This window comes from Poecile atricapillus, chromosome 3 (assembly GCF_030490865.1).
Source record: "Poecile atricapillus isolate bPoeAtr1 chromosome 3, bPoeAtr1.hap1, whole genome shotgun sequence".
NCBI classification, from domain to species: Eukaryota; Metazoa; Chordata; class Aves; order Passeriformes; family Paridae; genus Poecile; species Poecile atricapillus.
In genome coordinates this window covers 76601507-76673595 of record NC_081251.1, presented here as the reverse complement: position 1 = coordinate 76673595, position 72089 = coordinate 76601507, and the positions used below count along the sequence as shown (strand labels likewise).

Sequence of the window (72089 nt, the reverse complement as noted above, 5' to 3'; positions counted from 1 at the left end):
CATTAGCAGAGATACCTGAAACTCATCTTCAAGGAGAAGGGTCAGGATTGTGTTTGGATGAGCAAGTCTATTCTCTCTCATCCTGGGTGCTGGTCTTTTTTTTTTTTTCTTTCTAACTTTATTCAAACCTGTGAGTTTTGGTCTTGCTCTCTCAGAAGAAGTTTTGTTGTCATTGCCTGTGACTAATTACAGTTCCCCTGTAGTCACTGGCACACACAAATTTTTTTGTAAAGTTTGTGCATGGATTTCACATCACATCAACAAAGGCCTCTTAGAATGCCAACCTCAGCTGTGCCCTTACCATATCTGATCTGAGAAGTCATGACTTTTTTTACGAGTTTTTTTTTCACCTCTGTGCTTCATAGTTTGATGTGTATCCATTTCATGTTTTCAGCTCTTCTTTCTGAGAGCTTAAAAACTTACTAGGAAAGAAACAAGGAACATGAAAGATACTTATGCAAGTCCTCAGCTGCAGTTGTGATTAGAGCACTAGATTAATGATATAATGATGATATAGTGAGGTGGCAGTTCCACAAAAGTATGTCCACATCCATTCACCAGACCTAGTTAGGGAAGTAGAAGAATGTGTGGGGATGGCTCCAGCAAGAATGTTGCTCATCATGATGTCACTGGAGAAGCTGCCTCTGTGGGTCAACAGCTTGTGCTATGAGAAGAGAGCTTGAGACTTGAAGATGTCTGTCCAGATTTGAAGACCACCATGGTATCTCTGTGCTCATCTCCTGTATAATGCAGCCCATAACTTCAGTTTGAACAGTAATAGCTCATCTCCCAAGCCTACCTCATTGTCTTCCTCTCCCTGAAGGCAGTGCCCTCTACTGCCTCTCTTCCTTGGTGGTGTTTTCCTTTCCTTCCTTCTAGGCCTTCCCAGGCCCTGCTCCCCACTGGTGCAGCTGTCAGGCTGGAGAAAGGCTGGGGGCAGGGCTGAGTCCTGCTGTGCTGTGGTGAGGAGGAACAAAACCGGGATACAAGCAATAAGCAGAGATTTCAGTGGCACTGCTGCTGGCAGCACATGACAACCCCATGCACGTGACAGCCTTTCTCTTGGCAGTAGGCATGTGGTGGTTATTCAGGCTGTGGTGAGTATTTGTTATCCCTTCAGATATAAAATAGGCAGATTATTGCTCACTGCAGGGTGCTGGCCTGTGCAGCTCACTGCTGTGCTGCTGTCCTGCTCCAGGTCTATGTTTTTGGAGTGGTTTTTTTGTTGGTTTTTTTTTTTTCTTCTTTTTTTTCTTGTTTTGTTTTGCCATTGTCATTGTATTAATATTAATGTTATTTATTAAGGAAAACAAAAGCAGGAAAAATCATTTGGGTCATCAAGTCTAGTCTCTGTTGACTGCAGGCAGACAGAGAGAGAAGAGATGTTGTTCTGGAGAACATCTGCTTCTCTGGCTTCACAAACACCCTGTCACATGCAGGGTGGCTTTTGGTAATGAGGGTCAAGATTCACTTCTGTCTAGAGCACAACAGTTCATAAGGATTTCACCATCCAGATAGTCTGTTCATTTAAATGCTAATAAGATTCCTGTTTTGTTTTGAAATGTAGAAAGGAACTTCTTCTTCACCCTTTAATCCCCTTTCTCCTATTTACAATCTTGCTTTAGTGGTTCAATCTGGTATTGCAGATAAGAAACACTTGATTTAGCCAAGGTGAAAACATCTTCTAGGGGTACTTTTCAGAGTGTGTGCTGGATGAAAGTGGTTCAAACGCAATCAGGAGAACTCTCTCCACTTCCTTGGGCTTGAGGACTTTGGCTTTTGTTTTGCTTTCAGAGCTCTAGTACTGAGAACAAAGGCCTAGTCTACCCAGACAGGCTCTTATGTTTTATGCAGGCAGCTTCCTACAAAGACAGCAAATGCACCTTTAAGGGCTCCACAAGTGGCCACTGGGGGTTTGCTGCTCAAAGAGGGCAAATCCAAGATAACAACAGCATAGTTTCCGTGGGAGCCTGATTCCACTTAGGAAAGGATGGCGCCTTCCCCACAGCGTTGAGCTGGACCAGAAATAGAAGCAGGCTGCCTCTATGTCCCACGTGGCTTTAATGACTTCATAACAATGCCATGACTAACCCTGTGAGTATGCTGTAAGATGACAAGAAGCTGGAGATAGTGCTGTACATGGTCTTCTCATTACGTATTCTAGATACAGAAGGTAACAGGATGTGGGTCCAAAAGTACTTAATTTAAATAAGGCCCAGCTCTTTTACATTGCTCTGTTGTGTGTCTTGGGAATATGCATTAGAATTGATAGAAAGGAAATTAGAAAGGTCCTGATAATATTATTTCTTATAGTTTTATTCATTACAGTGATCCAGAGGTTCCACTTCATCTTGACCCAATCTCTGATCATACACATGTGTGCACTAAAAAAAGTTCCTGATATCATAGTCACAGATTATAACATGAGCCAATGATAGCTCTATTTTGAGTTTAGGCACAGCTGCTACCCTCTTTTTCAAGTAGTAGAAGTGGTTAAACCCTTTGGGGCGTAGTGATGCTCTTCAGATGATTTTCTATATGCATATTAGTGCCCAGGTCAGAGGAACCTAAGCCCTTCAGGAACCACTGAGCGAGCCTCAGAAATGATGGGGAAAAAGACATAAAGGAAAGCTTTGAGCACAGCTATCTTGAGTATAACCCTGAACAGACTAGAAGAGAGTCTTTTTAGATTGTGTGCTGATAGAAAGATGCCAGTGAGGATGAAATCTCCTGTCTTGTGACACCCTCGAACCTGGCAAATGGGACTTGGTGTTCCTTGTCAGAGAGCAGAGTTTCTATAATAGATACTAGGCTCTACTGCCAAATGCTTCTTCCTAATAGAACAATTTGCAAGATCCCAAATTTTGGGGAACTGTTGAGTTCAGAGAGAGTAGCAACACAGCTGAAAGTGTTATGTAAACAACATATGTTAGATGTCTGATGTGTGGAGCTGGTTTGTTCCACTCAAAGTGCTAGAAAACTGCATAGAACATAGGAGCCCAATTTCCCATTTACTAGTGCAAAAAAAGAATTGAAAAGCAGAAAAGTGAATCTCTATTGAACTTGAAGTAAGAAAGACCATATTTTTTCTTCTAATTGTTTTTTCTATAGTTCTGTATGGTTTTATTTCTTAGTTTATTTATTTATTTATGTATTTATTTATTATTTTTTCTGTTGAATGTTTGCATAAAGGAAACCAATATGTGAGTTGTATTTGAATCACAAGGTCCAGTCAGAACATAAGCTGAATAATTAGGCTTGGAATATTCTAAAATAGCTTCTGCAATCAAAATCATAGCCATCAGGCCTATACCAATTGTCTAGGTACCCACCATAGCTAGAAGAGGGGTATCCCATGAGGGCAACTTGGCCCTTTTTAGAAGGACTTTTAAAATGAGCATGATGGTTTGTCATCCAAAGGTGATTTTCTCTCTTTGTCAGAAAAAATTTTGCTTGACTTGTTTATTCCTACCCTTTATATAACTTTGATAACCTATATATACACCTTATGCTTACCCTTTATATAGTCAGAGTTAACTGAGACAAATCTTGTCCTAAGTGTCTAAGAAGCCTGTGTTTGAGAGGCTGTCTGGGCAGAACTGGTTACCGAGCATTCATGTTGCTGCTGATTGAGTGGCTGTTTTACTACCCAGCCTCACCAGGCCTTCTGCAGCCTGGGCAGGGCCCTTTGCTTTCATGGCACCCAACAGTGAATTACTGCCACAGCACTGAAAAGTCCTCTGCAAACTGTTATTTTTCTCAGTCTTGACTTGAGTGTTCTCAATTGATTGCAGTCTCTGCTTTGTCTTCAGATTCGTATTCAAGCACTGTCGCATTTGCTGGTTTTCTTATGAATTGTGCTGCTGGTGCTCTGACAACTGAGTGCTGCCTTGGTGGTGGCATTACTGCAGGGCATTTGTGCTGTGCCTGCAATGACAGGGCCTGACATTCAAAGCTTGGCTTCATCCAGTTGCTTGAGGGGGGATGAGAGTGAATTCTTGCCTTCAAGCTGCAGCCTTGATGCCAAATCTTTTAAGGAAGCCTGCATCTCGGATGTGAGAGCTCCCCTTCCTGCTCATTAGGTGGTAGGATCTGCTACAGTGGTTTGACTTTTACAGTGCCACAGGCAAGAGTTGCTGCTGCGTTTTACATTTTTACCTGGATCATTGGCATTCTGCCCCTCTGCTTTTGAGGCTCGGATTAGGTATCAGATTCAGGAGAAGGCTGTAAAACACAGAAGCATGCAGACTGCTTTCAAAATAAGCCCTGATTAGAGATGAAAAATCAACCTCTCTTACACATAATATATATTTATGAAAGCATTGTCTCTCTGTAAACATTATCATTTTGACCAACTTATTAGAAGCCAGTCAAAACAGATTATTCTTTGTGTGTGTATTGTTAAACATTCCTGCAATTTTTAATTTCTGAATGCTTATTTTCTGTGGGCGGGCTTTTTTTTTGTTGTTGGTTTGTTTTGTTTTGTTGGGATTTTTTTTGTTTTGTTTTGTTTTTTGGATTTGGATTTTTTATTTCTGACTTGTTACAATTGATCTTAGTGCCTTGTTTCTGATACCTAGCACTTGCCCTGCAGAGGAGAGAGACAGAAATAGAATGTCAGATTCCTGCTTGGCTGGGAAGGCATTTGTTCCCTTGCAGTGATGAAGAGGGTGACAGCTACTCAAATGGTGCTGCAAGCAGACATGTGAGGGAAAACCCTCACAAGCCAGCTGCCATTGCAAAGACACTGTAGCAACCTTATGCACCAGAGCAGTATAAAGAACTAGAAATTGTTTCAATAAATTCATGCATTTCCTCCACCCAAGTAAAAATCCCATGTAAGTATGTGGATCTAAATGAACACCTAGCCTGATCATGGGCTCTTTGTGGTTGCAGGCCTCCCCAGTGAGCTAGCTTGCTGCCTTGCTTTTCCTCCCTTTGCTACTTCATCCCACTCCTAGGGGAGGAAAAAGGATTTTCTTCCTTTTGAGTTTCCCACACTCTACTTTCACCAGTTAAGTCTTTAATAATTCCCTGTTTCTTCTTACTCAATTGCTAGCCTTAATAACCCATAGAGATATGGATTTTCTTTTTTTTTGTTTGTTTTGTTTTATTTTGTTTTGTTTTGTTTTTTTTTACTGCTGCGACCCAACATAATTTTAGACCATAAATAATACTTTTAAAGAACTTTTCAGAACTGTACTCTGGATTACTTCACTACCTTTTTTCTCATGGTCATTTTCGTTAGCTCCACACAGCATGTGTTCATAAACAAAATGAGAAGTTGCTGAGTACCTCCCTGCCCTTTTCTATTAGCATTTTGAACATGTTAATATATATTGAGTCTACAAGTGGCCTCACAGCTTATGTCTTTCAAATATTTACAAAGAGAAGGAACTTCTGGAGCTCGTGTCTTTGAGCTGTAGAAATCATGCTGAATGATTTGTGGGTTTGTTTTGTGTGAGGTGGTTTGTTAAAGGATCTGTGTGAGACCCCTTTTGCAGGGCTTCCAGCAAATCATGCACAGCTCCACTCACTACCCTTTGTGCTAATCCTGCCCAGCTCTAGACACAAGGCCAAAAGCTGAAATTCACCTCAGACTAGGAAATACCTGGAATGGTTTTACTAGAGCAACGAGAGGCAGAGGTGTCCCGGCACTCCCTTGTGTTGGGCATCTCAGATGGAGGCACCCTACAGTGGGAGTGAGTGGCAAATGGATTTTGGGGAAAGAAACACTCCACCATCCCTGGACCTCTGAGACTAACACTGGCTGTGGCAGTACCTCAGTACCTGCCACTGGTGCTATCGCAGGGTTTGGCAGGAGGACCCCACAGAGACTCAAGAAAATGTTGTGAGCTCCTCCAGCTGTTGCTACATGTTTATCAACGGGGCCTTTGGGACTGATACCTTTCAAAACTAGAAAATAGTTTGATAAAAAGACTGATAACTTTCAAAACTACTACCCTCCTTCCAGTGGCTCAGGAACGTAAAGCCCTTTCTGCAATGTGTTGTCAGGACTCTTCAGAAAGCCTTTTTCCATGCTATGGTACAACGCCTGGAAACATTTAAAAAGAGGGCACAGGTTAAAATGCAACCAAACAGTAAAATACAATGGGAATTTTGAGAAAACTACAAAAGGGGTCAGAGAGCAAGGAGCCCAAATTCTCAATCATCTGAGCACCTTTGAATGCTCAATGACATGCTGATGAGGTTAGGGCAGAGCTTATTTGTGTTATAATCCTTGGAGGTCCCAGCTGGGAGCTAGTACACAACTGTGCAAGCCAGCATCAGCACTCCCAGATTGATGTCCCCATCCCACACACAAAGGAATAGACTCTGCCCAGGTGCAAATTTGTCAAAAAATTTCCCCTACTGCAATTGCATAAGTCTAAGTAAAGTATCTCTTTGAGCTTCTCACAGTCCAGATCCTGGCAGAGGCACTGTCAATTTTCATGCCTATTGAACATCATCAGACAGTTTTCCTGATGGCACAAAATAGCTGCTCTCAAAACACTGCCCTACCTAAATTTGCTCAACTTGTATCATGAAATGAACTGGTGCACAATGGCTTGTTTCAGCCTTTGTCAGTTAGGGAAAGTTGAATCCTGGCTAAAGCGTACGAACAAGGAGTTGCACAAAACCAAGATAACCCAATATTTGCTGAGTGGCGCTTGTGTGGCTTTTGTTGGGTGGCGTGTGTGCAAAAGGCTTGCAGCCCCAGTGAGATTTTGGAGTAGTTTTGTACTATCAGGAGGGCCACTGGGATCTTGCCTGAGAAACAGAATTTCTGTGTTGTGCTTATCTTCTCTTTGTTTGATAAGCAAACAGAGATATTTTAAACTCTGTTGTATCCATGTGGTTTTCTCATGGCTGTGGTCTTTCATACAGAGCAAAAGGTTCAGCAGACTATTTGTTCCTGCTGTCAGATAACAAGCAAGGACTGGCTGTACACAAGGAGATGGGGCTGGGGTCAGCTTGAACTGAAATTTACACTTGTTAGGTCCCTGAATTAAGACAAACCAAAATCATAACTAGTTTTTTTGGTTATAGAATGGGGAGAAAATAGATCTCTCATTATAAGACTTAGTTCTTCTAAGTACTGCTAGAAACCATCCTGTCTTGGGAACATTTTTTCCCCCTTGGCACTAACTGATTTTTTTAATTCCATTTCTTAAAGCAATTTCATGCTTTGATAAAATATAGTAATTTTTCTATGCTGTATGTAGTAACATAGCCACTCTTGAGTAGACCAAATATATTTTGTTGCCTCCCTGTCCTTGCTGCAATACAAAACACCAAAAAAAATTAGTCTGCAGTATGGATGAACTGATTAGCTTTTCAGTTTGGAGAATGGATACATTTTAAAATGAGACCCTCTGAAACCATATCTCCCTCCCTAGCAAAAAGTTGACTAATACAACAGCACTGTGTTCCTATTTTATTTTATTTTATTTTATTTTATTTTATTTTATTTTATTTTATTTTATTTTATTTTATTTTATTTTATTTTATTTTATTTTATTTTATTTTATTTTATTTTATTTTATTTTTGGGTGTGTGTGCATGTCTTTAATTTACTGTACAATTTAACAGAGGCATTTAAATTCACTAGATTTGATTTATAATTTTCTCTGTTCCACCTGGGCAAAATAGAACCATACAGAGTAGGGATTCATCATACAGTGAATAGGTAGCAACCCTTCCTGATGGAGTGGGTGGTGTGGCTTGGGGCAGGAGGGCAGGAGAGGAATTAGTCATCAGAACCCCCACAGTGTTGATTCTGCACTCCCTGCTCTCTGGCTGCAGTGGCTGCTGAAACATCTGGATATTGCAGAGCAGCATGAAGAGGCAGGAGCAGCCTGTTTGAGGGAGACCCAGGCCAGCTCCTCGCTGGTCCTGCTCTGGATGGAGTGTAAGGGGGAATGAACTTCCCCAGTGTGCTGTGCAGCTTATGTGATGCTTCAGTACTTAAAGATCTTCGGATAAAAGGTACAATTAAGTCCTGGCATTATTCTGTAACTTAAAAATGATTGAAACTCTGCTTAAACCCAAATTTAATTAACTTTGTTTTAAACAAAGATTATTGTAAAACCTTTATCCAGCTGAAGCTTTGTCTGCCAAGTTTCACTGCAGGCTATGCATTTGCATAGCAGAGTTTTACACACTCCTGAAATTTGTGGTTTGCAATGGAAAACCTGGCAGACTTGGTTATATCAGCATTAACAGACATTCAGTATAATTGGAAGTACTGTCCCTTGCCAAAAATTGTACCCTAAGAGCTTAATAGATTTTTTCTTTTTTGCTTCAGGTCTTTGTCAGTACTTTGGTAGCGGAGGTTGCACCTGAATTTATACCTGGGCCATACATGGCTATGAATTCCACCTCCTTCATCTTCTATCCATGAGCTTGGGGTGACAATGCAGCTCTCCAGTTTAAGAGTAATGCCCAATTTCTGCCCAATTTCCCAGCATGGCCTTGTGTATGTGAGCAACGGCCAAGGACATTTTAGAACACCCTATTTCTCAGGTCAAGCAGTGATTGATGCCCTTTGAAAATCCCTATGTCAGGGAAGAAAGGCAGAGGAGAGGTGGGAGGGATACTCATGTTTCACAAAGTCCACAAACTGCAGCCAGACTCAAAAGTGCTTAAGTACAGGCTGACTGCAAAAGGAATTCAATATTCCATTCTCCAGAGTGAATGACGCTGATCAAAGAAGCTGTGTCTGAAAAGACAAACTCTCTCCTGTCCCCTTCACTTCCAGACTTGAAGGAAAAAGTGTAAAAGATCACTATGCTGCAGGAGCTGCCAAGCCTCATTTCCGTGGGGAAAATACTTTTTTTTTCCTGCCAACCTTCTTTCCTTATATCAAAATAGTGTTTATTTTTATTAAGGGGAATGCTTAACTTTACTTACACTGTAAAACTGGCTTCAAAAAGGATAAGACAAATAGAGAGTAGAAAAAAAACACTAAGAGCTGGTAAAAAGCTCTAAACAGAGCTGCAAGTGCAATTTCTGGATAGAGCGGGGAGAATAGAGCACAAAAGTGCAAGTTTGTTCCTGTCTCTGAGCTTCCAACCATACTTGTGATACCTGTGCTTGTCCCCAGGCAGCTGCTGCTGCTGTTGTCAAGAGTCTGGCGAGGCAGACCTCTGGTTTGACAAAAGACAGGCATCATGCTGCCTTACCCTGGTAAATGGGAAACAAGATGTTGTTCCTTGTTGCAAGGAAAGTCCAGGTGCACCGTGTCACGGTCCTGCCCATATCACCCCCCTGAGGACTCATCCTGCACACTTGGCTTTCAGCTGGTAAAGCTGTTAGTGCTGAGCACCTTCCCAGGGAGCATCCTGCTTTCCCTGCAGAGCAGCTGCTGCCCGGGAATGCTCTTTGTGGCTGTGGTCACCTCCGTGTGGCTTGAGGTGGATGTTTTCCAACTCCTCATCCCTGCATGAGACAAGAGAGTAGAGGAAATGCTTCTGTACAGGGAAAGAGATACAATCCTCCAGGCCTTCAGAAAGATCCTCAGAGAGGTTTACTTTCGAAACAGCAAAGCTCAAAATATAAAAGTGTAAAACTGCTTCAGATCAAATAGTTGTAATTATAGCAAGCATATGAGACAAAACCTATTGTCATTTTATCTCTCTAGGGACTCCACACTTTTTGTTTGAGCCCTATTATTGGTGAAGTATGAAGTCTAAAATTATAATAATTAAAATGGTTATAAAATCTTGGGGATTGTAATTTTTTTTTTCTTTTTTTTTTTTATAATAGCTGGGAACAGCCTGTTCATTACTGAACCAAAGATTTGGCTTTAAATTCACATCAGTTTAAAAGATAGCAGGAGGGGGAGTGTGTTGATGTGAATGCAGTGAGCATGCCTGAGGGCTGGCTCCCCTTTTACCTCTCTCAGGCATCAAGAAGAAGGGAGCTGCAGTGAAGGACAGTCCTGAGCAACGGGCTGGAAATGTGTCACTGCTTGACCTTCTGGGAACCTGCTGGTGACTTCTACTTTGTAAACACTCAGTGGATGGCTCCTGCAGCCCAAGGCTGGCATGTGGGAGCAGGCAATACATTATTTTCATTTTCTGGAAGGGAGGCTGAGGGTAAAATATTGAAGAGAACCACCAGAGGCATCAGCAATTGGAGCACAGGAGCACTTAACGTCAAATGCACCTTCACGGCGTTACTTTACATTGTGTGTTTTATGCTGCCTCTTGCTGCAAAGTCCCATTGCATTCTCATGGCAGGAGGTGGGGTGTCTCCTGCTGGGGCAGCAGCCTCTGCCAAATGTGGTTGCAAATCTCGAGTTGACTCTGAACTTTGTAGGTTGCCAGGGCTCAACTGGGTAGCTCAAAGAGAGAACATATTGAATGCCTGATATTCAAAATACTTTTCATTTTCAGATTGGCGCAACTTCTGGGATGAAATGGCCCCAAAATGTCAACCATGTCAGTTCTGTGTCAGAAACAAATGAGAGCTGAGATGAGTGTTAGCTTTGGGCACCCATCCAAAGCTGTGGGAGAGAGGAGGAAATCTATACCATAGATTTCAAAGAGCCCATATGTCTCATCTAGGACTCAATGCCTGTCCTTTGCTGGATCAGGCCCACCTCTGTGAAGAAGCGACTAGGCAGCAGCAAGGGGATGGAGGGGAAGGGGAGGAGAAAGGAAAGGGAATCGGAGAAACACTGGTAAATTCTATTTAGTGAATAACACAATACATGTAGCAGCACAATGGCCTTTTCTGCAGGCAGATTATCCCAGCCGGAGTCTTTGCTATATTAAAAAGGGGGGGAAAAATAGAGCACCAAAGAAAAGGAAAGGCAGGCTGTACAGCAGCAATCAATGCTGCCCTTTGTGCTGCCTGACATTTGAGGGACTTGTTATCAACGATTGCTGGCTGCTTTATCTAAATGTATCTCCCCAGCTGCCAGGCACAGCCCTGATAGGCAGCGGGCTGCGCCGATGGCCCCAGCTGATACCGTGGCCGCCCAATTCACCCGCCAGCCTTGCTGCCAGGGGCAGGATGGCTTCTGTCACACCGCTGGCATGCTGCATCTACTCCCAAAGCGGGAGAAGGGCCGCTGCTCCCTTTCCCCCGCTCTCCTCCCCATGCTTACCAGCCGCTTTTTGTCTTTCTAAGGAAGAAGGAAGGAAAACTAGACAGTCCAAACGGGACCAAAATTTAAAAAGGAAAAAAGTCAAGAAACTTGGGGTGAGAAAGGGATGTTTTGGGGAAAGGAAAATTTATTTATTTTTTCATTTGTCCCGTAACAGCCCTGTCATCTGCTGCTCTGGCAGAAATTCCCATATATGTTCTTGTATTCTCTCTCCTGCTTTACTGCAAAAGAGTGATAAGAATAATCTAGTGCTTGGCTGCTAGGTTGTCTCTTAGTGGGAAAAATGCCTGTCTAATATTTTTTCTTTGTACAACTTATATACTTGTGTCTGTGTAATGTAAGGAGCTGTATGCACAAGTTTGCCTGCAATTACTATTAATTTTTATGACTGTAAGATGATGAATGGGCATAAAATGAATGTTGTGGCATCTCCTAAATCCTGGAGGGTGTATGTATTTAAAAAGAAATAAAAGTGCTGTAGTCCACTTCCATCCAGAAACTATCTGGTCTAAGGTGTAGATGCTGCTTAAAGCCAGTTTAATTATTCCTAAAGTGTAGCCAGTTATTGACACATTCTAAAGTACAAAAGCTCTGAATTTGTGTGGCCTCTTATTCCAAGAGACAGCTTAAATTATTGCCTTTACAGTTAAAAAGGTTTTGAGGTCTGTGTGGAAATGTCAGCTCATAGGTTTGCAAGCATATTTACTCTTGCTGGGTGCTAATGAAGCCATTAAAAATGCAATATGGGGAAGCTGAAGGATTTCTTAAAAATTACTATTTTCTGATGTCTGTGACTCCTTCTGGTGCAGCATTTGGAAAACAAAGTAACCTAGAAGCACAATAATAGAGGGCACTGTATTAAATGATCTACTTTTAATGATTCTTGCCAAAATCTGAAAGTAATTAGAGCTCTCAACAAACAGATGATTACAAGACAGTAGAATAAATTCTTATCTCTCTCATGTTCAGCTGTCCTATTTTAATGTGACCACATTGCTACCTTGACCGGAGTTGGAATATGTTTCACGTGGATGTAGTGAAAACTAATGTTGGCAGTGCATTTTGAGGAAATTCAGGCCTATTTGAAGCACAATTTTCTTCTGCAATCACTTACAGCTACTTGCATCAGAAAAATCAAGGGCGAGAAAAGTAAGCATGCATGAGGGGGTGTTGCAGATCATAAAAGTCCCTCAGGAGAGCCAGAGGCAAAGTCCAGGTACCAATATATACAGCCCAGGTACCTGTTCAACAGAAGAATAGCAAGATATTAATAAAATACAAGATTTTCCTTTGAAAAATGAAAAATCTGAATGTTAGCACTTCAAATGCCTAAGCTGAATATGGAAAATGGTGAGGGGTCTTTGATAAAGCTCAGGCTCAGAAATCATCATATTAAGAATCTCATTCACAGGTCAGAGCTGGACACCGTCACTCACCTCTACAGATCCCAGTTTTGGCTGGGTCATGGAATTCTTTGTGGAGCCAGTCCTATTGTTCTGTGAAAGAAATAGGAACAATTTCACTATGCAGTGTGGAGTGATCTTAAACAGAAGCTGTTCTGCCTATCTTCCTTCATAAGTTATCCAAAATATAGCAGAAGTGTCTTTAATAAATAAGTACTGCCCAGCACTGCGTGCTTTTGCCTTTCTGCCTGACGGCACTGAGCTAGGGGAGATCATTCCACACCCCCTGTTTACTCCTCAGCCTTTTGCAGGTGCAGGCAGCACAAGCTCAATGTGCACGTAGTATAACCTTCCTGAGCATTTCTCTTTCTGTGGCATTAGGAAGCCAATTCCTCCCAAGAGCATGTTTATATCAATCTAAAATTCATTTCAGCTGAAATATTTATGATTTTGTGGGGGGGAGGCAGGAGGTCTGGGTGTTGAGTGTGGTCAGATCAAGTTAGCTTCAGCTGGCAAGGTTGACACAAGTAGTAATCTCTCTGTCCCTCCTCCCGTACCTAAATGAACATTTATTCCAAGCCCTTTCTTAATGCTGTAACATAATTCATTAGGACAGCCTTAATGAGCTGGTAATTAGTCTGGTGGGAGGGGGGTGAGGAGGGGAAATAGAAATGCTAGACAGAGAGAAAGTTGAGCAGGCTGGGACACCTTAAAGAGCCCTGAGAGAGCCTTTTGTCAACAAAATGGATCGGGCTTGCAGGCAGTAAAACTTTCAAATGACCTTCGTGTCAAAATATTAGGCAGCTATTTTTTGCTAGATGGTGGTTTCATAAACATAAAAAGCACACATATCATTCAGAGTGTCGTAAAATTTGTCTCAAAGATGTGGTGTTTCCTTCCCTCCTTTTTTTTTTTTTATTTGTTGCAAGACAAATATCATCTCTGTGTGGCATGGGTGGGGGATGGGGTAAAGGGAATGGCATCTCATATCACAAATTTCTGCTTAGTCTGAGCATAATGTTAATAGCTCATCTTTGTACCAGTGGTTTTAAGTACTTGATCTTTCTTTTTAGGGGGTGGGGGGAAGTAAAATATATACCATGGTACACATGCTAAAAACAGATATTGAGATGGTGACATTTTTACTTGTAAAATTCAGGAATATTACTTATATATTTATAATTTATGGCAAAAGCCAGATGCTAATATTTTTCTGTGATTTAGAAGACAGATGTGGTATAATAAATACATCAAAGACAACAGCCCATTTCTGCAGAAGTGAAGCATCAAAACAGTTGGCTATTTAAGTGCTTTTTCTTCTGTGAACTCTTAATTTCCGAGGTTAAATTTTGACATGAAGCTGGGGGGTGAAGGGATGACGTTTTTCCACAAGGCAAGGAAATCATTACTCGAAGCACCCACTCATTTTGCATTGAGCTTGTCTTTAAGCTCCTTTCCTTTCTGTCCCCTATGTAACAAGCCCCAGAGCAGTGGGACTTCTGTAACTTGGATAAGTAGTAAATGCTGATAAGGAATCACTTGAGTTGAACCATAGGAATGTGCAAGCAGAAATAACTGGGGTAAAAAGCCAACCTAAAGGCAAAAAATAAGGAGACAACAAAAGGACGGAAAAATTGACTTACTGATCTGTCATGGGGTTAACTATTTCTTTCTCTGCCATCACATCACACAATGCCGAAATGACAAGCTGTTCCATCTCTACCTCCTGTCTTTCAACTGTATTTCCCCTTTGACCACCTGAGCCATTAATCACTTGTAAACAACCATTGCAGGTGATGTACTGGCAGCCACACCACTGCTGGGAGACTACATCTTTTCCCAAGAAATGGCCAAGACAGGTGATCACAGAGCTTGAATAAGGGAAAGCCAGGGCTGGGCTTAATGGACATCTAACCTAGCCAGCCACCAGCTTGTGATTGGGTGTAATTGCTCAGAATTAAACTGATATCACATGAAGTATTTCTTATGTGGCTGGAAATATCAGGACTGATCCTCAGACTTCCAGGTCCTAGTATTTTCCCACCTCTTTGGTGTGCCAAGCAGACTTGCCTGTGGCCAGCTAGTGACAAAGGCTGGAGACTGGCTGGGTCTGTGCCTGTGTGCAAAGGCCAGGTGGGACTGGCTGCTTCGGGGATCGACAATTTAGTGGGCTTTCCCTTTGAGATCTGAAGGCAGTCTTCCACACATAAAATGTGAAATGTAAAGACACATTTAAACAAGGATGAGATGATGCTTGACTTCTCCTCATAGACCACAGAACCATAGGAAATTTTATATGGACTTATTTAACCCTGTGTGGTTTCACACTGCTCTTTTATCCACTTTTTCACATGTGAAAAAGAAAATGCTTTGGACTTTCTTTTCCTCCCTACTACTTTAATTATTCTTAAGTACTTTGCTAGTGTTACAGTGCCCTGTCAGAAATGAATATGGATCACAATCACCTCTGGAGGACAAGTCCTTGAGTTAATAAATGAGGTTATTTTTAAAATTTATTTTTTAAGCCAACAGAAAATATAGGGATGCTGTAAAATACAGTGTAATATATAAGCATATCTTCAGGAAGATTCCAGCTCTGATCAATTTACCATGGACCAAAACATTGGTGTTGCCCTCCATTGAATCCTGCTGCTTGGCTACATTAAACCTACCAATGAAACTTTATTCCATGCCTCCTTGTTGTTTTTTATTTATTATTTTATTTTTTTTCATTCTTACTTTCTTCTTTTTCTCAGCTGTTTACAGAAGAGACAATTTCTTTCACCCTTTAACATATTCAGGATGATCCGGGCCCACCAATAAAATGGCAAAGCTCAGTAATGAAACTGGACCTATTCATAGGGTGCAATGCAATGTTTCTGATACACAACATATGTATGACATGACCCCCCAAAAAATGTCTTAAAAAAAGTGCTTTTTACAACACTGTTGAGAGTTGTAATGTTCTGTCACATGGATAAGTGGTGACTGGTGAGGCTGTAATCTCTGTTTAGCTCTCCTTCTTAGAAGGCTTAGGCTTTTTCTTACTTTTTTTTATTTCTTTTTTTTGGGAAATTGATTTAAATTTTCTCTGCCAGGTGCCTGTTGCAGAGGGAAATTCATCATTCTCAGGAAAAACAAATTTTAGCAGGGATAAGGGAAAATTACATGCTAAATTATGGCTAATCTTTTTCTTTAAAAGACCAGCCAAAACTGAAGGACAGTATTTTAAGATAGGTCTTACATTGTTTTTAGGAGAATATCTTCTGCATCTTTCTCTCTGCTTTGACAAATTTAGCCAAAGTCTTCTGTTTTTGAAAATCTGCAGCATGTATACACTCAATAAACATTTCTCAGGTGACAGGAAGATGTCTTAGGGAGAGGAAAAATAAAGTTGGAAGGGAAAGGAAGGCTGAGAGAAGAGCTCAAAGGAGCTGAATGCTGCTGGGAAGGAGGCTGGGGCAGCACATGTGGGATCAGGCAGGTTTTGAAGAATACACAGGGGATGGAACTGTGAAGCTGGCTTGCCAAACAGGAATTAATTGCCTGTGTTTAAGTGCCTGAGAAGTGAAGGAAGGAAGGACCTTGGTGAACAGAGAGGGATTGTGAGGGGGAGGTTGAAAAGATTAGAGCAGATGGTCTTATGATGTGTCAGTAAATACAGTTATCTCTGTCCATCACAGCAAATGCCTCCCTCCCTGCTCCAGAGTACATGGAAAAGCACCTGAGGTCCTTGAATTTCAGGATTTGTCTGCTACCAGCAAATAGCCATTGCATCGATTGATAAAGCCTTCCACCCCCTCTGAAAAATCAAATTGAGTCCCAAATTAGTGGTTCCTTTTAGCTTAATATTCCCATGACTTGCCTCTGTGTACCGTGGAAGTAAATTAACTGTGAATTAGTGCTAGAGCCATAAGGAACTCACACAGAAGTTAATAGTTCTGTCTTCATAGCAGGGACTGAATAATGTGCAGCAAAATAAAAGCTAGGCGAGTACATAGAAGAATACAAACAAAATATTGTAGACATGTGGGCTGTGCTGAGGCAAGAGTTCCCAAGGCAAAATATACGATTATGTAATTTAAAGTAGTATCTTAATGCAGTGGCAGTGAGGAAAGGCTCTGCAGACATCCTTCATTCCACTGTGTCCTAGCTTTACTTTGCCCCTGAATAATGACCATTAACTTACCCATTTTGTGAGATATATTTATCATTGCACTTTCCACCTACCTCCTGCACAGGGTTGAGTGTCAGAATTCACTCTCTGCCATCCTTCGGCAGCAATGTTATTTTTCTTGCTCTGGAAATGCCAAAGATAAAGTTGCCCACATAACACAACTCTGGTCCCCTGTGTAAACACATTACAAGACAGTCTTTAATTACATGAGTTTACATTTATTTATTTTTTTCCCTGCTGCATGATGCTCAGAGGCATCTGGCCATATCATTCAAAGTGTGGCCCAGGCCTTATTTACCTCATATCATCCAAGGAGTGTGCTGAATACAAAATTATCGATTCACTTTTGGGTGTTTCAGCTGTGTTTTCAGCAGAACATTTTAAGTACTTAATGGACGCATGTGGATTCAAATTCACAGCACCACTGTGAGACAAGAAGGTGACAGCATTCCTATTTTACAGATGGGGAGCTGAGTCATAGGGAGATTAAGGTCAAAGGACCCACTGATTTTGGGGCCCCAATTTGATGTTTCAGAGTACTTAGTGTTTTTATAGCTCGATATATGTTCAAAGCACAGCTCCCAGAGACTTCAATTACAGCTTCCAGCACTCAGCACTTTGCAAATCAGCCCCCAGGGTTTCAAGTCAGGCATCCAGAAAATGAGGAACACACAGTTAGTGACCACCTGTGGTTTATAACTTCACCAAATGTGTGTGGGTTTTCATGGTAATAGCAAAAGGCACCTCTCTTATTCCTGGGTGATGCTTTTCTCTCAGTCGAGCCAACTGATCCCTGCAGTAAAATAGAGAGTGCTGCTAAGATCTCTCAGTGGAGCAGTCTTGCACCCTGTGGAGGAGAAATGCAAGGGGACCACTGTTATTACTAGCAGAACAATACTGCTCTCTTTCATGTAATTTGTGGCAACAGCTGAAATCTCCTCTGTTCAAGTTTTAACATGAGTTTTCACTTTCTAAGACATAACGATTTGCCTTCAAAGTCTTAAGTTTCAAAAGACAAATTGTGAAATTTATGGGAGGCCGAAGTGTGATCTTAGACTGGGAGGTAGTGGGCATCGCACTGCAGGGGTTGATGTCTGATCTACTTCCAGTTCTCTCTGGCTGTATCCTGAAAGTGAAGGGGTGATACACTGGGCCAGTGCTCTGCTTCTGCACAGTACTGGTGTGGGAAAAGGAGTCCTTTTAGTTGTGCTCAGTCTGGGGCAAATTTTTATGATACTCTGATGAGACCCCTGAAGTGATAATTTTAATGGAGACCTCCCTGATAGACAAAGATTATAGCTATACAAGTGGTTTTAATTTAAAAAAAAACATTTAAAATTTGAGCAACGTGGAGCTGAAATGCCCCAGTGTGGGTCACTGCCTTTAATACTATTAACAATAGAAAGATAACAGTAAGCATGGTAGGGAGGATGAATTTTATGAATGAAATAATAAATATTATTTATTTTCTTAAAATACAGATAGGTGAGATTGAATTAATCTCAGGATTTTATCTACATTCCACACCTTGTTCTCTGTGCTGGCAGATGCTTATTACTGAACAAGGTGAAACAGATGATGAGATGAGTTGCAGGTTGCTTCAGTTTCACAAGGAAATATTTGAAATGTCAGCATATAGAATTGTATATTGTGTGTATTGTATGTACAAATGTGTAAATTGGGATGAGCCCTGGTGCGGGGAGAACAGAAAGCATGATGCACAGAAGGGTGTAGATGGTTTGGACTGAGAAAAGAAAACTCTTGAGAATTGGTCCATAGGAACTCGTGAGATCCTAGAAAAACTCAGAAATTATTTGAAAAGAAGTCAGTAGAGCCTGAAGAAAGGCACAAGACACAAGGAATGGGCCACTAAGAACTTACAAGATGCAATTTCCTTAGAGGAGCAGTACATGTGAAGTAATGGCTGCTCTTAATTTGCTGGGTTTCTTGTTTACTGTGAGTTCACAGTGCTGACAATGAGTCTGTTCCTTAGCAGCAGCATACTTTGCTTGTTAGTTTTTCCACTGTTACACAAAAAAAGTGAAATGGATTGCTGGTGGACAGAGTCAGATCTCAAGGCAGTGACTCTTCCTGCATTGGCAATACTTAAAATCCTCATTCTTGTCATTACCATCACTGGCCTTTCAAGGCACAATGGACTCCCTAGATCCACATTTTTTATCATAAAAGCTTGGTTATGAGGGGAAAAACTTTGTCCTCAGAAAAAGCTGTAGACAGATTTCTCCCCACTATTCCCAAATAATTTCTCTTTTTGTTGGAAGGAATGTTCTGAAGAACAACATGTGAGACCATCCCTTAAAATTATGGAAAAAGTTAAAAGATACTCACAAGAAATGGAACAAGGAAGGAAAGTTCTTCCTTGCTGAGCTCAGCTGAATCCTGCTCATCTTTTGTGAGCAGCGACCTGAAATTATTTGCCCTGGGTAGACAAGCAGAATTTGTTCCCTGGCAATGGTCACAGCACTTGGAAGAGAGGCAGCCAATACCTGAAGGAAATAAACCCAAGCAAAATTAACTTTTTAGCCTCTCTTAACAGCAGTCCTTTACAGGTTGCCTTTAATAGGCTTGCATTTATGACATTAATATTTGAGCTTCCTTTCTGTGTAATCTGTGCATGTAGGCTGAAGCAAGACTATGAATGCCTGAAAAATACAGAGGCTAATTACAGCAGTGTGAAAGCAGAATAATGAGAGCTTGAGAATGTGACTGATAAGCAGTTAGATAATAGACTAACAAGCAGGATGTCTGTAGTCCATCAAAGGGCTAATGAAGGTCTCTATGTCCTCTGTTGTTGCCTGAGGAGAATGTACAGATGGAAAATATCCATACCCAGAAATGGCATATAAGGATGTACACCGTGTACTGACTCCAAGGTGATATAACGATTGGATTCAGTCAGTGCTTAACCTATGGATAAAGTAATTACTTAATTATAAGGTGCACACTAGCTGCTGATAACCAAGTGGGACAAGCTTGAAATGAATGTTTACTAAGGAGGTGGTGCTTGGTTTCACTTTCCCCACTGAGCTGGGCTTGCAGCTTGCAGTGCTGCTTGGGTTTCAGCACCCCAGGAAGGTGGCACAGCAACACTGAGGTGGACTGGTGCCTGGGGGTCCTGTCTTGGGAACAGGAAATTGAGCTGCTGCTCTTAGAGTTAATGGGGGCATCTGGCTCTCATGCTCACGTGCAACCCCTCACGTCACAGTAATGCAAGAGGACCTCTGCTGATAACAGCTCTGTGAACATTGATGTCTCTGCTGTATTTTGAACCTCTGTCAGACTGGCTGACTTTTCTTAGTAAACATGCAAATTCTGACCCTTTGGGGTCACCTGCTTCAGACAGGGAAACTGGGGAGCTAAGAACTCTGGAAGGCTCAGAAAATGTCAAGAAAACAAAAAAACAAACAAGGAAACCCATGACCAGAAAAGATTAATAAAAAAAGAAATTTTGGCCATTTGGTCATAAATAGTATTGTTCAATAGCACAAGAAATCATGCAGGCTGTGCAGGGAGACATTAAACCACTGAATTATGTATTAATATGTCATATAAAAGGAAAAAGTAGTAAAGAAATACTGTTGGAAAAATAAATAAAACCACCATTAAAAGTGAACATGTCCCATTTGGTCAGTTATGCCAAACATAAAACAACAGAAAGTGCCATTTGGAAGTTAACAACACTTTTAATTTTACTACTGACTTTTCCATTATAAACCATACAAAGGTGTGGTTAGACCATAGGCTGAGGAATTGATTTTATGTCTGTGCTCATCTAAATCAGTAGGCTTTCAAAAGATGTATCTAGACCAGTACCTCTCTGTATATATGTATGAAGGAAGAGAGGAAGGAGTTGGAAAGCTAAGGTTGTGTGAGATGGCCAATGCTAAAATGGAGCTGTTACCCTCTCAAAGGGACTGTTTTGGGTAAAAGGAGGCAGAGCTGAAATCTGCTGGTGGTGGCCACAAGGCCAGTCCTCTCCAGCCATTTGGTCTGCAGAGTTGGGATGCGTGAGCATGGAAAAGCCATGTCCTGCCTGCAGCAGCCCGGGGTGTCCAGCACAGTGGAGACACTGTTCAAAAGCACCCGGGGGGACGGCGTGGCCTCGCTCAAGTTTCAGCTTGAATTTCACTCTGTCCCTCAAATGTCTCTGGTTTTAACATGAGATGACAAGTGCCGTGGCAGGCCAACCTTGCAGAGCCAGCTATGCAGGAGTGACAGGATCTGGGAAAGGGGCTGCCCACATCTACACAGCTGGGCCTGCTCTGGCAGGGCACCAGGACTGCCCATCTGTCCGTGCAGGAGGGCAGCTGGAGGTGGCTGTGAGGTGTATCCATCAGGTCCAGGCAGCTCAGGTGGGGTGAGAGCTTTGCCCATTTGCCCTTGTGAGCCTCTCCCTGCTGTGAAGGGCAGGGCCAGGACCGGCTGAGGAGCCTCCTTGTGAGGGCTGCTGGTCTTGTACATGCACCTCAGGAGGGATCACAATGAAAGCAAAAACAAGGATGGGGAAAACATTTTGCTGGCAGAAAGTGCAAATGACATGAAACTACTGGGCTGCTGCTTCATTAAATGCACTGGCCAGCCAGAACTGAATTGCAGATATCTTCCTAATGCGTTTTGAACAGTAAAACTCCCTTTGGTCAATCCCACTGTTATTTGCCTGCTCTTCTCAGCCCACCTGCCATGGCGCCAGTAGCATCTTTGTTGGGATAGGAGAGCTTGGGAGCATCAGCAGGGACAGGTGGGGCTGGGCACAGCGCTCCAACATCTGCCTATTCCTCTTCCCCTGTGCTTTCTGCACTGGTGGAAGACTCTGGACCAACATCTGGCAAGAGGCAGCAAAACCTGCCAAAGCTCATCCTTCCTTGTGGGGCGTGGGGATGCCTGCGCAATGCTCCACAGCTCCACAGTGTCGCCTCTGCAGAGGGAGAAGGGCCTGGCTGGGCTGTGGTTTCAGCGTGTGGGTTTTGCAAGATGGAGCTGCAGGGTCACTTTCAGCAGAGCCCATCTCCAACACCAAGAAAACATGGAGCTTTGGTTTTTTTTCGCTTTAGTTTATAGGCTTGGGACAATGATACAAAGCATGAGAGGGGAAGAGAAAGAAAAAATAGGAGGCAAGTACATAAATAATCACAATTAATATGAAGGTCTAATGGCCTGCCTGCCTGCCTTCCTGCTGTAATTTACCATATGCTCTAGTACTTGAGTGAGGTTTCCTGGCTCACGTGTTGTTAGTTTATGTAAGTATGCACAGACCTTTGGCAAATTTGTATTTTTATTATGTAGAAGCTAACATTTAGCTTTGTTGTTGTGGCTATGTTGTAGCATATGTTACTGTTTATGTTTCAGGGAAAATGAATCTCTTGACTAGAAAATATCTTTTTCTACTATTCTAGTGATTTGTTATTTTGACCTTTTTTGTAATGATATTTTGTCAATAGCAAAGCTGAGTAGGACGGACCAGGTAAAGGCTAGTCATTTGTGTGTGACACACATGGTATATCGTTTCTTCTGGGTTCTTGAGGGGATAATCACATCCAGATATGATTCAGAAGGTCAACCTGAATTGGAGGGAAATTATTTCTCAGAAGTGGGTATGAAATAGGAAGTAGTTTGTTTTTCTTTTTTTTTTTTCTTCCCCCCCCCCAGTTTAAGTTGGAAAAACCTATGTATGACAGGGGAAAAAAGGTATGGCATTTTTTCTTAGTTTCCTGTGTAATATGTGTATATATGTGTGTATATGTTAACCTCAGCAAATTTTTTTCAAGACAATTTTATTTTTATCTTTTTCATTGAAGAATCTTCAATGTTTTCAGTGGGAAATATATTTATATCATTGATATCTGTTTTCTCAAGGGCCAGTACATAGGATCGCAAAATATGTTATTAATGGACCAAGGCCAATATGACATGCTGTGATTTTCCACAATTAGTGAGAAAAAAAGTCTTAATGCTAGCAGAAGTTTGAAGTGCTACAAAATTTGGAGTCTATTTTTTTTTCCCAAAAGTCTGTGTGAGAAATGGAAAAAATTTCTCTGAGCTCCATGGTACCTGGATTTGGTATAAAGCTTAAGACAGTCAAAATGGCTGGCACGCATCCAAAGAAAGAAGGAAGTCGCTGCACTGGGCTCCTCTTGTGTCCTGAGACTGAAGTGTGTCCTCTGTAGTCCCACGACTGGAGAGAGCGGGCACAGCTCAGAGTAGCTCTCTGACACTGCTCCCATGTCTGGAAAAGACATCTGCAAGCTAAAGGGAAGAGTGGGAGAGGTCTGCCTTTTCCCTCGGTTCTTACTGATTTCATTTTACACCATTCCCATGTGCTCTGACCCTTGGCTTGTTTTTGGAAATATCTCTCCTGTATTCACAGAGAAGTCTGATTTCATTATCTGCAGTCCTGCGACTTTGTATGCTGTGTTCAGGTCAGATCCAGTAATTATTGTCTGTAAGCTAATAGCTGTGGGGTTTTATGACCTCATGTGATGTCTCAGGCAATGCATTTAAATTCATAATGAGCAGTGATAAAAGGTGCTTTAGCCTGTGTGACTATTTGATTCTGCACTTGGAGCACCATGAGTGATGTTGCTTGTGAGTACCATGCAAACCAGATCAGGAAAAAGTGATGGAATCTTTTCAGTTCAGACATCAGATTTCCTTGGACTCCATGTCTGTACGGGAAATTTTCCCTTTATTTCATGCAACCTAGCTTTTACTGCGACACAGACGCACACATCTAAATCTATGCTCTCTGTCTTGAAAATAATGAGACATTTCATTATGATGAAAATCCAAAATAATTACTACTACAAGGATCAGAAAAGAAATTGTTGAAATATTCTTTTAAGCTTGATGTGATAGTATTTACAGAAACAAATGTTTCCTGGATCTCTACAAGTCATGTGTTTCAGAACTGCTGAACATAGTATGAAAAGACCCTGACACTTAATGATTTATAGCGCTACAGTGTTTCTGTACAAGCTTCAGCCCAATATCTACCAAGTACAGAACATGACCTGGGCAACAGGGAACCAAAACCTCATTTAGTTACACAGAAGCCTAAATTGAACAGTGATTGAAAAATCAACAGGATCTTAAAATGAGTCTTGTAGCCTGCTCAGCAGCAAGTGCAATATTTTGGATGCGAAGAGTGTGTTTTTGGCCAGGTTTAGACTTTGCTGAAGCTGGGACAGCTGGATTATATCAGCTCCCACTCCAGGGAAGCATGTGAGAAAAGACATGTCATAAGCTGGTAACTGTTCCTTTTTCCATTTTTTGTTGTTTTGTGTCTTTGGATGCATCAGAACATCAGGAACAGGTTTTTGATCCTTTCCAGAGAGTTTAATTGTAGCCACCCCTTCAGTGTTTTCTACTGTGATACCAGTAAACAGAAATATTGCTTCCAAATGATTTGCCAAAAATGGCAAGAAAAGAGAATTTAAAGTTCTCTGGCATAAAGTCACACATATGGGTTCTCATTAGTTAATATTTGCTGGATTTTGGTTTTCTGTCCCTTAAAGTAAAAAGTTTGTTGACTCACTGAAAATAAGATGTCACGTAGTTCCCGAGCTGACATATGATGGAAATATTGACATGAATTCTGTGCATGATGGGCAAAAATACATGGGAGAAAGTATCTGCACAACTGCAACAACTTTTTGTATGCTGCATGACTAGCTTTCCTTTACACTGTGAAAGTGTGAGAGTAAATTAACAGGATGCCTGAATATTTTGTTGCAAGAGTTTTCCTAAAGTTTTATTTTTTCTTACTTGGGTGCTCTCTGGCATGCAGCACAAAGAGGGATGTTTACTTAGGAAGTGCTAGGTTATTTTGTGAGTGAAATACAGAGGAAAAAGATCACATATTCACTGTGGAAATTGTACTGTTCAGTCTCCATCTTCTTCTAAGCACTTACCAGATGCTGCAAGGGAACAGATATTAATAATGAACATATTAATACAAGCTGCTCAGCCTGTCCCTCTTCGATATGCATCAGCACATTTTAGGTGTATCCCCCAAACTGGAGCCTCACACCTTCAAGCTGTCCTCATCAGGGCTTGAGGGATTGGCTCCTTCTCCTACCCAGGTTTCTAGGAACATTCACTGTGACATGGAGTCTTTGCAGGACTGCTTTATAAACTGAGATCCTAGAAACATGGAGTTTTGTTTTCCTAACATCTGCAGCCCAGCATTCTCCATGACCAGCTCTATTAGTTTTCCTGCAGAAAAAATGGTGCCTTAGAGTACAAACCAATGCGTTCTGATTTCTCTCTGTTGCCTGAGATTTATCTCATCTCCTGCTTTCCCCTGCCCTATCCTTTTCTTCAAAGCTCTTGGAGAAAAATGTTTCTTTATAATTTTGCTCTTCCTAGTCAGGGCCAATGCTGGTGCTGATAGTCCTGACTGAGCAATCTATTCTGAGACAGAGTTGTAGACACTACTCAAAATAAAATAAAAAAAAGGGGAAAAATATACAGGGCAAAAAATATCCACAATGGTTTCAATGTACAAAAATTCTGTGATCTCAAAGAGAATTCACAAGCTGCACCTTGATTCCTTGATCCATGTCAGAGATACTTATCCCGTGTCTGCACCACAGTAGCTATGTTTTTTCAGAAAGCTATATTTGTTGACAGATTATTCTATGCTTTCTAAGCACATATTGAAGAGGCTTTGGGTTGTTCTGAATAACCAGCCAGATCAACAAACCAAACTGTCGCACAGATCTCTACTTCTGTGTAAATACAGCACATGCTGGTATGTCTGACCTACTAGGCGTCATTTAATGCAGTTAAAAATGTTCTCATATAAGATTTAGTCTGTGCAAAATCCAGCTTTCTATGGAACACAATGCATTTGAATTGTAGCAGATTGTTCCTACTTAGTCTAGCAGTAAAACCATTGCACTGGCTGGAAACAGCTTTCTTTAACATCTTTAAACCAGAAAGATCTGAAGTTGACAAAGTGTTTGTGGCATCTCTTGTTTCTTGCTATTTTTCTCGATAACTAGGCTCTGGGGAAAAGTCTTCAAACCCTTAAACAAGCTGAAGAAAATAATTCCCTCTGATTTGCACTCCTCAGTGGAATCTCTTCACTGCTAGCTCCATACCTGGCAGTGGATGAGCCACACAGGGGGCATCAAGAGCTGCCCTGTTTGCAGGAAGAGCACTCACTAGGGAAAAGGTTCTGTGGCTGCACTGGCTGGAGGAGGGATATTTGTCTCCTTAATGAAGCTTCATTGGCTTGAGCAAAGGTATATGTATATTTCCAGAAAAACCTGTAAGGATTCCTGGTCTGAAGAAAAAAAAAAAAAATTTAAAAAAAAAAAAAAAAAAAAGAAAAAAAGAAAAAAAGAAAAAAAAAGAGCCTTCCAGATTCTAGTTTCTTCTCTTTCCAAGGGAAAAACTGAGGCATCCATATAGTTGATGCTTGACACTTTACATAGCAGTGTCAGACACTGGCAGCTCTTCACTCTCCAAGAATAAGTGTAACTGCTATGATTTAGCACAATGTCACTAAATGTTCCCATTTTTCCTTTTTATGATCCATCTAAACATTCATACCAAATTTGCTACCATGAACTCTGAGTACAAGTTTGGTTATGGGTCAGATAAGTACAGCACAAATAGCCATTTGGAAACTTCTACTACAAAACACTTGTGGAACTCCTTACTGCACTTGTGCTATTAGAAAAAAATGAATCACAGTAATATTTTGCATCACGGTTGTACCTGGCAACCGAAGATCTTCAAGCATTTATGAAGTAACTAGATTTACTCTATATTTTGCCAGGCATCTGTTTTTCCCAATTTGTATAAGTCCGCAGTGAAAAATTCCTTTTACAGACTTGAGCTTTTTCTCATTGTGAGGAGTCAGCCCATCACTTCATCCACTTGCTGGGTGTGTCTTATCTATAGAATTACTGCTGGGCAATTTTTGATCTTTATATTGATTTTGGTGTCTATACTGATCATCTTTACTCAGTGCATGGCAATACCCTGGAACAAGCTTCCCAGAGAAGTTGTGGATGCCCCATCCCTGGAAGTGCTGAAGGCCAGATTGGATGGGCCCCTGAGAAACCTGATCTAGTGGGTGGCATCCCTATCCATGGTGGAGAAGTTGAAACTAGATGATCTTCAAGGTCCTTTCCAACCCTATCCACATTATGATTCATATTATAAATACTTGCCTAAAATTTACCTGAAAATTTAGGAGACATCATGAAAAGGGAATGCAGAAAATGTGCACTTTTTGGAGGTGTTTGCATAATAATAGTTATGAAACCTGTGTTGAGAAACCTGAGGCCAAATCATGGTACTTCTTTGTTTTTCCCTACATCATTTGATGCCACACAGCACCTTTGAGACAGAGAACCAGAACAGTCTTCAAACTTGAACTCTTATCACTAGATGATAATTCCTCATCTGGTACAGCTTGCAGGAGAACAGATCCATGCAAAAATATGTGCAAGGAAAGTTTTCCAAGTGTTTCTGTGCACATCCAGGTCTAGTGATGTGTTAGGGGCTCTGCAGGGCACTCTCCAGGCAACATTCCTGCTCTACTACTGAGCTGATCCTCCAGTTCTCACTGCTGAAGGATTCCTTTCATATTACTTCTCCCCTTTTTTATCTATGGAAAGGCACACTTGAAGGATATAATTAAAAACTCTGGAGAACTTGAACATTTCTGCAAAAGAAAAGATGCCAGTTAGTAACAATACCTCATGCAAACAGACATATGTGTGTGAGTGTGTGCCCTTATCATGTATCAGAAAGCCACTCAAACAAGTGCATCTCATTTTTCCTAGAGGCAGAGAACATACTGGCAGTTTAGCTTTTACGAATTGCTTTCAGTTGGAAATAGTCAATGGACCAAGCTGCATTGTACTGTGGGTGGGTAAAGCTCCTGTGGAAGAAGCACTCACTCTCTTCATTGATTTTGTTCTTGCAGCAGTGAATTTGTTCCACTGTCCCTAGCTCACAAGAGTCTTTTCCAGTCTCTCTCTCTCTCTTTCCTATTTATGTCTTAATTCACTGCTGTCATGATTTATACCAGCAATACAATGTGCAAGACATGAAAATCTATATATCTATCATACCCCTGTCTGAATGCTGGGATATGACATTTCAAAATTATTTTTTCCATATACATTTATCATACTTTTTTTTTTTTTTTCCAAAAGGAAAGGTGGATTGAAACAGACTGAAGATGGCCCAACATTTCTGCTATTCTATTTCATGTACTCCATGTGGTTCATGGGGTAGAAGTAGGTGCAGTGTTGTGGTTTAACCCCAGCCAGCAGCCAAGCTGCACACAGAGACCGGTTCATTCCCCCACCAGTGGGACCAGGGAGAGAATCAGAAGGATAAAAGATACAGGACTTGTGGGTCAAGATGAAGACAATTTAACAGGGGAAACAATAGCCATGCACACAAGCAAAGTAAAACATGGAATGAATTCACTTCTTCCTGTGGGCAGCTGCATGTTCAGCCACTTACAGGAGAGCAGGGCCCCATCACATCCATGACTTGGGAAGACAAATGCCATCACTCCAAACCCCCTTCCTCTTTCTCCCCACTTTATACACTGAGCATGAAGTCATATGGTCTGGAATATCCCTTTGGTCAGTTTGGGTCACCTGTCCTGGCTGTGTCTCCTCCCAACCTCCCATGCACCTCCAAATTCCTCACCAGTGTGGCAGAAAAACAGAGAAGGCCTTGGCTCTTTGTAAGCCCTGTTCAGCAATAATAAAAACATCTTGGTATTACCTACACTGTGTTCAGCACAAATCCACTGGCCACTATGAAGAAAACTAGCTCTACCCCAGCTGAAATAAGCACGAGGAAGCACTGCTCTGTAGTGGCTCTATGCTCCTTCAGCCAATATTTTGAAGGTAAATATTTTATGATTCTTGTAGAGATTAAGGTAGGTATGTTTAGCATGTTATCCATCAGTGGCAATTTGAGGTTTAGTGTCAAAGTAAATTGCTCTTTAGGGAAGAGTAAGGATCTGTGCTGGCTTGTACCTGCAACTGAGTGATCTTTATCAGCCTTCTGACAGTCCCACAGGGACAACTAGTCGTAATTAGCTCATTTAATATTGATTAAGTCTTTGGACAATTAATCAGAATTAATCTGGGTTCAGTGGTGTTTTAGAGTTCTGAAAATATGTACATAAGACATACTGGGATTCCTGAGTGTGCAGACGGAAGCATGTCCACACTGTCCCAGGAACTGCATGCAATTTCATCTTTTTTTGAGATTTTAAAAGATGTAGAAACTTTTTAAAGAAATCTTTTGCTTCCTCTTCCTCATCATCACTTCTCTATACAGTATAACTGGGGGAGCGGTTGAGCATAAATAACAAAATACACTGAGACAAACAGTTCTAAAACATTTTTCAGCCCAGTCTTAGATCTTTCTTCTCTGGTCACTCCTGCTAGCAAAGTCCTGCCTCCCAGAAGCTGTAAGGCATTGGAGCCTGAAATTAGGTGTGTGATCTTATTACGGAAGCCCTTGTGCTTTTTTCCATACATCCACATATTGGTAGTTACTCTTGTTCTTTGTAATTTAATTTTAGACATAAGATAATCTTGTTGGAGTAAATGCTTTTGTCTCTTTGTGTGTGTGTGTGTGTTTCATTTGTTTTGGTTTTTGTTTTGTTGTTTTTTAAGAAAACATGAACTGTAGTGTCTAGATGCTAGGCAAGAAAGTTGTAGTACAAGGACCAGATTTAAATTTGTTGTAAATCCTTTTATGTTTTTAATGTCTGCTAAAAATGATAAAAATTTTTGAATGGAAAAACAAGTCTTTAATGCACCTGAAGTCTAGTTAGAAATATTTTTCACATTTTTTTGGTTTAAATTGTTTTCTATGTGGATCTTCTGAACACAGTAGATATCTGGTTTTGTTTCCTTACATGTCTGTGTGTTCTAGAAATGAAATTTTTTCAAGTGTAAATTGGTTTTTGAATTATAAAAAAAGTCAACCCTTCTATTTTTGATTTTTTCTTGCAAGACTTCATAATGTACATTTTTCACGAAAGAAATCACCCCCTCTTCTCCCCATTCCCAATTATTTTTTGACTAAGTTACACTTGGATTGGAAATATTATGAAGAAATAATTTGTGATTTTGCAGGCAGTGTGATAGATAATTTAGAAAGAAAAAAAACCAAACAGGCAAGTGATCAATACTCTAAAAATACGATATAGCTAAATGCTGAATATCTCCTGAATTTGAATTAATTCTGTTTATACTAGATCTAAGTAAGTATTAATTTTAGTAGCAGCAGAAAGTCTAAAATTCAAAAATATAGTAGGGTGGTGCAAGTAAATGACTTATCAGAACAAGAGTAATTAGGTGAATAATCAATTGGACCGTGCTTGAGGTTTTTTTTTTCAGTCAAGGTATTTAAACTAAATATGCTGTTCTCCATCCCATTATAGTGAATTGTTCACAGAATGTATGTGTTACATTCTGCACTGACATATGGCTTCTGCTTCATGCCATTAATACGGTGGTTAATATTCACAATTAATGAAATACTTTTGGTACATCATCCCGTCCAAGCCAATGAGCAGAAATGGAAGTAATTTAAAGATTCAGTGCATTCTCTGTGTTTGAATTTTCCTCAGAAGAAGGCGGAGATACCTGAGTTAAGAGGCTGAAGTTTTGTTGAATTTCCTCCATTTTTTGGGTTAAAGTACCCTGACATATAATTAAGAGTGAGGCATTTGTGCATTTTAAGCATTTTGAAATTATTGCCAAAGACGTGTTATTTGAGATTCATTTAACCATAGGTCTTATTGTCTGAAAGATTTAAGAGTAACTTTTTAAATTAGAGTCCTAACAATGTATTTAGATTAGATTTAATATGACAGTTATTTGTTCTGCTAAAAAAGGTCCCATGACATATGAAAAACATATTAATTGAGGATTAACACAGATGTAGTAAATTTAGAAATCTGTCATGAAAACTTTGCAAAGCATCATTTGTCATTTGTGATTACTGCAAATATGCCAACAGCATTAATGTGACCATCTACTTATAAATCTAGCAGATTTTGTCCAGTTCAGAACAGTATGCTTCTGGGGCTATGACCCGCCAAAATAATTCAGTTTTTTTTATGCAGTGTTTAGATTATGGCTATTTCAGAATTGTCTGTAGGTGCTCTTACTGCAGACACACAGACTTTCCTGGTCTGCAAAGGGAATAGGTAACTGTACACTGACTGTGGAGATCATGTACATCAAGTGATGTTTCCCTGCAAAATAAAGGTATCTCAAAACAGACATTTCAGTCTCTTCTGGAAGCCTCCAATGAGAAGGTGTTTGTATATTTGCACATGCACAGTGACTGTATTGCTCAGCTGAAGTGGTCATATGCAGAAAGTTGCTACAATTTCCTTGCTCAGCCTGGGGAGTCCCACTTCCGTGCTTTAGTGACATCCTCTGTGCTCTGCAGGCAGCACAATTAAACCTTGGGGGAGCTATCAGTGGTGTGTAGCTCATAATTTTCTATTAAGTACCTCCTGGGGAATGCCTGTCCCTGTGCTAATTGACAAGGTAAGGCCAAATGGAACTGTTGGTGGTGTCCAGTTTTGGACTGTGCTAAACTGATGCCCAGTACTCCCATTCTCATCTCATTGGACAATTGATTTATGATGCAACTTGCTGAGGAGAGGCTGAGAAATTTGACCTCTGAGGCCAATCACTGAAGGATGCCATGGCTTGAAGGCTGCTGGAAGGAAAATAAAATAAAAAAGAAAAGAGAAAAGAAAATAAAAAGATCTCTTCCAAAAGATCTTGTAGTGGAAGACTGGGAAGTGGAAGGGGTGGGCCCAGTAATTTCCTTCTCTGTGTGTATGTGCAGTTGTTTCAGTTGATTGGCTTTTTTGAGAGATGAGAGTCAATATGAAGAAGGATCTGCTTTGCCAGCACCATAGTCTTCTATTTTAGTATTTTAGGGAGATAAGAGCAGACTTCATGTTTATTCTGCTCTGTGTATCCAGCCAAACTTGTCCTTTGTTTTCTGCCTCAAAAAAAGAGAAGCCCTCTTTGTCTGTGCTGGTCAGTTAATACCTCAGTGATACCCTGTCCTATTATTCTCCTACTATTCCTGCCAATTTCAGGCTCACCAATCTTTTTCTGATGACAGGAGAATTCCCTAGTGTGCTTCAAGGAACTGGACAGGCAGTACACATGATCTTGCCTTGAGGGCTGTAATGCAGCCTTGTAGTAGGATCTAGTAAAGATGTATTATTATAAGTCCTTATCATGTTTATTTCACTTTTCATTCACATTCCTTCCAATCTTTTAATATTTAGCCTTGGGGAAGATTCAGCTATATATCCAAGGATGCAACTTTACATTGAATTAATGGCTATCCCTTTTCTGGTTAAGAAGTTAACAAAAAAGGAGTAGGTGTCACTATTTTGCTTATGGTGGGAATTTGACGACGCACTGAACCAAGCACAACACACTTCCAGAATCTTAACTAGTTTGATTGCACCATCGACACTGTTATTTCGACAGTCCCACTCTCCGGCATCTGGCATAATTGGAAGCAGCAGCCAGCAGGTATCAGATGTCAGTATGAATTGTCTCCTGCTGCGTGAGCACTGACTATGAAATTGATTTGCTGTCTTTTTTACACAGTTTTGTAATGAAAGTAATGTAAAGTCCCAAACAGACAAGTTCTGCATTTGTGTACATACAGTTAAAATAGACATATGTCTGAAAATTAGAGAGGGGGAAATATATCAACAGAAAAGCAGTATGACACCATCAGGCCATGTTTCTTCACAGGTGGTTGTGGTGGCAGTCCTTGCTATGTTTCTGAAGAAACTGAGCTAAATCAATAGCTGAAAACCAATTTCTTTTGGGTACTTGTATGGATCAAAAGCATAAAACATGAGAAAGAAGAACCCTTCAGTGAGTGAATTTATCTCTCTCCTCACTGGTGTTAATAAGGCAAGTGAAAAAGACTGGAAACCAAATCTTCAACCTGGAGCAAATTTTTCCTTTATTTGTCATCAGGATGATCAGGGCCCCTAAGATGAAGAAAACTGGCCTGAGCAAAGTCATTGCTAAACTTCTGTGGATTTACTATTGCCAGGATGTTGCCTTAGGGCACATCAGAAATAAACTACTGTCAGTGTGTTCAAGATGCTGTCACACAGAATAATTTCACGTGTATAAATCTAATATTTCAGTGGCTGGCATTCTTGACTACCAAGTTGAAGAACTATAAGGGAGGATTAGACCAGGTATAAAAGAAGTGCTATCATCCCAAGCCTTGAGAAAAGCTTTTGAGCACTCCTTAGGGTTTGCTGGCATCTAGAAGACGGCAGTAGGAGCACAGGATGCTGGGCTTCACTGGCAAGAGCTGGTGCCTTTTGTTAAGCTGTGTTACAATTAACTATGAAACAGCCATGTTTATGGGTATCTTCCTCATCTTGATGCAATTCTTGGCTTTGAAACCAGAAGGCTTAATCAGCTCCTACTGTAATCAAATTATTCAAGATTTTCCAAAGAGAAAATTGCAGCAAATTCCCATTCCTAAGAAGTCAGGGTCAAAAGCCTGTTTAGAAAAATCAGCTTGAGTGTTGATTACTGAGTGTGGCTGCCTTTTAGACAAGCACAGTGGAGAAAAACATTCCTGACATCTGGTTCAATGAGACCCAAGACCAGTTTTAATTGTGTTTTTGCTCTGACACCCAGTTGCATAGCAATAAGAGGGAGCATATGATACAATAATCTATATATAGGATAGGTGGGGCTGAACCTTTGACTTGAAGCCAGCTAGTCTGGTATTCCAATCTTGGTGCTGACATGAAGGCAGCCAGTAACCTTAGGCGGGTTGCTTGAAGTTCTTCCTGAATTTCAGACCCTCTGTTGATGAAAGGACCGCTCTGTAACTGTCTTGGAATTGACGGTTGTCATAACATGATCCAGCAGGCCATTTCATACACAGCCAGGGCATGGGTGTCCAGAAAAACTTTCTGCCCATTCAGGACAGACACAAGGTAATTTACAGATTCAGAGAATAGTTTTCCCACTGAAGCAGAAGTATACTGCAGGCTTCTTCCTTGCAGAAGGAAACCACCCTGTTTTGAATCTGACCACAGGAAAAGATGGAGGGCAGCTACTTGAGCACTTGGTCCTCTTCTTTTTCCCCTATAGCACAAGCAATGGTGCTATGGTTCATCACGATGACTGGACTGCTTCCTTTCCCCAGCCACCTCCTGCCCTAGGCAGCACCTTATTTTCTCTATTTCTGAGGCTACGGAAGAGAAGCTGATTCCAACAGCAAGAAGAAAAGCAGATGAGAGACTTAGGTCCTTTTCCACACAACCAGAATTTCTGTCAGATATTAGACCTATGCTTTGACCACAAAAATGAGTTGCAATTCCACCTGCAAGTGGGAGTTTTTATATGGGTGCTCTCTGCAGCTCATTCCCCAGAGGGATGTGGTAGAAAGAAATTCTCCTACCTCTGTGTTGGAGCACTGTGTAGGCTTGCTCAAACAAGATGTTGCTGACTCAGCCAGCCAAATTTGCCATGATTCTTCCCCTTATTTTCTTGGGAAGATTTCCTAAATTGTGCAGGTCTCCAACAGCAAGGAGGAGGAAGAGGATGTTATTCTTCTTACTGCAACAGAGGAAAAATATATGTTGTACTAGAGAAAAAATTGTGTGCTCTACTAGAGGAGCTGTTGCCTTACTACCCTGTCATTGAAATTAGAAGAACAGAGACCCAAAACCATTTCCTTTCCTTAGTTAAGGAAGAAAAAGCCCATCATTTATTTAAAGGGTGCTGTTACTAGAATCCACAAAATTTTTCATGGTGATGCATTCCATGGTGAAGAAAAGAATTCCTGCAAGAATGAAATACAAACCTGGATAAATTGAACTGCAGTCTTACGGCAACACATTTTATAATGCCTTTAACAGACTCTTCCAAGCTATGTTCTTCCAGTCTGTTTCCTTCCCTTCATTGTTATTCTCTGAAGGCAAATGAACCGTAATTCTGGACATCATGGTTTCTGAGACCCTGCTCCCATGCTCTGCACAGAACATTGTTGTCATTTAACAGGGAATTTTCTTGCTTTCCAGCGTTCTCAGACCCTTATGAGGATTCAATGACCTGTGTTTTTCAACAACAGTTGAATTGCTAAATCCAGTATGGTAAGTCAAATTCTTTCCAGAAGTGGCATTTCCTCACTTCTTTCATATGACTGTTTCTTTTTTCTTCAGTTTCTTTCTCTTAAAAGGAAAAGGCTAGTTCAATTCTTCTCCTGGATTCTCTTTAAGAGAAATTTCAGGGGGAGCAGTGTAGGCAGCATGGTTAAAATCCAGTCTGCTGCTTGCTGGAAATGTGGTCTTCAGCTATTGTTTCAGTAGCAGTAAAACTTCTGGAACTGCGTGACTTTTTTGAATGTTTTACTGTTTCTTTTATAGCAAGTGTTACAGCATTCATGTATGATGTCAAATTCCTCCTCATAGTGTTTGATTTTTAGAGACATGAGTATGACACAGAGGGACATGAGAACCGGCTGTTGACTGAGTCTCTCAGTGCCCTTTTGTTTATGTCTGTGACCTGGTCACATAGTACAAAGAGTTTCCTGCTGAACTACATGCAGCTGCCTGGCTGAAAAGCATGTGAGAGCTTTATTTGTCCTGCCTGCAGCCCCAGATCTTCTTGGAACAGCCTCCCAGATCCTTCTCAATGTGGAGGTGGGTGATATCACTGTGCAGCCTTCCAAAGGATCCTGTCCTTTCTGGAATACACCATCAAGGTATTAAAGCCTGCATTTTGGTGTACTGCTCCAAATGGACTGCCTGAGTAAGACCCCAGGTTCCCTGGGACTTCAGAGCACAGCCACCTATTTTTGTCAAGGAGAGCAAATATATACGAGGAACATAAACTGAGTCTTGTCTAGCTCATATCCTTTTTTCTAAAATTATTTTAACAGATTTACACACTCCTATACTCCCCCTCCCCCCGCTCCTCTTGGAATCCCTTATGCTGTTATGAAAACTACTGAGGCCTGCTTTTCCATTTTCCCATTTTTTTTGGCAATAGGAGAGACCTACAGATCTGTATTGATCCATCTGTTTCTTGAGATGGCTGCACCACATTGCACCCCACCTGCAGCATGGTAGACATGTAGCCTGAGACCAGAAGGAGTCAGAAATGTCTGGGTCATACAATACATTTTCTGGGACACTGGCAGGCTGCTTGATGGTTTTAACTACAAACAAAAGGCACCTTGCTCTGGCACAAGCTAGGGTGCCCAAATGGCATTGGTAAACTGCTTAGATGGCAAAGAGGTCTGGTTGCATGTCCTGAAGGTGTCTCTGTACCACTGGGTGTCTGTCTGACCATGCTTCTGGGGCCCAGGACTCCCCCTGGCAGCTGGGTGGAATCACACTCCTTGGTACAGAGTATCAGTGTATGTCCAGGAATAAGGGGAGGCCACAGATACAGACAGAAGAAAACATAAACCCCTCACCAAATCATAAAAACAATCTACATACTTCTCAGCAGCCTTAACTGAAGGGATACACTTTTCCAGTACATCCCGTTGTTTTGCATTATCTCTTTGCTTTCTTAAGCGGGAGCCTGATTTTGCATCTCACGTTCTCCTGAAGTCATCCATAACTCCCTTTACCATCTCCTGATGTGTGAAGCACCACTCTTCCACCTCTCATATTTTACATCCCCATTTCAATGCTAGCTAGTGATCACATGAGAATGCAATATTAGGAAATTATTTGGTATATTTTTAGTAGGGCTCAGGCTGAAATAGCAATGAGAATGGAGGAGTGCCAGCCACACATGACCAACCAGCTGTCTATGGCCCACATTTTGGAAATCACTGATTCAAGTAGCTGGCAATAGGTTATGGAAAGTTTCCCTTTTAGATTGCTAGTTCAAATTGACCCCAAACTCTATGAAGTAGGAAGGTCATCTTGGATGTACACAACTTTATGATGTGTGAGCAGTCTTCATCCAGTTTCTTTGCCTTTTAATACAAGAGAAATATTTCAATTAGAAGTGAAATTTCTACTTTTGTGATTCTTAGCTACAGGGGCTGCCAAAACATGGGAATGACTGGAATGGAGAATCAGTGTGGCTGCAATGTCCTTCTTCCCTACTCTTTGGCACTTGGTCATGCTGTGGTAAGTGCTGAGCTCTTCTGTATTGTGTAGAGGGGAAATAATCTAGCAGGTCTAGCTTGATGAATTGTAATGTGACAGCAATGTAACAAAAAGCCCCACTTAAAAAATATGAATCTTCTTCCTTTTCCAACCTCTATCATGCATATCTATTGGCTAGGACTTCTAGTTTACCTCCTTTCCTGTCTTCTTAATCCATGAGTATTTTAGGAGCCAATAACTCCTTGTCAGCTGGTACCTATTGCTATATATGCATCAAAGGCAGCTGCCTGCTAGAGTTCTGCATGCTTCTGGGGTTATTTAACTAGACATGAGAGTAGATCTTGCATTCCTTGTATGTCACCCATCTGTGAAATTCCCTGCACCAATTTCAACCAGGCTTGCTTTATCACATTCCCTCCTTGCCAGCCTAGCAACCTGCTCTGGTCTGTTTCCCGTCCCAATGGGGAAGAGGGGACTATGTCTTTAATGTAAGTTGCTTGACTTCTTATGGTTTTCAGCTTCATTTCTCTTGCTGACCCTCAGACCATCACTGAGCATAGCAGAAAGCGAGACTGGGACCCTTCCAGGCCCTAGCATGTGCACAGGGTGGAGTGAAGAATGATTTCTATGTACTAACCACCCCCAAATCCTGAAACAGATAACCAGCCAGGTCTGCTTAGGATAAAAAGATCTTATTCCCCAGATGACCTGGGGAAACAACCAGAGAATCCCAGTGGGTAGCCTGCTAGGGCTGCTCCATCCCATTGGGAGATTTGATCTTCGTTGTAGATCTGTGGCCTGTGTCAGTCTCCCTGATCTGCATTGTCTGCCAAGGAGGTGACAGGCACCATACACCAGCTGTGATGGACGTAGTGGAACTGAGTGCTATGTGTTTTGATTGGACCCGCTTTGACTCCAAAGAAAAGCCCCCAAAACAAATCTTTCAACTTCCAGGGAGGCTATTTATTTTGTTTTTTAGATATGCATTTTGTAAATCACTCAGGTGATGGCAAATTTATGTATTTGTATGGCAAATTTATGTTGTGCTGTTAGTATCAAGGAAATGCAATTGAGTGTGTAGATTTTGGACTCCTGACCTCTAAACAGAATGAATTTTTTTAAAGGGGTGTGAAATTACCTGCTCATCTCCATGAGCTGTACATTCTGTTGAATGAAAATGTCCTCCATAGAGACACAGGAGATGTGAGGGGTGGGAACTTCCATTTGTCTCAGTCAGTGGTGCCTCCCTTCCCAACTCCTTGTCAGTGCCTGGGGTACTGTGCCAGTACATTTTCAGTCTTGCACTTCATGATTTGCAGAAGGTACCAGGAAGGTGGAAAGGGCTCCTCTGTTGCTGGTTCCCATGAGGAATGGCAGTCACCATCCTCTGGAGATGGGTTGCCCAGAGCTCACTGAGGACAAAGTAGAGGCAGGGAGGAAAAAGAGGAGTTTGTTTACTAGCCTTGGGCCTCGTTAGGACTGGGAGCATGTCTGTGTAACTCCAAGTCTTGTCCCTTTTCTCCTCCTCTTTCACACCATTACCCTTTTCTCAGACCTCCCCTGCCTTCCTACACAGATCCAAACTTCTCCCCCATCCCTGTCATATGTGCTATTTATTTAGCTTCAGTGCAATCTGAGCTTTCTGCTCTGTTGGTTTGATGTCTGTCAAACTGCAAGCTCTTTTGACAGAGGCAGACCATGACAACATGCTTCATTCCTCTTCCCGTTTTTTCCATGCTTTCTGCCGGCGGTCAGGTTTGAACTGACACTGGCTGGTTGTAGGTCAGGTTCAAAAGCATCAAGCACTGTCTGAACATCCCCTCGAGCTATCAGCTCATGTGAAAACAAGTAGTCTAGGAAAACTCTGTGACTGCACAGAATAATCCCCTTTATGACTGAGCTGTTAGGGTTGGCAGGCTTCTCATTTAGCATGGGTTTTCCCATATTTTAGCTTGAAATCCTGCCTCCTGTGGTAAAGGACAGGCTTACTAACTTTCCTGGTCTTTTTTTTTTTCATAAATCATGTCAATTTTTAGTCTGAGATATGGAAAATAGTCGCACCTTACCCTTTTTCTCACAGTTTCCTTGGTTGTCTGAAAGCTGCTACCTTGCCCTGCAAGTAGAAGTGGTTATAAGGTGGCAAGAGGGAAGTGTGTGTACATGAAAGATAAATGGGGAACTGCACAGAGAAGTGCTGTGGCAGTGCAGTGGGAACATCCCATATTTTTAAAATGACTGTTTTAAGAATACTGATTCCCATTTTATTTCTCAAAAATTAATGGGTGCAACAGGGCATCTTGTGGATTTCTTAAGTGATTAACACGCAAATGTGAAGGGAGAGACAAGAGCTACGGCTACAGTGTGTAGGCACTGAGACTGACCCCCTGCTCTTTCAAATTTGTTGTACAGTCTTCTTAGGAGCTGCTTACATAAGTGTTCCCAAATCTGGTGCACACAGCCTACACCGCTGCCCACAGAGTTCCTAACCTTTGTGAGCATGAGGATTTTAAAGTCTTTGTAGAACTGAATATTTAAACAAAGATGAGCTTCTCTGCTGTCGCTGTGGGGGAAAGATTGTTCTGCTTGAGTCAGGGCACACATCTTTAGCCCATTTAATTCAGCATAAGCTTGAATGAGACTCCGCTAATTGACAGCTGCCAAGGATCTTGCTTCTTTTTAAGGAACTTGTGGGGTAAAAGGAAATGATGGTCAGTGGCTTAGAATTCATAATACCCAGCTCCTGTGTGTTTTCAGTATGCAGTACTCATAAGCCATCACTGGATGAATATGGCCTGAAGTGATGCAGGCAACTTATTGTAATTTTTTGCTGTGCTCTGTTTGGATTTATTTCCTAGTCAGTCAGGTGGGACACCCTACAGACTTAGCACATGCATTTTGAATCTGTAGACTAGTACTTAAGCTGAATTAGAAATTCTTTATATTTCAGAGAAGAAATGGCCTAAATTGCCAGAAATAACCGTAATAACAAACTGCCTGTTTCCTGAATCGGGCACATAGTGCAAACAGCCGTAGCCTTGGTGCACCCTGTTTTTTAATGAAAGTAACAGGGATGGGAAACTGTCCAAGAAGAGTTTGTTCCCTTGGATTGTCTGATTTTCTTTTAAAAACTGTCTGCTACTATGAAGAAATATAATTACAGAACCACTTAAAAACTGTGGGTCTTCTGAAGAGGAAAGTGGATGGGCCTGTATGCAAACATACATACATACAAACCAAAAAGCACATGGATTCTGAAACTTCTGTGTGATGGGATGTTTTTGGGTGACTCTCCTAATTTTGTTAAACCTGATATATAGAATAGGAGTTTCCAGCTGACAGTCACTCCTTTGCTTGTGTGTCTCTTTCAGACATCCTCCTCCATTATCCTGTCATTTGCTTCACAAAGAATTTTCAGGGTGCTCTGTTCAGGTCAGCAGCTTGGGTGGGTTTGGAGAAGTCTGCTGGCCTTCTGTAGAAGAGCTCACATCAGATGCTTTCATGGCATTTCTCTCTTCAAAGTCCTCACCTCACAAGAAAGTTCTCTCTGACTGTGCCTTTCCTTTCTTTTCAGGACCTTCTGCTTCTCTTTATTATATTTCACACAGGCTGTGAGACTTCCTTCTTTGAACCACCAAAATGTCTATAGTGGTCTGCTTAGAAAGGCTTGTGAATAATAAAGTGCAGGCATATCTTTTCAGGCCTTAGTCTCTGCTGACAAATGTACAGCCTAAAATTGTGGCAGCAATGATTGAGATGTGAGCAGTAGTGCAGGGGTGTGATGTCAGATGTGTTTATCACTGTGGGGTAAGGGCTGTGTGTCAAAGCACCACTCAATCCCAGCAGAAGCAGGGCAGACCTACCCGCATTCCCTAAGCAGCCTAAGACTTGCTCAGCGTGCACCTTGTTATGAGGAGATCTTGACTTTGCTTGGTTTTTGCCAGCTTGAGACAGAAGTTTTTACTTGCCCTGTGGCAGACTGTAGCAAACAATAAGTCTGATTCCCCATGAACATGAGTTTGTGCCAGGCAAACATACCACAGGCTCCCATGACAAAAGTGGTGGCTCATGTTGACTGAGAGCGAGGGAGGGAGGAACCCCAGGAGCGAGACCTCTTGTCAGCTGTCCTGTCAATTGTGATCGGTCAGCTGCTGCTTATGATGAAACTGGTCTTTGGGAGATTTCATTCTGCATGGCTGGCCAGCTGGTATGTGTTTCCGTCTGGACTCTGCAGCCCTGGCCATCATTTGAGGAGAGAGGCCTTTGTTCTCTATCGAGCTTCAGATAGTTTGGCATCTGCTGGTTTGTGTTGTCTGCTCGACCATTTGTTGCATTAGAAAGCTTCCTTCCAATCACAGCTCCTAAAGAGTCTGTTCCCCTGAATGGTTTCTGCTCTAAAAGGTAAAAGTAGATGTGTGCTGCCTGTAAACACCCAAGCCTGCTCTCGTTGGAGAGGTGAGGATATTTGCACACAGGAAATTGAAACCAGCTACGAGGCTTTGCTTCTGATTAGCTGTTTGGTCACACTACAATTTCTTAGCACCAGGGCATGATAGTGATGGAAAGTACAAATTGTGTAATCCATACTTCCACTGCTTTGCAGGCAGCAGAGCTGATGGACAGAAAAGACTGGTAGCGATTAGATCTGCAGCAGTGATTCACAGCCCAGGATTATAGTTTCTGCGATTTGCTAGAGTTTGTACAACCCAAATATCAGATAACATAACAATTTACATTTTCCATGGAATGCTGTCTCAAGAACATATTGATTTATGCTGCATCAGATTACTCAGGGGCTGGAGAAAGCCAAAAGGAGAATTTTACTTTTTTCCTGCTGACATTTGAAGAACAGGATTACACATCTTCACACCTAGCCCTGTGTAACCTTCAGCAACCAGCCTTGGAAAGTTGCTTAAGAATTACAATTTTTTAAGCTTTCTTTAAACAGTTAAGAACTCTCTTCAAATCCCTTGAAGGCAAGCATTAGTCTTTTCCTGCCACCTTTGCTGCAAGCACTATGTGTATTAAGGTGGGGAAAAAGAGGAAAATTTGCTCTTTGGGTTCAGCATCGCTGTCTCTGCCTCAGATGGATCCAACTGTGCTCATTTGCATCCCTGGACTCAGTGATCAAACCTGGCTAGAAAAGCTGCCATATTTAGCGTCAGCAAGCTGCCTGGAGAAGCGTGGGTACTGCTTACATGGAGTTTCTGAGATTTGGGTGTGATCAGTCATGCCTTGCCCTCTCTACTGGCGCTATCAGTAGTAGCGCTTGGTCTGCACCACATTGATGGGAAAGTGGCATTGCCATTGCACAGCCTGCTGCTCCCACCTTCTCAGTGGTACTCAGTGTAGTTAATGCTACAGAAACCAGACTTTCAATGTTTCTTTTTTTTTTAATGATTTTTTTTCAATTTTCATTTGCCATTACTGTCAAATGAAACAGTTTCCAGCAGAACAAATTTAACTGAGCCATTAAAAATCTTAATGTTTAGGCACCTGCTTGAATATATCCAATTTTCTGTGTTCCCCAAGAAACAGAGTTTTGAAGCAGCGAAAGTCCCTGGGCAGCACCAATGCTCAGTAACTCCCCAAAATCAGGCCACTCTTGGCTGTGTGCCTAGTTCAGTCATCAGATTTTGGCCTTGAATCTAACGTGTGTGGGGATGAGTGGGGAGGGGGAAGCTGAGATCTTTTTTTTTTTAACTTCTCAGCTGCTTTGCTTAGAAGCCACAGACTGCTCTTTGTAAGCGTGCAGCTGTGGCTAGTCCGTCACACAGTATTTTATTTTAGGATGAGACAAGCACTGAGTCAACGTATCTCCTATTGTTTCTTGTCTGTCACCCTATGTTAGCAGAATTCAATGCACGCATTGCTCACCAAGGAGATGTGGCATTAGAGATGCATATGCAGATGAAGGCTCTCCAGATGTGTTGCACTGAAAAGTTCAGAGCCCGGAGCACGCAGCAGTTACTTTTCCTCCCCTTGGAATCTGTATAATTCGATGAGGCACCACAGACTCGATAATCTCGAAAGAAGTAATAGCCTTTGCCACAGCAGGTCACTCTCTGATGCAATGGGAGGAGACATCTTTGCAGGGCTGTGCCAGGAGTTATGCAATCTAAAATGTCAGCTTGAAACATGTCCAAGCAGTACCCAAGAAATAGCTGCAGCATTGAACACTCAGGTGCTAGAGTTGCTTGGGTACTCGGAGAGTATGGAAGCTCAGCAAAATTACTTTTCTTGTGCCTGAGAAAACAATAGCACTTGAAGAAATTGAGCTATTGAGAGATTCACTTTGCAAGGAAGGAGATGGAAATTACCTAATTGCTTCAATGTACTAGAAGAGGAATCTGTTTCTTGGTAGGGAGAACTCCTTTCTTCTTGTAATTGTGTTGTTAAGCACCAAATCTCTCTTCAAGAAGGGATGCCATGGGTCTGTCTGGGATCAGTGAATTTTCTGCTCACTTCCCAATGTTATTGTGGGGTACATATGCCATCTTTCAAGAAGGATGGTGCTGTCTGGGCTCTTGTAGCATTAATCTCATGTCCTATCTTGCTTCACAGTTTCACCTCCTTAGCATACTCCATTGCAAGAGCCAAGCATTGGAACTCTGTGTGAAAAAGGATTTTGGGCTAAGATGTAGATTGTAACGAGCCCAGATTTGATGCTCTCATAATATCAGTCTCAGTTTTGCAGCATAGGCATTTTCCTAGCTACAAAGGATTTGGCAGGGTAATGAAACTGCTCTATGGGGAAAATGTTTCTGTGATACTTGATTCTGTATACCAGATATTACAGAAACAACTCTCACTAGAGAAACTATTCCAATAGTAAATAATCCAAATGTTTCGTCTCAGGCATTTTTACCCTTCACCAGTTCTTTTACAGGGTGCACAGAACTACAGGCAACATTGAATTGCTAGAAAGGAGGGCATGGACAAAAAGTCACTGTAAAGTCAGCAAAAGTAAAGAATTAAAGAAATAATCCCAAATAAAACTGGGTACAGCTGGCTCAGGAAACCAGAAGAAAAAACCTCAAAAAACCTGGACTGTGAAAGCCATTTAGGCGATGCAATGGTGAACCCTGAATATGGTATAGTGAATCTTAGAAATAGTCACCAACTGTGGCTGCTACTCCATACACTGATGCCTCATTATTGGTAATAGCCATAGCAGAAAGTCTGATTTTCCTTGGCTTACTCAGAAAAATCAGGGAAAGGGCTTCAGCCTGCTCCTGACAGTCTTGCAGCCCTGAGAGCTGCCCATCTTTGGAGGAGGTCTGTGTAAGCATTGTCTCACACTCAACAGCTCCTTTTTCAGGCTAATTTAAGACCAAGAGGGAACCTAAGCTATGACAAACCAATTACTAAAGCGGATTTCTGGAGGTGGTAGATGGTGGAGGAGGAAGACCATCCAGGACCGTTTATGCTGTTCATGGATGGGTATGTGGATCAGTCTGTGGTGCTGCATGGTGTAGGACAGGCAGAGGGAGGTCTTCTAAAATTCATCCAAAGCTCTGGCACAGGAACTTGGGTAATTAAACATGCCAGATTAGAGCTAGGTTGCATCATTGGCAGACAGGTACTCAACAACAGAAATGACTTGAGAAAAGAGATGTAAAAGCCACTAGTCCATAAATGTGATGTGCCTTTTCTCCCATGATGAGTTATAAAGGGATCCACCAGTTGGGGATTAGACTGCAGGTCCAATGGGTGACAGGGGGCTTTGTGTGGAAGGACATGAAAAGACATGAAGTTACATTTAATTCCTAAACTTTTCTTATGCATTTCGTTATCCAAAGTGAACCTGAGAGATTCAAAACTCTGGTGGATACTTTTTTTGACTGCAATTCAGGGACTGAATTACAAAGTAGAGATAATGCATATGATTTTTAGTGCCAATTGATTGGCAACGCACAGTAGCTAAGCTTTTTGAATGATTAGTTTGTAAATTCATTGTCTGAATTTGTTTTCAGAAACACTCCCTGATGTGATTAGAAACATGGGAATGAATTCATAGTTAGAATGTATAATAATAATAGTTAGAATGACCTATTTGCAAATAATTTCTTTAAATAAAAAAATGAGTTGATTTAAAGAGAAAACAACTTTCCTGTAGTGAATTATTTGCTCATATCTGTTTCTGAGGTTTCTCATCTCCTTCTATAGATTTCTAAGCCTTTATGCATGAGTCACTAGTGATATGATGAAACAAGGGATTTGCATTAAATAAAAATTTCCTCCATCTTTTTAAGACACGTTTCATCGCTTCTGTGCTTCTATCTTTTCTCTCTACAGCAAATCAGAATAAAAAAAACACGTATAGACTTTATACCTAATGATATCCTGTGCAGTTGTTTGTTCCCACCAGACATCCATATTATTCATACTGTTATTTTTGAAGCTGTTACTGATCAAGAGATTTTAAAATATTTTTTTCATCAGCAACATGTACACTGTTTTGGGGACATGTTTTGGAGAGTTTGCGTTCTATGGCAAAGTTCCTCATCAGAGGATCTCTTTAGAAATTCAAATGTGTGATTTTTATTCTTTTCCAAAGTGCCTTTTTTTTTTACATAGAAGACTGACAGTAACTCAGTCTCCAGTTATCTGTTTATATAGTTTCTAACTGCGTTACTTTCATAATGATATGCTGTATGTGCTATGCATGGATCCAAAAATACCACAATACAATAAATTAGAGAAAGATGATGATTGATTTAAGAGACCTACTATTTTTATCACACTCTGCTACTGGCACACTAGGAATGCAGTTTTAACCAGGCGTTCCACTGCTATCAATATCTTTTAGATAAGCTTTAAATAACCACTGGAAAAACACTCTGGACAGCTTTATGAAGATAATAACAGCAATTAAATCACAATTCTTTGGGGAGAAACCCTTAGCAAACCACACATGAAAATTTCTCCATGAGATCTCCTCAGCCGTGTGTACAGAGGCAGAGAAACCCACTACACAGGCAGGATCAATAGGGTCCCTTGTTGGGCTGCAGCTGGCATCACACCCCAGCAGGTGTGCAGGATTTGGGCCACGTGCCTCTGTCAGATCCCTGTGCTCCTGCCTGCCTCTCACCCCATCCTTCTGGCAGCTGGGGGGGATTGCCCCACTCCTCCCCCTGGCACCTGGCAGCTGTGCAAGGGCTGCAAGGAACCCCACTCCCTCTGCACACAAGGATTGCTCTTTATGGCAAAAGCAGGGACTGGCTGCCTGGCCATGGACAGTATCCATGCGCCAAATGCTCTGGGCTGGGCCTTGGGAGTGCCCCCTGTCCAGCCAAACACTGTACAGAGCCTTCCCCAGGTACTGCCTTGCTGACTGCCAGGGCGAGTTTTTTGCATAGTTTCTTTCATTCAGGGATGGATTGCAAGTCAAACAGTTACAAATGCCCCACTCTAGTGATCCATTACTTGTCTTCTGGTGGATTATGCTGGGTTTAAGGCATGAGCAGCTCTGACTTGTAGGCTTGAGGACTCTGCAGTGGGACCCATGGCTTTGTAGGAGGCTTTTTCTTCACAAAATGTAAGGATGGGCACTGTCATTTAGCACCTTTGGGTTTTCTCCTTCTATCCTCTTTGAAGGGGTGCCCCTACTCAGAGCTAATAGCAGCAAATATATGATAGTTCCACCCTAGAGACAGAGAATGGACCAGCCACAGGAGTCTGTGCTGGCTCTGGCTGGCACAATGGCTGTGGGAGAGGCAATATCCCCTTACCCTCCACACACAATCCCAGTGGAAGAATGTTGCTGTGAACAAGTGCTGCGTGTATCCTAAAATGCCTATTGGACTGAAAGTGGTGAGGCATAGTGGAGTCCTATCTTTGCCTGGGACTAACAGTCTGAGAGCCTTACCTCTGGTGAAGTACTTGTTCCTCAAGGGATGGGTGAATCCTGTCATTTGCTCTTTATTGTCCCTAGGATAGTGGTGGAAGAGGAACTCACCATCTGGCTAATCTCCCAGGTTTCTTTGTCTCTGGGTTCCCCTTGGGGTTAATGTCCTGCTGTTCTCCAACATTTTATTGAGAGGTTCTGCCTATTCCAGCCAGCAGCTTGGGCTGCAGACCACTTTCTCACTGCTGCCAGTCAGTAGCTAATGAATGGCTGGAATTTGCACAGAGGGCAAGTAACAGCACTGGGAGTGCACCCCTGACTTTTCCTCCTCTGGATGCTGCAGCCCCACAGAAACAGGGAGAGCAATGACAAGATGCAATCTTTCTTCAGGCCTTACGTGAGCACATATGCAGAACTGTGGAAAGAGACTTTGTGAACCAGAAAAGCTTTGATAGAGAAAGAGGTGAGACCATCATGAGCAGAGTGGGAATACCTCAAAAGCATGAATAGCTGCTCCTGGTGGGTACAATTACCTAAGTCATTGCTTCATCTATATTCCTCCCCATACCCAGCCAAGTGCTCACCACTTCATGGTGGCCTCCCAAATGTCCTAAAAGTTGTCACTTTGCTAGCTTCCTCCAGGAATAAATAACCCAAGCAACTAACATGGATTTGTAGCTATCTGAGGACTGCTATTTTTGTGGGAAAAAGCTCGGCATTATGCATGTAGACAGTGAGCCAGCAGTGAAGCCAAAGTGAGGAATAATGGTGCCTTTAGAGCTTCTTTTCCTAATGCCTGCCATTAGGGTTTTAAGTTCTGAAAGGAGCTTATTGCTTTCAGGCAGGACTGTTTTACCACAAGAAAATTGGAAAAAGGAGGAAGAAAGAAGAGGGAGGGGAGAGGGGAAAAAAAGGAGTCTTGTATTGTATAAAAACAATTGAGACAGTGGAAAGTGGAATTGGTTACTAATGATCTGTGGCTAAGAAAGCATTAAACACATTCAGACTCCAGCCTCTGTGATGATAATACTCGGTGGGTGAGAGGAAGGCAACGTGAATGTCAGCGAAGTAGGAAAGAGCTATAGTCCTGCTGCAGCGTGGTGTGACTCTGCCAGCCCGGTTTCCGCGCTCAGCCGGAGCCTGGCTGCCTCATGCCCACTGGGTGCCAGTGATGCTGTCCTACATCAGCAATCAGCAACTGCTCTCCTGGCTGCTCCTTTTGGAAAAGCAAACAAACAAGTTTTTGTCTAATAGCTGTCCGCTTCCTCTGGACTCCTGGCGGGAGCTCATTTGAAAGTGGGTTGTAGGGAGCCTCATTGCAGCAGGGAAGAGTAGGTGTTACTGCTGCAGGAGCTGCTGGATAAAATTCTATGGCTTGCCTTACACAGGGGGTCAGGCTACGTGACTGTTGTAGCACTTCTTGCTGCCCTTAAGATCCGTGTCACTGTCTGCTTCGGCAGGGCTGGCTGACAGCCTAGGGGCTGTAACACAGGTTGTTTTTTGTGAAATGCTGATGTTTTGTTCTTCCCACTGCCTGTGACTTAAATTTATACTGCCCAGAAGAGTCTATCTTATGCGCTAGGTTCATACAAACTGCTTTATTTAACTCTTGTTTTAAATATTTGTGATGACAATACTTTTGTGGCCACAGCCTCTGTGGACACAGAACATGTGTGACACAGGTCTTAGCACTTCATGTCTGTGGGACATGTCTCTCATCCTCTCAGAAGACCCTTTTCCCTGTACAGCTCTTCTGAGTAGCCTGTCCTGAGAGTGTCCCTGCCCTATGCCAGTGTCCCTGCACTGCTCACCCCTGCAGCCAATAGCAGGGCAGTAGGAGGAGAATTTTTCTGTGATCTTTATGTTTTCTGCCAGCAGATGTGTCAGTCAGCAGTGAGGAAGGTGAAGGCAGGGGTGTCTGCTTTCCCAGCTTTGCAGACAGGCATGGCTGCCCTGGAGTTGCACAAGGATAAGTGCAAAATCCGGCTCACGTTTCAGTGTCAGCCACTGCATCCTCAGGTAGGAGGAAAATTCATAAAGAGGTCCCAGTAACACTTCACAGTTCACACAGTGAGGTGCTGCCAGACAGACAGGTTTTGTGTCAAAAACTCAGTCCAGTCCCAAAAACTGAGAACATCTGGATGATTTCCGTTCCAAGGTTCACCCCTGCAAGGTGGCCAGGCTGGCTGTATTTCATGAGCCAAAAGTGAAAGAATACAGTGGTTAGGTAACCAGGCTCCATTTGGAGATACTTGTTTTATTATTTTGCTAAAATATCCTCTAGTTTGATTACTTCAGTCACAGGCTGCCTTGTTTATTTGCTCTGCTGCTAAACTGTGATTTCTGAAATCATTCCCTGTTGGGCCTTTTATAATTCTCAGCTTCCCTAATAACCTTAATTTTCTGTCACAATTTTCTTTTTCAGTGTTAACACCTACTATTTTATTCTTCTTTGTAAACTGGAAACTCTTATGGCAAGCCTCTCTTTAGTAAAGTGGTTGTGGTGAACTAACATATCCTAAAAAAATCCTGTGCTCATATGGAGCTCAGATACTGAGGAAATTTGAAAGATGTGTGAAACACTTTTCTATTAAAACAATAAAAAATAATTTGTCTTCAGTAATATTGCATAGGAAATTTAACAGTAAAAAATGGTATGGTCATTCCAGTCAGACTGCAGCTTTTGACCTTGCTTGTATATCTGAATTATTAAGGAAGAAAATGAGAAATACATTATATATATATTTTTAATGTATTTAATATAAAATTTATTTAATTTTTTATGTGGTAAGTAATACAACTATATGACCTAGTATACAGTGACCTGTTCTTCATTCACTAGGAAAGCACTTTTGCTGGGAAATCTTCTCCCTATGCTGTCTCAGATATGTGAGGCCTAGCTGTGCTAGTTCTCACCATCACACCAGAATAAAAATTAGTTTTTCTTTAAGAGATGGGACATTTTTTGTGTTGCAGATAAAACCAGCCTCAGCTTATGTACCATACTACATTTCTGCATGAAATTATTACCATCTTGGTCTCATTTGCTCCTTTAAATTTAGTGAAAACCACCTGACAGTCCCAGGCACCACTCAGTTTACAGTGAGGATGCAGCAGTCAGAACTGGCTCCCAAGATGGAATACTGCACCAATGTAAATCTTGGCATGGCATCAGTGGCATGACTCTGGATCTGCCTCAGTGGATGTTAGAGGATATATCCTTCTTTGGAGAGTTCTCACAGTCTTCAACAGAAGTGCAGTCCTGTGGGACACGTGTTTAACTACTTTTGCTATCTCTTAGGAAAATCATTTCCTTGACAGGGATTTTACCTGGAGTGGATTCCCTCTTCCAGTTGTTTGGTATCATACCTAGCAGAGGAAGAGACTTCCCATGACATCTTCCATAATAGAAAGATGATACAAGGAATTGGAGTACAGAGGATAATGCAAAAAACAGGACATAATGAAAGTAGTCTTTGTACAGGATGAAAGTCACTTCTCTCCAGGCAGGAACCCTGGAAACAGCTACCTTCAGCAAAGTTCAAATACTCTTACTTCATGTGCCTTTTCTTCATTTTCACAGGTTCACCACTGATGTGCATGCATGGCTTGTGATATAAGAATTTACAATGATTTATGGCTCATCTTTTTATCATTTGCTTTTACCTTTGCCATTCCTGTTCTAAACTGAGACCAATATGTTATTATGACTTTGAATTTATGCAAAAAGGGAACAGGAAGCTATGACTGGTCTAGTGCTTTGCTTAAGTGAATTTCCCTATTGCAAACTGACTCCTAAGAGTGTAATCAACCCAGTTATGGGGTAGGCTGAATGTTTATGGTTAATTATCTGTACCAGTGTACACAGGAAGTCCAATTCAAGGAGTGTGGACATGAAGACACAGATACAGAACAACACAAAGTCCTCGTTCTACAAAACAAACTCTTCATATGTCAAACAAGATATGCTAAGTGGTACAGATCCCTATTCTGAAAAGCTCATCTCTTTTTATTTAAGTTTAGCTCTTTAACGTTAGCTTTATTTGCCACTTTCTGCTCCTTGCAGTGGATGGACAGTGAACAACCATTTCCTATCCACTGACTCTACTCCATCACAAATTTTCAGAACTGTATAAACCACACCATAGTTTATCATAGCCGGTCTTTCTCTGAGCTTTTGCCACCTCAGATGTGTCCTTTATGTCCTTTTGTTGGGATGAGGTGATCCTAACTGGAAAAATATCCAAGATGCAGATGAACAGAGTCATAATTATGTTTTGTCTTGTTTTTTTACTGGCATTTGAGGTTTTTTTTTTTTTTAAGTGCTTCTGAGCTGAGCTGATGCTTCTGTGGAACCTTGAATGTCATATTGTAACCTTGCATGTCTGCTACTGAATGGTAATTGTCGCCTCAGAGTCCACAATTTTATTTCACTGTGAAGGGTATTTGTTTTATTGTAAGTGCAGAACCTTCTGTTTCATGTCTTTTGGCCCTTTATGTGTTCCTGCCAGGTCCTTCCCACTTATGCTATGGCTGCTCAGTTTCTTTAAAAAACATTCATAGGAGAATTTATCCAAAGAATTTTGAACATCCAGTTGTATTTTATTTGGCTGTCTCACCTGATCCATATGTTAATTAGCTTCAAAAAACTCAAGTGGATTTTACAAGGCACAATGTCCCACTACAGAACTGACATTGGCTCTTTCATTTAAGTTGCATTCAGACACATATCTATCCTTTATTGTAGCCTTTACATATTTGTGCACTAGAGTTACAAGCTTGTAGCTCTGTAGCTCTCCAGATCCTCACTGGCATCACATTTGCTGACTCTCAGTGCTCAGCACCTAAAAATCAACATGGGAGGTTAAGTACCCCTATTGGTAATTCAGCTCTTACTTCCTTAAGTTTTCTCAGAACTCTTGATAAATACCACCCAGTCCAGACAACTCATTAACACTTGTGTTAACATCACAACAGCCTCTCCACAGTCAGTTATGTTTCAGATGGATCCTCTGCAGTATTGCTTTCAAAAAAAGCTTCTAGTGAGGAAATATGAGCAGTTTCTTCTACAGTGATCCTAGAAACATGGAATCATAGAATGATTTGGATTTAGACCTTAGAGATCATCTAGTTCCAACCCCCTATGCCATGGGCAGGAGCACATATCACTAGAGCAGAGTGTCCAGAGCCCCATCCAACCTGACCTTGAACACTTCTAGGAGTGGGGCATCCACAGCTTCTCTGGGTAACCTACTTCAGTGCCTCACCACCCTCACGACAAAGAATATTTTTCTAATATATAATCTTAACCTGACATCTTTCAGTCTGAAGCCATTCCTCCTTGTCCTTTCATAGAAGTCTCTCTCCATCTTCCTTGTAGGCTCCCTTCTGGTACTGGAAGGCCACAGTGATCCAGGTATTCTTATATCCTGAGTATTCAGCCTGTCAGTGGGCTCCATAGACTGCCTGGAGGGCTTTTTGCTCTGATGTTGATGATTCCTGTGGAAGAGAAATTTAGTATTATGTTTGATTGCTTCAGCCAAATGTTCTACAAACTTTTTTTTTTTTTTTTGTTTTTTTCCCCCAGCCTGCCTAATTATATTTTTGCATTTATTCTACCAGGTTTTATGATCCTTTTTATTTTCTTCATTTGGATACAGCTTCTGCTTTTTGAATGATGCCTTCTCAATTCTAATAAACTCTTTTACTTCCAAAATCTTTAGCTCACTGCTCCAACACTCCTGCTTTTTTTTTATTTCTTCTCAAGTTTTTCCTAACAGACAGTGTGTGCTGGAGCTCTGCTTTTAGTAGGATGTTCTTTGGTAGTCCCTGTGCTATCCATAAGCATCCTGTTCTCCCAGATAACTCATTTAGTTTCTTTGTAAACAAATTTTCTCATTTTCATATACTTCAATTTCTTGAAGTTTAGCCCACTTGTAGTGGCTTTTTGATCTTTGTTGCTCCAAAGAGTATATTTGATCTAAGTATGTTATGGTCATTGATTTTCAGTGATGGTTTTTCTACAAACTTTTGAACCAGAACCTACATAGTCTTTACTGTCATGACACGAAATATTTTGAAATCCTGAGATCAAAAGATTTTTAAGGTGACAAAGAGACAGCTCAGGTACATGTACCAGTGTCAATGGGATTGATTTGAAGGCGAAATGGTAGAAGAGGTTTAAGAATATATTTTGAAGTATTCAACTATTATGGAATTTATCAGAGATCAGCAAAGAGGGTAGTGTGGAGATGGAATGACTTAGGCTAATATCACTGGAGGAACAGAGCTGAGGTCAATAAGATACCAAAGAGTGACTTCAGTATTGAGAACAAGCAGAGGAGAGGAAATTATGGACCAGGAAGGTAATTTTTGGTAGCAGCACTTAGAGTGGACTTGAGGAGTAATAAAGCAATATTTTGGTTTGATGGTGTGGCATTTAGAAGAGGAGATAATACGACCTTTCTCCATACTAATTTGTTTGTGTAAACAAAGCTGCTTCTATGCAAACTAGGTAAACATCTTGAAGGCATTTTGAGAACTGGGCCCCTGTCTGAAGGAGTTTATATATTAAAAAAAGATTCAAACCTCAGAAAATATAAAAGGACTAATGCATGAGAGAAATTTGGGATCAGAAGTTGTGAGTGGTGCTGATGGTCTTGAAAATATACCAGAGTCCTGCAATACTATATTACTTGTGCCATACTGCTTAGAAGATCCTCTAGGAAAATTAGCAGAAGAAACTCAGGTCAAGAATGTAGCAAAAGGCTAATCCTTCAATTAATCAAATCATTGCGGATGAACTTTTTTTATGCAAAGGGAGCAGGGAGTTTTGCATTACTGTTTTGCACATGTAGGCTTTATTCACTGAGGAAATGTAATCATCAGTCCAGGCAGCGCTTTTCTCCTTGCCTCCCAGCCACTAGCTTAGAAATAAATGTGTGCAGAATGGATGTGTGTGGTAGTAGCTATATTCTTTCCCTCTGATTTATTTGGTCCCATACACGCTGAATACATCAGGCATTTGTTTAAGTGTATCTTTCTGGGTAACTGTGGACTGGAGGAATATTGAACTTGGTATAATACGAATCTCTCAATAAATAAAAAGTCTCCCAGTAAATCTCCCTTTATAAAGGCTGAGAAGAGAGATCTGTAGCATTCCACCTGCGTATGAATCGATTTCAATCAGCCTTTAGGAGGTTTCAGGCTGTGTTAGCTGTAGGATAGCACAGCACAGCAGCGAAACTGCCCTCACATCGCTTATTGACAGGTTTGTTATAAAACATGGAATATTTAGATTGAGGAGATTCATCCCAGCACTGCAGATGCCCAGCCCTGTTATCTTCATTTCAAGTCTGTTCTAATGCTATCCACAAGCACACCAGCTTCCCCATCATATGCAAAACGATACTAACTTCTCTAGACAGGCCTTTTCTGCAAATTAACTAGCTCTTTAAGAGAGGGAGACTAAGGGGGATATTTTCTGGTCACTTTTTTTAAGGACAGTTTCTGTATTTAGGAAAATGGGCCAACTTTCCCATTTCAGAATCCTCTGATTCAGATATGGGCAAGGTGAGAGGTTAGAGGCCTCGTTGTTAATGAGTGAGGCAGCCTCTGATTTTTACACTAATTGAAGCATTTACATTTTTCAGCAGAACTAAAATGCAAAACTAACACATTCCTTGGAGATTTATAACCCCACAATGGATTCTCCTATCCTCTCTCCCTTAATTATCCCAAATTATCTGAACTCTCATGAAGAAGAAAGAAATTAATATTAATATTCCATTTAGAATATACTCTAAAATGCAGTAGAAAATGGAGGCAATAATAATGATAAAGAGGGTAGCTAAGATGATTTGGAATATATAATCTTTCTTCTCTTCATTGCAGCTTTCTTACACTAGAGTAAGCCAGGAAAACTAGGTCTTGCATTCATTTAGGAAAGCAATTTTTTTCTGCATTAACTTCCAGCATATGAGTAAAAGCTTAGTAAAATATTGTTCTGTCTGTTAAATATAATATTTTGGCTCTGTGCCTTGATCAGAAAAAAAAAAATAAGGATAAAAGAAATTGGATAACTCTTTTTGAATAGTGTTTGTACATGGAGGGGCAAATATACAGGTGTGACTTATCACTGGAGAGTAGACAGAAAAAATAGCTAGAAGAAAAGAGCAGCTATAAACTGGACATGAGCTGAAGCAGAGATTATAGTTTAAATTGAAAGAAAGGAGGAAATTACAGTTACCAGAAGAGGAAACAGTGGGGTCAAACTAATCAAAAACTGCAAATGTTGAATTTGTGTCTATGACCTCCACTGTAGGTCAGCGAGAGAGAGAGTCTACTTGCATGAAATTGGCAGAGAGGTGCCACAGAGAAGGGTGGAAATGGAAAAGGATGAATGTCTCTTCCTTTGGATGGTAGGATCAAAGTACCTGGTAAATGTCTGATTGGCCACTGACTGACTTCTCTTGTGAGTTACAGGTTTGTAATTGGCCTTTCCTGTTCCGAGATGGCTGCCAGCTGCTGTGCCAAATTCCTGGCTCCCAGCTCTAGGGCGCTTACTACAGGTCTCCCACTGCCCTGGAAGTTTGTAGTTACAAGATGTGAGTGGAGGATTGGTTTATTTTAGGTTTACAAGTATCCTAGGATAAAAAAAAGCCTTGAGAAATGGTTCTTGATAGTGGGATACCATCCACACTGAACACAAAAGTAAGCCCAGGTTCAGCTTTAAAATTCAGAGCATATTATATATCCGAGTCCTATAACCACTTCTACATTTTGTGCTGTGTAAATTTGTTCAGTGTTTCCATTCACTGAGAGAAGTCAGGGGCTTCCAAAGAACCCACCACTTGTCAGGATGCTGGCTTACATACACCCGCTTTGGCGCTTCACTGTGGGCTATGATTAGAACTATGTTATCCCATGAAGTAATGTTTGATTTCTTGGACAATATTTTGTGTCAAGACTGTAACTTTTCAAAGGTGGGAGGAATATGGAGTAATTCTACTCTCCTGTGCTTATAAACCCCTTTTTTCTCACTGCTTTAATACAATGTTTGCAAGTTGTTGTAAGGGTGGAAGACATCAATTACACTGGTACTCATTTGCTTCACTGCAAAGCTGTTGCACAGGGCATCACATATTGGGCCTGAGGATGGATTGTGGGTGACAAGACTGTCATATTAAAAAAAAACCCCAACAAAACCAAACAAAAAAAAACAAAAACAAAAAAAACAACCAAACCAAAAACAACAGTAGCGAATGATACTAAAAATAGTGAACAGACTTGAGCTCAGCTGTGAATTAAAAAAAACACATTTTACTGTTTCTTTTTAGCTTGAAAACAGCCTTTACTGTTTTTGTAACAATTTTCCTGCTCTGTTTTATTTGGTCAGATTTCAGAGGCTCAAGACATGTCTGTAAGAAGTACTGAGGAATGGAGAAATGTATAGAAACTGGTCATGGTCTACATGCAATCCAGCTGGTCAGGACTGTGCATCACTGCACAGAGTGGTGTGTACAATTCTAGTGTAGCTGAGGGAAACCGTGGGTTGGATATTTTGTGTTCTTTTTCAGTATAGAGCTTCTGTGGAAGGAACTTGTGTTTCTCAGCCTTCTCCAACAAGACAAAATATTTGGGAAGGAACACTAGCTCCCAGTGAAGTGTTTTGTTGTTCTGTTCAATATAGCAACATTCAGTCTCAGGAAAAGCAATTTTGTGATTCTGCCTCCTTGGTTTTATTTAAAAGTCAGAAAAAACCCCAAATCAAACCAAAACACATGGCTAAAGATGTTAGTAGCAGCCACAGGTTTTTTGTGTGAATGTGTGTTTTGAATTGTTACTAGTGAATATGTGACCTTTAAACATAATGGAATGGGGAAACTAGATTTTATTTCTATTAGTCAGATGTAACAATCAAGAACAGTTGCAATCTACCATTGAGAAACAGCAATGTGATAGATAAAGCACTGGACTGGGATTTTAATCTAGGTATTGCTGTAGAATTTCTGCATCAGTTTGTCCAAGAAAATTAGCTAGAACACTTAGCCTGGCCTTTGTTATCTGTGAAACGAATATGATAATCCCACATTACCAGTCTGTGACAAATCCATGAATACTACTTGTATTTACTGAACAGTTTCAGATTATTTTTTTTCTTTTCTTCAATTATTTCAAAAAATAACTTTCAAAAAAACCTGACTAAAGATATGAAAGCTATTACACTACACACCTAATATAAATTGGCTGACACATGCTAAACTGTCAAATGTCCCTGGATGGGAAATTAAAATAATTTGTTTAAATTATTGAACAACTGGTTGCCCAAACTATCATATGTCCAAAGATATCTCTTACTGGCTTCGTGATCACTGAAAATTTTTGCAACAATCATAAAAAATTATGCATCTTAGTTACACTCCTCATTATTTTTTTCATTAAAAGGTATGAGACTAAAATGACACAATTTTATTATTAAAACTAGAATTTGATTTCCAAATATATTTTTTATGCGGCAATAATTTTATGGATTGTTTTCTTGCTCATCATTTAATGAGAAGCAAAATATTCTTCAAACTGCCACAGAAGAAAATAACACATACAAAAGGATGAAGAAGGAAATAGAACAGCACATGCTATAAATTGAATAAAATAAATACAAGGTATCTATGCATGCTTTTTATACATGCCTTTTTCTTTATTACTTTGGGTAGAAAGAAATACTCTACATTTCTTCATGGGAATTAGGATAAGACACCGAATTCCAGACGCTGCTTGGTACCTTTTCTTAATTTGGAAAAACAAGAAATGTGGGGTTTTTCCATTCTTATTTCCATTTTCTTACAGTTGTCTCCTGTGTATCACATGTCAAATTTGCAGTGGTGCTCATTTGCAAGAAGAGTGCTACATGTGAGTGCACTATGGTCTGATTGTGAAAGACTTGCCTTCCTTCCCTTTTCTGGAGATCCCAAAGGCCGCATTTGTCTTACAGTCTCTTTGCTATGGGTGTAACTAAACGTAAAGAACTTTGGGATGTTCAGCTGTATAAAGTATTGCCACTGAAATGCAAGGTGTTTTTCTGCAGAAAAACACAGAAGGAAAAAACCCAAATAAAGAGCAACACAAGCAAATGAAAAGGTTTCCAGGGATAAAAATATGAACACTGTTAGATAAATAAAACATTAGAAAGAAGGGAAAATACTTCCGAAAAACAAATCAATAAGATTAAAAAAAAAATATTTATTTGAGAATGTTGACAGGCTTGCAGAAATTTCTAGCTTACAAGGTATTTGCAGAGAGAAAATATGATTAATCAAGACATTATCATCAAAGTAAAAACTCTAAGTATTAAAATTTTAGTTCTAACTTGTAGAGAGTCCAAATCTTTTCCTCTGTGACATAAATTTGCACAGGCAGTAGAAGCTTCCAATTACAGAATTTCTTCTGTATTTCACATCCTTGGAGATAGTGTTTGTCCTTTTGTAAAATGAATGTGAGATTCTGTCCTTCCCAATTTATGACTTCTACATGACACATTAGGAACTGGAATTATTTATAAAAACAGAAAAAAAAAAAATAAAGCTTAACAAGCTCATTGATGGATAGTCCTACTTATTCACTACAAAAGGACACTTTTGCCATGGTGAAACAGTGACAGGACTTACCCTGAGTCCATACCATTCAGCTATGGACTAGACCCTAGTTATTGAATACTTCAGGTAAGTGCCCTGATAACAAGGCTATAGAAGTATGGGCATAATCATGTATTTTTTTTCTCTCCATTGATTCTAGTGGTTTGTGTCCACTGCATGGAGCTGCATGGAGGTCTCCCCTTCTGGGGCAACAACCCAACCCTTACATTTCTAAGTAGCAGTCCAAGAACAAGTATCACCCTATCCAGCTCCTCTTTGCTCTTTTTGGAAAGGTAGCCTCTGTCTAAATCCAGGAACACTTACCTGCTCCTCCTTCCATCCAGGTAGTTTTAGGAAGCCATGGCTCTACCTCCTTGTAATCTTCCTCATAAGAGGTTCCTATCCCCACATGATCTTCTGAAGGAGCTTCTCTTTAGGAAAGGCACTGTTTGAAGCAGGGTGAAAGCACATGTTGTCTTCTAGCTCCAGTTGTGCTGAGCAACTCTTTTTAAATTTTTTTTTCGATTGAAAGTTTCTGGAAAGGAAGTGAAACTCTGACCAAGAGTTTTGCTTTGCTAGAGATCTGATTTTTGCTATCCACATATTTTCCTCATAACTTAATAGACCCACAAAAAAAAAATAAAAATCAATAAATGTTCTCTATTAGACTTCTAACTTTGTTTCAGTCTTCAATGATGGCTTCTCATTAAAATTCATGTTCTGAAGGTCCTGGGTTTGAGTTGGCTTTTATAGCTTTCCCATACCAGATCAGATTAACTCCTGTTATAATCTACCAGTCTATGCTGAACTGAAACTAATGTGCTAGTGGCTCTCTCTTTACAAAATGTTTAGGCTCCTCAGGTTTGGATTGTTATATGTTGAAGGACAAGGAATAACAGAAGTGTGAACTGCCTTTTAAATTTTTGTTTATCTTCTGCATTTTAGTTATTTATGCTAAAATGTCTCGAAGGTGTTAATTCACTTTTTCTTAGAAGTATAATTTGATGAAAATTGTGTTTTCTCCCTGGTTTAAAAGGTACATATCAACAAACATTTCCATGCCAGATGTACTTCAGAGTGAGAAGTTGGACTGCTCTTTAAAATTGGACAATTTTTCATGTTTTGCTTAAACCTTACTCAGTTTGGGGTAAACTAACTCTCCTGACATTTGATAGTTTGCATTGGTAAAACTGTGCCCTCTGACTTTTTGACTGGGTGGGTGAAATGGTTTAGGTAAGACTCGACAAATTCTGAATGTTAATTTTGCATTTCCCTTTGTTTGGAGAAATAGCCTGATGTATTTTATTTCCTGAAGCATATGTTAAGAAAACATGTCTCATACAGTTGCTTTATTTCTGCCCTAGAGTGAAATGCTGTTGGAAGGTGGGAGAAGGCCTTAGCTGAGTTGAAACTAAAGAAAAAGAAAAAAAAAAAAAGAAAAAAGAAAAAAAGAAATGCACATGCACCATTGAAATCTGTATCCACAGAAGGTAGTTTTCATGGCAGCTTTATTTTTGTGAGTTTTTAACAACCTTATTTAGGTAACAACCTTATTTAATCTGATTGAATAAGGAGAGAAGAGGGACTGCCATGAGTGCTAGCGCGTGATCTAAGATCCAGCTTTCTTTATTACTTCCATTATCACAATGGACTGTCATTGGCCTGAATTGCTAACATCCTTATGGGAATGATAAGACTAAAATGGTTCTTCCTGTCACTCACTGATGCATGAATTGACAATCAAATGATTGATCAATTTCTCTGTGCTTCAATAGCTACTTTCATCCTGATTTGCTGTATAAAATGGTGCAGTTTCAGTTAAGTTTTCTAAGGAGTAGGTAAAGTAAATTAAGCAATTAGAATAATCTTAGATTTAAAAATTGAAAACCCATCAGCATCTCTGTCTTGCAAAGAAAATACATTTCAACCTCTGAAAATACAAAACCTTTTGTAAGGAAGAAATATCCTTACAAAAGAAAACTCCTGTAGTCCTGGAAGTCTGTGTGTGAATGACTTTCATGAATTTCTAATATCTTTTTCTTTTGTTCACTTTTTCAAAAAACTTTGGACTCTAGAAGCTTTTTTAAAGGAGAAGTTTTAAAAGTGGAGCAATAGGAAATGCTAAATATTTTATTAGTGATTTGCAATAACATGCTTTTCCTTTATTCCTGTAATAGCAAAAAATCATGACAGTTAGTGAAATGATGAGGATTAATGTATGAAAATGTATTGCATGGCAGCCTCTGAGTAATGTATTTATAAACAGTTTCCTTAAAAAAGAAAGTATGTCAAAATAGATTACAAGAAGACTAGGAAATTGTTGTAGTCAGATCAAACAGAATACACAATCCAGGAGTTTTTTTTCTGTAATGTCTGCTGCGTCCTGACTGAGATCACCCAATCTTCATCTGCTTCCCTCTCTCACAGGAATGTCATGTTGCTTTTGTTCACCTCCTTGGTTTAAAACAGAGTAAAGTGAGTGATTCTCTCAAGAGTTTAATATAGGAAAAATGCTTCATGATTTAAGGGAAGTTTCATCCCAAATCACTTTTCAGTTTATTTAATCCTTTTTGCTGTTGTTGATAAACCTGTGCCCTTCATGGTCTACAGGAAATCATTCACTTTTAAACATTGATATGACCAGAGCTATATGTTCTACATAATCTGTCAAAACTAAGGAACAGTGGAGAGCTGCAGAAACAAACAAAAAAAAACCAATCCAAACCAAACACCTAAATATAAAGATAAAAACTGAGACAGAAACCATCAAAATAGAAAAGTTGAGGCAGACAAAGGCTGAGTAGTAGTTTTGACAGGCTGACGGGAAACCACTGTGCTTTAGGCTGTAAGGGCTTCATCCAAGTTTCACTGGTGGCAGTAGAATGGCTTCAGCAGGCTTTGATTCAAATCCAATTCAGCCAATTTATTGAATGATTTCTTCATTTTTGTCACACCAGTCTTGTTGCTGAGCAGGAATGAGGAGGAAGGGGACAAGAGGAGGCCAAAGGAAAGTTGACCACACAAATGTAATGTTGGAAGCATTAGACCGCATGGGGTTGTTCAGCCTCCACAAAGAACCAAACTTATTCCCATGGAAACCAATGTTCAAAGATGAATAAGTAGCCTGGCTCTCAGCAGCTCCCTTTCCTTTTTTCTCTTTTATTCTCTCTTGGGATGTTTTGTTGTTGTTTTTGGTAAAGGGAAAGAAAGAGTCTCTTCACCTCCAAACAGCTTGAGAAAAGACTGGCAACATTCATTCCACTAATAAGGTGTCAATTAATGCAAAGAGGAATGTCCTGGATTTCTCAAAGAGATGTATTTTTCAATAGGAGCTAGTCAAGATGTTGATGAGGTTTTGTTTCTCTCCCTTTTTTTGTTTTGTTTTGTTTAAATGGAACATACACTTTCTCAGAAAAGGGGGCTGCTAAACTAATGTTGTAAGTCTGCCCTCACGTGTTGGATTTTAACTCTTCAGGAGAGAAAATGTAAGTGAGCTCAAAGGAATCCACCAGATCTATCGTGGCACCACCCAATACAGATACTCAGGTCTGCCTTTTTTTTGGTTTTGAGGTTTAGATACTGATGTAGGTGTAGCAATGGGTTACATACACAGGGAATACACAGAGGTATGCACTGCCCGTTTAATGCAGCAAATATGGGTCATTGTAATTCCTACACTAAGTAGATAATGGATTCAAAGGGAATGTTACAGAGCAGCTGCTGATGGTATCAGTGTTATAATGTATTACAATTGACTGATTTAAAAAAAGATGAAAACTGGGCTGAAAAGCACAAGAATTATCAACCAACTTTTAATAAGTAAGGAAGATAGTCTCAGAAATCTGAAGGAAATCCTTTCCGTTTGGCTTCTTCCAAGGAGAGTTTCTGAGAATAGGAAATGCCGTAGGATATAATGTCATATGGGAAATGTCCAGTGTGAGTCAGCGTGAATCAGTGCTTAGATGGGGCACAAGTGCTTCTGTAGGCTTTGGAACCAGTGAAGCCAGGTCTCCTGCAGGTTTCCACCTCTGGCCAACTGACTCTGATATCTCTAAATGTGTCAGTGCCCACTGAATTTTTGGTGTCATAAGCACCTACAGAAGAGCTTTTCCATCCAAAGGAGGACCTCTTCTGTGTGGATCCTCTGATACCCAAATGATGACCTCACACTGCAGCCTTTCCTTTAGTAGGGAATAAATTTTAGTTGTTTTCCCTTTCCCCTCTCCAGATATTTGTTTCTGTAAAATTTATAACAACATAATGTCTGTCTGTCTATTCCACTTGGCTGACATCAGCAAGTAGGCTCAAAATTACTGGGGAAACCAGCCAGAAAAAATGATTGCCTAAGCCTCATTTCCTTAGGAAATTCGGCTAAAAAGTTAATATTAGCAATAACTTGTGGATCGGAGCTACCGCTGGGGGAATGCAGTGTGGCACTGAAGCTGTGTGTGCCCAAGTACAGTCTGGTGCATTGCTCCCATTGCACTTTTGCTGTAAACTTTCTCCTGGACCCTGCTGGCAAACAAACCTTCCTCCAGCTGCTGTGTGGGTGAATGGTCACAGCAGAATCCTTGGCAGGGGGGAGTCAGAGCCCCATTTTTTCTTGGTTTACCCACTGCTTTAGGGGTGTGGACAGCTGCTCCCCAGACAGGGATAGACACCACACGTCCATTTAATCTGGGTTTTCCCTGGCCTTCTGCACATTTGGGGTCTGCACTCAAATCAGAAATTTGCAGTGGGTTGCAACTCCTGTTATCGAGTAATTCATTTACATGGCACTTTTTTTAAAAGTCTTTGAAAAGACCTGTGTGTTCTCCTCCTGAATATATGAGTGTCAGCTTGGTTTAATGAATCTGTCTGGAGTCCTTAAATTGTTTTTTAATATGCTCTTTTAAAGTTGCATCTTTTCTTTCTAGATGATTCATGGATGTGGAGTGTGAGAAATGTGTTTTCTGCTGCAATGGGAAGAAACCAGGGTCTCCATTTCTTCACTGCTGTCTAGGGTCTTCATTTTTACCTGCATGGTGTTGTTCTTGCTGTATATCCTCCTTTCCCTCCTATCCCTTTCTCTGAACAGTGCTTAATAAATTGCATTTATCTTTTCAGGACACTGAAATGATAATGTCTGTTAAAAAAAATCCTTAAAAACCCATCACATTTTACAGCAATTCACAGCAAATTTCCTTCTCCATCTCCATCACATATTGTCACTGATAGTTACCTCACTGTGATCCCTTCAGTTCCCAGTGTGTTTAAGAAGTTCCTTATATGTAAGAAGGGCACACAGCCAAAGCTGCTTGTGCTGAGATTTTTTCTGTGTGAATATGAAGCAGGGCAATGGCATTGTAACTGCTTTGCAGCCTGAGCTCATTTTCAGTATTCTCTTTTATCCTGAGGCGATGACCTTTCTATTACCAGCCTCTCTGAAAGGAAGGAGTACAACTACGTCTTGTCTGTGTCTTCCTGTTTATAGCTTATATGTGGCTCAAAGTTCTGCCAGAAACTTAATGCCATTTTACTGCCTGGTTTTACATTCTGCCTGTGATGTACTAATTATCAGGGTGTGACAGAGCAGTTATTTCCTATCATAAACCAGGGCTGTTACCCAGGAAGGAAATTTTGTTTGAGTCATGAAAGGATGTAACAATATGAAATATTCTCTGAGGACCATATTCTGATCCTGTTGACATTGATGGGAATGTTGGTTTTGTCTGCACTATGACAGCCACATAATGAAAGACAAGGCATTTCTGTGCCTGCTTCTATTTTATTTTTTGAGGTCCAATTCCCCACAGCACGGTCAGCACTGGACAGTTGTATACCTCATCTGAATACCTGGTGCAGCACTAGCACAGGATACTCAGTATGCTAGAGAGCCACAGTCTTTGTGGATGTAAATTAGTGTAGCTCCTTTCACATCAGGGGCAGTGCACTGCTTTATGTTATGGGGAAGGCTTGCTCTCAGCTTCAAGCTGCCATTTCCTCCCCTTTTTAGAAGGGAAAAAACAGAGTCTGCACTTTTAATCCATTTCTACTAAGGGGAGGATAGGAGGAAAGAAATAAAACAATTTGGAGACTGTGTAGCAGTTTCCTAGTTCTCTACTTGTAATACACAGTTAATGCCCATGACTCAATGGGAATACACTTGCACTCAGCCACACTTGCCTAGGGCAAAAGAGACAATGAAGTATTTCTGCTTACACCATCACAAGGCTTCACTTGAACAGCAGAAGCACAAGTAGAAACCAGATTCAAACCAAGAGCAAGGGTGAACAGAGGGCAGCCTCCAGCCTGGCCAGGGCTCTGGATGCTGTGCTCAGCAACACTGGTTGTTGTGCACTTGTGCATCAGGTTCAAGCCTTGTGCTGCTGTTGCTATCAGTTTTTCATACATTCACTGGCTGATGGCCATTTCTTCCTCCTCCTCCTTCCTCCTGTGGAAGAGATGGCAAATTTAAGCACAAGTAAAAGAGTTGGTCTTTTTAGACAATTCCAGCAGACTATACAACCAACCCACGGTGTTCAGAACATGTGCAATATTATATTATAGACATTTCTGGTTGTAAGAGCAGAATTCAGCCCTGAACTAATTTACATGATTTACATGAAGACAGAATGTCCCACCATACTTTTATAGCACTGGAATGCAAATTTTGATTTACATTCCAACTCAGTTTTCTGACTGATATCCTCCCCCTTCTTATCCTCCTCCTGAAAAAAATGAAAAAAAAAAAAAAAAGAAGCATTTTCATCTTTAACTTTTATCTTAGGTATCTCTTTCTGATCTTCTGCAGACTGAACCTTGACAGATCTCAATGAAATAGATGGCCCCTTCTGTTCCACATATCCCATAATTTATTGGCGTCTTGCACCTGTCAAATGCCACATTTCCTCCCTCTGGGAACATGCCCCTGTTCACGTAACCCTTCTTTCCTTGTAACTAGAGAGAGAGCTACAGGTGTCAGTTAAGCCATGAGTATTTCTTTGATCTTTCCAAGATATTTTTAATTGGAATTTTTTCTTCCTAAGGGTTTTTCCTGTGTAACTCTACTTTCAAATAGAGTAGCATTTGTTTTGTTTTCAGTAAGCCTGGAGCCCAAATTCTGCTCATGCATCAGTGGAAAAATGAAGTGATTCCCCTCATTTCAGCAGATCACTCTGTGTAAACCTTATCCACAAAATAGTTTTGGTCTCTGTTTCATCTTTTATTTCTTGTTCAGAAACAAGATCTCTATTTATGAACAGCCCTTCAATGAGTGCTTCAAACCCACCCCTTCTTTGAGAGAGCACTCAGTTTCCCAAACGAGGAATATAGAATATATTAGCTTATATAGAAAATACTCACTTCTCTAGCTGGAAAATTTCATGATAAAAAAAAATAAAAATAAGGCATACTAAAGAAAAAACAGATACTTACTAATTCTCTCTGGAACTGGTATGCCCTTTGTCAGGACAGCAACACTTTAACTGATGTTCTGCAGCTGAAATGGAAGATGTGAGTCTAAAGCACACATTTCTGGGGAGACCATTTCCTTGGGGTATCCGAGAGGCTGGATGTATCCACTGCTGGCTTTCTCAGCACCACTGAAATTCAAACTGAAATTGGCCTCATCTCTGTGTCTTTACAAGATTTAAGTAGTAATAAATCCTAAAAAGCATGTTTTAATAAATAACGCCATCAGCCATAGCTGGCATTTTAAGCAGCTCAATCTGGATATCTAACCTGACCACTTTAATTTTTGATTCTGACCCTTCCCTCTCCCTCTTGTTTTCCTGTCTTCTCAGAAAGTCTCTGTGCCTGAGTGAAATGGTTGGAGTGTGTCTGTGTTTCTAAAATAATCCAGTACCTGTGAGGTTTCCAAAAACTCTGAAACCATTTCTGCATATATCTTTTTTTATTTCTTGGTAATGATTTTCTTTCTATGTTAGAGCATTCATACTGGGGCAGAGCCCAGACCATCCTTTTCCAGGCTTTCTTGTGCTGCAGCCAGACATGCTTGTACTCTCTGCCCTGCCTAAAATGCCCCTGATCAGTTCTGCAGACACATAAAAAGCCCCCTGGGCTCGCCCCCAGCCCCCAGTCCCACATCCCTTACCCAGCCTGCTCCAGCCCTTGTCCTTCCATGAGTCAAGGTGACCACACAGCTATGGTATATATCAGGTACATCTATGTGTGTGTGTAGATGTATGCATGAATATTTGAACCCTCTGTGTAATAAATTTCTGTCTCCTTTCAGTGTGACATGATAGAATTTAGAAAAGTTAGAAATTAGTGCAACTGTATTTTCTTATACTTTACTACTTCTCATACATCAGGCAAGGTTCCTGGTAGTGTTTGTTTTCTCATCTCAGCCTACTGAACTATTGTCTTTAATATATTTCTTGTAACATCTCTTTGGAAGTACGTTTTAAAAATGTAAGGAGGATGCGTGAGCTTTCTGCTATGTTTATTCAATTCTCAAGCCTCCAAACACTTGAGAATTCGAATTATTCAGCTAGGCTTAATGAGGCTGACTCGGAGTGAAGTTATGTGCATAAAAGTCAAGGATAGGAGGCCTTGATGTTATGCATTTTTAGGTGGTTATGGAGTTTTCAATATTAATGTTTATTACTGAATAATCTGAAGGAGAACTCAGGCTGTACCTTTTCATCAGTGCTTGCTACTAGTTACCTTGCTGCAAAGGAGTTCCTTGGGGGGTGTCTGGAATGTGGAGGTTTGTTTGTGAAAGCACTGCCATCTGTCAGTGCAGATCTAGGGCTTCATGTCAGCCACTCCAGCCTCCAATCTTGCCAACAGCTAAAGCTGCAAGCTCTGTGTATGTTTGTGACACTAACCTCTAAGCTCTCAGATCTATGACTTTCCCTTTGCCTCCATTTCCCAATTAGTTGAATGGGAAAAACAATTTTGGATGTTCAAAATGACCAGCATGAAGCATTGCTGTGCTGTACTTTGTTCCCTAGCACAAACTACAAAGAAATGAGTAAGAAAATTGGGCTAATCTAAAAGCCTGGCCATTTTCCCATCCCAGCTTGTTTGGGCATTGAAGGCTGGTTTGAGTTTCTTTTATTCTCTTGAATTGTTTTTGACCCTCTTTTTTTATGATCCCGAAGAATGTGAGAAGGCAAATTTACTTGTGGCCCTAGCAGCTGTGGGCAATGGGACTGCAGGAAGGACTTCTGGCTTCATCCTGGAGACCTGAAGAAGACAGGATCCCATTTAGCTCTGGAGAAGAGATTGTTCAGATGGTCTGGCACAAAGATGCACATAAACATGGGGATATTTTAGTGCTGGTCTTCATTAAACAGCCAGGGACTCCTCACAACTAACCTTACAAGCTTCTCTGGGGCTTTATCCTGAACTCATCCCTGCTCCCATTCATAAGTACAGTAAGGAAAATTGCTGTTGAGTTGCCCTAAGGAAATGTTTAGAAGAAAACTCATATTTTTTTTTTTCCTAGATGTGCCCTTTGCTCTGCCAAAGCAGCTGTGGGGTAAGGCCAAGAGCAATCCTAGCCTTTCTAAGTAGGAGATTTTGCTGAATGAAGCTGTGAGAGCAGAGAAGCAGGTATTTTATTTTGGTAATTACCTTTTATTTTGGTAATGATTCTTATTATGATTTTACTCAGACCTTCAGATATGTGTATTTGCATATCTGTCTTTACAATTTTGAGCTGGTAACGGGATTTGGTCAGAACACTCTGACTGTAGGAAATGGAAGCCTTTTTCAGAAATATCTCACTTTATTGAAGTAAATATCATGTTATACTCAGATTACTCCCACAAAGTTGAGTATTTCTCCTCTACAGCACAGTTTTGGGTTTTGCACCATGTTGCAATATTCATACTACAATTATGAAAAATGCATAGCCATAGAATTGCTTTTGGAATATTCTATTTCACAGTAAAGGTATGAAATTTTTGATTTTTTATCCTCATTCTACTTGAAGGAATATTGAAGAATCTGAGAATTCCCTACAAAATAAAAATTGCAACTTTACTAAAATAAACGTCATCCACACCTAGTGCTATAGGATTTTGGAAATAAAGTCCCACCTGTTTCTTCAGAGCATTTTGGGGAAGAATGAAAAGCGGAGGTACAGGAGAGGGAGGTATGCCTGCTGGTGATTTGAAACATAAGCAGGACCCTCCATTCCAATTTTATCTCTAAAACCCTCCCTGGTGTGAGACAGCTGATGCCTCTGAAGCCTTCTACATATCTCTCAAAATCCCAAGGGTCTTTCTTTTTTTAACCTGTATTGTATCCCCACTGCCCTTGAGATCCTATATTACAGCTGCTTTCCTCAGAACTATTTGATAAGAATATCTGTTTTGGACCATGTCAGTGTTAGAGAATTGCTGTCAAGCATCAAGAGATGCTCTCTCTCTCCCCCTGGGGCTTTAAAGATGCTATTCTAAAATTAAAGTGTTTGGTACAGATATGATGCTTAGGGTTATAATGAGGTCAAGAGTTGCTGGCAGTTTCCAACAAGATTTTTTTAAAAATAAGTTGATCAGATCTCTTGCTATGGTTATTTCCCTTTTTCAACAGAGAAATATAGACAGATCAGGTAAAGAAACAGTCAGGAGCAGAAAGGTTTAGAAAAATATTTGGAAATTATTCTGATTACATTGTCTAATTCAAGTTGCCCCATTTTATTATGCTGGCATCCTCTGCAATGCAATGTGACATGGAATATGTGATGTAATGAGATATGCCCACTAAAATGTAATGTGTTTTATTTTAGTCAGAATATATTAATTCACTTACTGAATAATTGACCCAAAGAGATTCTGTCAAACAGTATTAAATTATTCACTGGATTTCCAAACCAGCAGGCAGTGTCTTTTAAATATTTAAGAATAATGTCAAATAATTTTCCACACCAAAATTATTCTTTTTTTTTTTTTTTTTTTGTGTTTGTTGAGATTCCCTGGCTGTTCACTGTTGTTTAAGGAGGGCAGGATAATTAAATAAAAACTAGTGTGACCTTTAGGTGCTTTCTCACCTACCAGCACACCTGAAGGGGAAGGAAATGCTCACCTGGTTCATCTGTCAGACCCAACCAGATCCATTAGCACTTTTTATGCCTCACCGAAGAGTTTTTAAGGAAATCCCAATCTCTCCATATACCTATACCTATACCTATACCTATACCTATACCTATACCTATACCTATACCTATACCTATACCTATACCTATACCTATACCTATACCTATACATTTCACCACTCAGCCTGTTGCCTCAGCAGTGAGTTCTCCCAGAGAGGGTGCAGCACAGAGGCTGTGAAGTGTCCTGCTATTTCCTACCCTCAGGCCTCATAGTACCTCTCTAGGTGTGCATTATGAGATAACAACCTTGCCGGATCAATTTTGGTGTGGAAAATAGGTTTCCTTAAAAAAGAGACACCAGTACAGCAGCATTCAAGTTCTACCAATTACAGTGTCTGACACCTTTCCCCTTGAAGGTTGCATGCTGAATGAGTGCAGGGTATATTTCTGGCTTGTTTAAAAAGGAAGAGGACAGGCATCTGATAGCTTACCTTAATTATTCCATTTCCTCCTCCCTATATACATTTCCAAAATCTAATTATAGTGCTCATGGCCCCTGCTATCAGCCAGTACCCAGATTAATATAAAGCCACGGGAAGGACAGCTACCTCCCTTCACACTTTCCACAACATTGCAAATCTATTCCAGCAGTCTTTTGAAACTAATATTTTGATACATTCATCATTGTGTTAGCATCAGCAGTGAGCAATATTTACAGTCTATAAGCTCTTCCAGGACCAACTGTTCATATTACTCCTGTTAAGTCCATTCAATTTTCCACCTGAAATACCACATTTATCTAGTCAGAGTTTGACATCTATTTTCGGGGGGGGAGAGGTGGGGATTGCTTTTTAATAACAAGTTTTATTTAATTGTATGTTTTGCTTCTCCTGAAGAATAAACTAAGGCAATCTGTTATGTATTGTCAATCAAGCAAGATGCACTTGGCTGCATCCTTGTGTTTATTATCTAGGTCCTGATATGGGGACGTTTTTGTGCATAGGCATCTGTGTGTGTTGAGGTGAAATTGCTTATCTGTTCTGTAGCTTTATTTGGACTGGAATTTGCTGCAGTGTCCTCATGAGCGCAGGAATGCGGTCCAGGGTTGTGGTCTGTGTGCAGTCGGGGGACAGTGGGCAGCCCTGCTTGATAAGGTTGCTATTGCCAGACACAAGTATTGTCACTCTCTGCTTTTTTTAGTAAACAGTCAGACTCCAAACACACTAAATATTCTTCATTTGTCAAAATAAAGTAATGGTTATTTTGCAACTGCTCTACCTTAAAGGCATTTAAATCTGGCTTTAAGAGACAGCAAACTCTATGACTCTGCTCTGCTACAGTGTAACTAAAGCCCACATGGAACAAAAATATATACAAAGTTCTTATCATCATCATCACCATCATCATCATTATCTTCTTCGTCTTCTTCTTCTTTCTTCTTCTGACAAGGGAGAAAATTACAGCAGTATTAAAAATATACTTTGCACCTCCTGCAAAGACTTACATAGGTCTCTGAACTTTAAATTCCAAGTTTGCCACGGACATAATGGATTTCAATGTTCTGGCACTTTGGAACAGCAACAGCAAACCTAGACGTGGCCAAAGAATGCACTGCTCCATTACTTTTCCTGATGGACTCCCCTCTATAATCCCCATGGATTCCCCTGCTATAATCCCTATTCGCTTCACAGGAATATTCACCCCCAGAGCAAGACCTTATGAGAGACTTCTTTTGGTACAAAACAGACATCTTTGCCTCGTACTTCCTGTGTGCAGAAACACCAGGGTCTGTGCATGGTATTGGTGTGAAAAGAGCATGTCCAAGACTCCTGTTAGCAGAGGTGATTGATGGAGCTAATTGGGAAGGAAGTCGCTGTTTTATGATAATTTCTACATTAAATTCTGTTAAATGGAACAGGAACAAAGAAACCCATAGTAATTTCCAGGAAAAAGAAAATAAATTAAGGTCATACTAAAGGCTTAGGAGAATCAAAATCTTTGATCTTATTTTTAGCCTTTTAAAAAATTTGTTTAATAAATGTACACATATAAAAGAATTAAAAGCCATAAATTGAAGGAGAAACTATAAATCTTCCTTTTTAGAAATTACATGCTAGAGCACTGTGATCTTCCTTGGATGGTTAATTTCTCTGTGCTCCAGGTTTCACTTTTTGCAACTTTTTCTCTTGTTGCTCTATGATACCTCAGGTGGGTCAAGCCCAGATTTTTTCCCCCAACATGCTGTTCATACCATGCCTGTTGAACAGGGCAGCAGAGAGCAATGACTGTTGTCTTGAGAGGCAATTCCTCAAGCAGAATCCACCACTGTAGAAGATCAAGAAGCCAGGACAGGAGGTGACTGTGTCCCAGGGACCTGCCCCAAAGGATATATCTTCCTGCAGAATCTTGTCAGGGTGGAGACTCTCCTGCAGCCAAAGCAAGGAGAAAAGTGAAGGAGAAAAGGAAGAGAAGGGATGGTGAAGGTTTGGATATGGTTGCACTTACTGTTCCTTTGGGTAGAGTATCACAGGTGCTGTGCAGACACCCTGTCCCACAAATGGAATGGAAGGGGGATTTCTCCTCTTCAGCACTGAGGGAAAGCCCTGGGGCTAACAGACCCTATAACCTTGCCTTGGTGGCTTTCTTACGAGTGAAATTCTGTCTTTGGCTGAACACAGAGAGGT

General features: G+C 40.7%; 3 long non-coding RNA genes across 4 annotated transcripts; 2 read left to right on the top strand and 1 right to left on the bottom strand.

Annotated features, from left to right (window-relative positions):
- The first annotated feature begins 37300 nt into the window (after positions 1–37300).
- LOC131578143 (uncharacterized) lies at positions 37301–56208 on the top strand. Its single transcript, XR_009277387.1, has 3 exons — positions 37301–37363; positions 55207–55328; positions 56120–56208. It is a non-coding gene; the product is annotated as an uncharacterized LOC131578143 (long non-coding RNA).
- A 455-nt stretch (positions 56209–56663) lies between these two features.
- LOC131578141 (uncharacterized) lies at positions 56664–63454 on the top strand. Its single transcript, XR_009277384.1, has 3 exons — positions 56664–57386; positions 59720–59845; positions 63272–63454. It is a non-coding gene; the product is annotated as an uncharacterized LOC131578141 (long non-coding RNA).
- Positions 57511–64670, bottom strand: LOC131578142 (uncharacterized). Of its 2 annotated transcripts, none has more exons than XR_009277386.1 (3): positions 64557–64670; positions 58680–58800; positions 57511–57802 (listed from the first exon to the last, which is right to left on the bottom strand). It is a non-coding gene; the product is annotated as an uncharacterized LOC131578142 (long non-coding RNA). The 2 variants fall into 2 exon arrangements; XR_009277385.1 differs by having other exon boundaries at positions 58680–58890; positions 64557–64666.
- Positions 64671–72089: the final 7419 nt, after the last annotated feature.